Genomic DNA, 71,376 nt, shown 5'->3' on the forward strand with positions numbered 1-71,376 from the left:
CAGTTTTTGGGCCACCAACATTTTCTGGACTTTAGGGGGTCTAGGATGTCTGTAAAGCCCTTTTTTGGGCATCCAAAGTTTTCAACCTTTTTGCAGGCCTAAGATGCATTTTAAGGCCTTTTTGGGCTGCTAACATATACTGAACTTTCAGGGTGTAGGATGCATTTTCCGTGCCCAAAATATTTTTTGGGAAATTCAGCGGTCTAGGATGCTGGTTAATGCCCCTTTCAGGCTGCAAATGTTTTTGGGACATTCAGAGCTCACTGACACAGTTTTTGGGCCACCAACATTTTCTGGACTTTAGGGGGGTCTAGGATGTCTGTAAACCCCTTTTTTGGGCCTCCAAAGTTTTCAACCTTTTTGCAGGCCTAAGATGCATTTTAAGGCCTTTTTTGCCTGCTAACATATTCTGAATGTTCACGGGTGTAGGATGCATTTTCCGTGCCCAAAATATTTTTTGGAAATTCAGTCGTCTAGGATGCGGGTTAATGCCCCTTTCAGGCTGCAAATGTTTTTGGGACATTCAGAGCTCTCTGACACAGTTTTTGAGCCACAAACATTTTCTGGACTTTAGGGGGTCTAGGATGTCTGTAAACCCCTTTTTTGGGCCTCCAAAGTTTTCAACCTTTTTGCAGGCCTAAGATGCATTTTAAGGCCTTTTTTGCCTGCTAACATATTCTGAACGTTCACAGGTGTAGGATTCATTTTTTCGTTCCCAAAATATTTTTGGGAAATTCAGTGGTCTAGGATGCGGGTTAATGCCCCTTTCAGGCTGCAAATGTTTTTGGGACATTCAGAGCTCTCTGACACAGTTTTTGGGCCACCAATATTTCCTGGACTTTAGGGGCTCTAGGATGCCTGTAAACCCCTTTTTTGGGCATCCAAAGTTTTCAACCTTTTTGCAGGCCTAAAATGGATTTTAAGGCCTTGTTTGGGCTGCTAACATATACTGAACTTTCAGGGGTGTAGGATGCATTTTTCGTGCCCAAAATATTTTTGAGAATTTCAGTGGTCTAGGATGCGGGTTAATGCCCCTTTCAGGCTGCAAATGTTTTTGGGACATTCAGAGCTCTCTGACACAGTTATTGGGCCACAAACATTTTCTGGACTTTAGGGGGTCTAGGATGTCTGTAAAGCCCTTTTTTGGGCCTCCAAAGTTTTCAACTTTTTTGCAGGCCTTAGAGGCATTTTAAGGGCTTTTTTGGCTGCTAACATATACTGAACGTTCAGGGGTATAGGATTCATTTTTTCGTTCCCAATATATTTTTGGGAAATTCAGTGGTCTAGGATGCGGGTTAATGCCCCTTTCAGGCTGCAAATGTTTTTGGGACATTCAGAGCTCTCTGACACAGTTTTTGGGCCACCAATAATTTCTGGACTTTAGGGGCTCTAGGATGCCTGTAAACCCCTTTTTTGGGCATCCAAAGTTTTCAACCTTTTTGCAGGCCTAAGATGCATTTTAAGGTCTTTTTGGGCTGCTAACATATACTGAACTTTCAGGGTGTAGGATGCATTTTCCGTGCCCAAAATATTTTTGGGAAATTCAGTGGTCTAGGATGCTGGTTAATGCCCCTTTCAAGCTGCAAATGTTTTTGGGTCATTCAGAGCTCTCTGACAGTTTTTGGGCCACCAACATTTTCTGGACTTTAGGGGGTCTAGGATGTCTGTAAACCCCTTTTTTGGGCCTCCAAAGTTTTCAACCTTTTTGCAGGCCTAAGATGCATTTTAAGGCCTTTTTTGCCTGCTAACATATTCTGAACGTTCACGGGTGTAGGATGCATTTTCCGGGCCCAAAATATTTTTGGGAAATTCAGTCGTCTAGGATGCGGGTTAATGCCCCTTTCAGGCTGCAAATGTTTTTGGGACATTCAGAGCTCTCTGACACAGTTTTTGGGCCACCAACATTTTCTGGACTTTGGGGGTCTAGGATGTCTGTAAACCCCTTTTTTGGGCCTCCAAAGTTTTCAACCTTTTTGCAGGCCTAAAATGCATTTTAAGGCCTTTTTTGGGCTGCTAACATATACTGAACTTTCCGGGGTGTAGGATGCATTTTTCGTGCCCAAAATCTTTTTGAGAATTTCAGTGGTCTAGGATGCGAGTTAATGCCCCTTTCAGGCTGCAAATGTTTTTGGGTCATTCAGAGCTCTCTGACAGTTTTTGGGCCACCAACTTTTCCTGGACTTTAGGGTGTCTAGGATGTCTGTAAACCCTTTTTGGGCCGCCAAAGTTTTCAACCTTTTTGCAGGCCTAAGATGCATTTTAAGGCCTTTTTTGGGTGCTAACATATTCTGAACTTTCAGGGGTGTAGGATGCATTTTTCGTGCCCAAAATATTTTTGAGAATTTCAGTGGTCTAGTATGTGGGTTAATGCCCCTTTCAGGCTGCAAATGGTTTTGGGACATTCAGAGCTCTCTGACACAGTTTTTGGGCCACCAATATTTTCTGGACTTTAGGGGGTCTAGGATGCCTGAAACCCCTTTTTTGGGCCTCCAAAGTTTTCAACCTTTTTGCAGGCCTAAAATGCATTTTAAGGCCTTTTTTGGGGTGCTAACATATTCTGAATTTTCAGGGGTGTAGGATTCATTTTTCGTGCCCAAAATATTTTTGAGAATGTCCGTGGTCTAGGATGCGGGTTAATGCCCCTTTCAGGCTGCAAATGTTTTTGGGACATTCAGAGCTCTCTGACACAGTTTTTGGGCCACCAACATTTTCTGGACTTTAGGGGGTCTAGGATGTATGTAAACCCCTTTTTTGGGCCTCCAAAGTTTTCAACCTTTTTGCAGGCCTAAAATGCATTTTAAGGACTTTTTTGGGCTGCTAACATATACTGAACTTTCAGGGTTGTTGGATGAATTTTTTGTGCCCAATATATTTTTGGGAATTTCATTGGTCTAGGGTGCGGGTTAATGCCCCTTTCAAGCTGGAAATGTTTTTGGGTCATTCAGAGCTCTCTGAAAGTTTTTGGGCCACCAACATTTTCTGGACTTTAGGGGGTCTAGGATGCTTGTAAACCCCTTTTTTGGGCATCCAAAGTTTTCAACCTTTTTGCAGGCCTAAGATGCATTTTAAAGGCTTTTTTGCCTGCTAACATATTCTGAACTTTCAGGGGTGTAGGATGCATTTTTCGTGCCCAAAATATTTTTGAGAATTTCAGTGGTCTAGGATGCGGGTTAATGCCCCTTTCAGGCTGCAAAAGTTTTTGGTCATTCACAGCTCTCTGACACAGTTTTTGGGCCACCAACATTTTCTGGACTTTAGGGGGTCTAGGATGCTTGTAAACCCCTTTTTTGGGCATCCAAAGTTTTCAACTTTTTTGCAGGCCTAAGATGCATTTTAAGGCCTTCTTTGGGCTGCTAACATATACTGAACTTTCAGGGTTGTAGGATGCATTTTTCGCCCCAATATATTTTTGAAAATGTCAGTGGTCTAGGGTGCAGGTTAATGCCCCTTTCAAGCTGCAAATGTTTTTGGGTCATTCAGAGCTCTCTGACACAGTTTATGGGCCACCAACATTTTCTGGACTTTAGGGGCTCTAGGAGGCCTGTAAACCCCTTTTTTGGGCATCCAAAGTTTTCAACCTTTTTGCAGGCCTAAGATGCATTTTAAGGCTTTTTTTGGGCTGCTAACATATACTGAACTTTCAGGGATGTAGGATGCATTTTCCGTGTCCAAAAAAGTTTTTGGGAAATTCAGTGGTCTAGGATGCGGGTTAATGCCCCTTTCAGGCTGCAAATGTTTTTGGGACATTCAGAGCTCTCTGACACAGTTTTGGCCCACCAACATTTTCTGGATTTTAGGGGGTCTAGGATGTCTGTAAACACCTTTTTTGGGCCTCCAAAGTTTCCAGCCTTTTTGCAGGCCTAAGATGCATTTTAAGGCCTTTTTTGGGCTGCTAACATATTCTTAACTTTCAGGGGTTAGGATGCATTTTTTCGTGCCCTAAATATTTTTGAGAATTTCAGTGGTCTAGGATGCGGGTTAATGCCCCTTTCAGGCTGCAAATGTTTTTAGGTCATTCAGAGCTCTCTGACAGTTTTTGGGCAACCAACATTTCAAGGACTTTAGGGGGTCTAGGATGCCTGAAAACCCCTTTTTTGGGGATCCAAAAGTTTTCAACCTTTTTGCAGGCCTAAGATGCATTTTAAGGCCTTTTTTGCCTGCTAACATATTCTGAACTTTCAGGGTGTAGGATGCATTTTCCGTGCCCAAAATATTTTTGGGAAATTCAGTGGTCTAGGATGCGGGTTAATACCCCTTTCAGGCTGCAAATGTTTTTGGGACATTCAGAGCTCTCTGACAGTTTTTGGGCCACCAACATTTTCTGGACTTTAGGGGGTCTAGGATGCCTGTGAACCCCTTTTTTGGGCCTTCAAAGTTTTCAACCTTTTTGCAGGCCTAAGATGCATTTTAAGGCCTTTTTTTGGGCTGCTATCATATTCTGAACTTTCAGGGGTGTAGGATGCATTTTCCGTGCCCAAAATATTTTTGGGAAATTCAGTGGTTTAGCATGCGGGTTCATGCCCCTTTCAGGCTGCAAATGTTTTTGGGACATTCAGAGCTCTCTGACAGTTTTTGGGCCACCAACATTGTCTGGACTTTAGGGGGTCTAGGATGTCTGTAAACCCCTTTTTTGGGCCTCCAAAGTTTTCAACTTTTTTTGCAGGCCTTAGAGGCATTTTAAGGGCTTTTTTGGCTGCTAACATATACTGAACGTTCAGGGGTATAGGATTCATTTTTTCGTTCCCGATATATTTTTGGGATTTTCAGTGGTCTAGGATGCGGGTTAATGCCCCTTTCAGGCTGCAAATGTTTTTGGGACATTCAGAGCTCTCTGACACCGTTTTTGGGCCACCAACATTTTCTGGACTTTAGGGGGTCTAGGATGCCTGTAAACCCCTTTGTTGGGCCTTAAAAGATTTCATCCTTCTTGCAGGCCTAAGATGCATTTTAAGGCCTTTTTCTGGGCTGCTATCATATTCTGAACTTTCAGGGGTGTAGGATGCATTTTTCGTGCCCAATATATTTTTGGGAATTTCAGTGGTCTAGGGTGCGGGTTAATGCTCCTTTCAAGCTGCAAATGTTTTTGGGACATTCAGAGCTCTCTGACACAGTTTCTGGGCCACCAACATTTTCTGGACTTTAGGGGGTCTAGGATGCTTGTAAACCACTTTTTTGGGCCTTTAAAGTTTTCAACCTTTTTGCAGGCCTAAGATGCATTTTAAGGCCTTTTTCTGGGCTGCTATCATATTCTGAACTTTCAGGGGTGTAGGATGCATTTTTCGTGCCCAAAATATTTTTGAGAATTTCAGTGGTCTAGGATGCGGGTTAATGCCCTTTCAAGCTGCACATGTTTTTGGGTCATTCAGAGCTCTCTGACAGTTTTTGGGCCACCAACATTGTCTGGACTTTAGGGGGTCTAGGATGTCTGTAAACCCCTTTTTTGGGCCTCCAAAGTTTTCAACCTTTTTGCAGGCCTTAGATGCATTTTCAGGGCTTTTTTGGCTGCTAACATATACTGAACGTTCAAGGGTATAGGATTAATTTTTTCGTTCCCAAAATATTTTTTGGAAATTCAGTGGTCTAGGATGCGGGTTAATGCCCCTTTCAGGCTGCAAATGTTTTTGGGACATTCAGAGCTCTATGACACAGTTTTTGGGCCACCAATATTTTCTGGACTTTAGGGGCTCTAGGATACCTGTAAACCCCGTTTTTGGGCATCCAAAGTTTTCAACCTTTTTGCAGGCCTAAGATGCATTTTAAGGCCTTTTTGGGCTGCTAGCATATACTGAACTTTCAGGGTGAAGGATGCATTTCCCGTGCCCAAAATATTTTTGGGAAATTCAGTGGTCTAGGATGCGGGTTAATACCCCTTTCAGGCTGCAAATGTTTTTGGGACATTCAGAGCTCTCTGAAACAGTTTTTGGGCCACCAACATTTTCTGGACTTTAGGGGGTCTAGGATGTCTGTAAAGCCCTTTTTTGGGCATCCAAAGTTTTCAACCTTTTTGCAGGCCTAAGATGCATTTTAAGGCCTTTTTGGGCTGCTAACATATACTGAACTTTCAGGGTGTAGGATTCATTTTTTCGTTCCCAATATATTTTCGGGATTTTCAGTGGTCTAGGATGCGGGTTAATGCCCCTTTCAGGCTGCAAATGTTTTTGGGACATTCAGAGCTCTTTGACACAGTTTTTGGGCCACCGACATTTTCTGGACTTTAGGGGCTCTAGGATGCCTGAAAACCCCTTTTTTGGGCATCCAAAGTTTTCAACCTTTTTGCAGGCCTAAGATGCATTTTAAGGCCTTTTTGGGCTGCTAACATATACTGAACTTTCAGGGTGTAGGATGCATTTTCCGTGCCCAAAATATTTTTTGGGAAATTCAGCGGTCTAGGATGCTGGTTAATGCCCCTTTCAGGCTGCAAATGTTTTTGGGACATTCAGAGCTCACTGACACAGTTTTTGGGCCACCAACATTTTCTGGACTTTAGGGGGTCTAGGATGTCTGTAAACCCCTTTTTTGGGCCTCCAAAGTTTTCAACCTTTTTGCAGGCCTAAGATGCATTTTAAGGCCTTTTTTGCCTGCTAACATATTCTGAACGTTCACGGGTGTAGGATTCATTTTTTCGTTCCCAAAATATTTTTGGGAAATTCAGTGGTCTAGGATGCGGGTTAATGCCCCTTTCAGGCTGCAAATGTTTTTGGGACATTCAGAGCTCTCTGACACAGTTTTTGGGCCACCAATATTTCCTGGACTTTAGGGGCTCTAGGATGCCTGTAAACCCCTTTTTTGGGCAGCCAAAGTTTTCAACCTTTTTGCAGGCCTAAAATGCATTTTAAGGCCTTTTTTGGGGTGCTAACATATACTGAACTTTCAGGGTTGTTGGATGAATTTTTTGTGCCCAATATATTTTTGGGAATTTCAGTGGTCTAGGGTGCGGGTTAATGCCCCTTTCAAGCTGGAAATGTTTTTGGGTCATTCAGAGCTCTCTGACAGTTTTTGGGCCACCAACATTTTCTGGACTTTAGGGGGTCTAGGATGCTTGTAAACCCCTTTTTTGGGCATCCAAAGTTTTCAACCTTTTTGCAGGCCTAAGATGCATTTTAAAGGCTTTTTTGCCTGCTAACATATTCTGAACTTTCAGGGGTGTAGGATGCATTTTTCGTGCCCAAAATATTTTTGAGAATTTCAGTGGTCTAGGATGCGGGTTAATGCCCCTTTCAGGCTGCAAAAGTTTTTGGTCATTCACAGCTCTCTGACACAGTTTTTGGGCCACCAACATTTTCTGGTCTTTAGGGGGTCTAGGACGTCTGTAAACCCCTTTTTTGGGCATCCAAAGTTTTCAACCTTTTTGCAGGCCTAAAATGCATTTTAAGGCCTTTTTTGGGGTGCTAACATATTCTGAACTTTCAGGGGTTTAGGATGCATTTTTCGTGCCCAATATATTTTTGGGAATTTCAGTGCTCTAGGGTGCGGGTTAATGCCCCTTTCAAGCTGCAAATGTTTTTGGGTCATTCAGACCTCTCTGACAGTTTTTGGGCCACCAACATTTTCTGGACTTTAGGGGGTCTAGGATGCTTGTAAACCCCTTTTTTGGGCATCCAAAGTTTTCAACTTTTTTGCAGGCCTAAGATGCATTTTAAGGCCTTCTTTGGGCTGCTAACATATACTGAACTTTCAGGGTTGTAGGATGCATTTTTCGCCCCAATATATTTTTGAAAATTTCAGTGGTCTAGGGTGCAGGTTAATGCCCCTTTCAAGCTGCAAATGTTTTTGGGTCATTCAGAGCTCTCTGACACAGTTTATGGGCCACCAACATTTTCTGGACTTTAGGGGCTCTAGGAGGCCTGTAAACCCCTTTTTTGGGCATCCAAAGTTTTCAACCTTTTTGCAGGCCTAAGATGCATTTTAAGGCTTTTTTTGGGCTGCTAACATATACTGAACTTTCAGGGATGTAGGATGCATTTTCCGTGTCCAAAAAAGTTTTTGGGAAATTCAGTGGTCTAGGATGCGGGTTAATGCCCCTTTCAGGCTGCAAATGTTTTTGGGACATTCAGAGCTCTCTGACACAGTTTTTGGGCCACCAACATTTTCTGGACTTTGGGGGTCTAGGATGTCTGTAAACCCCCTTTTTGGGCCTCCAAAGTTTTCAACCTTTTTGCAGGCCTAAAATGCATTTTAAGGCCTTTTTTGGGCTGCTAACATATACTGAACTTTCCGGGGTGTAGGATGCATTTTTCGTGCCCAAAATCTTTTTGAGAATTTCAGTGGTCTAGGATGCGAGTTAATGCCCCTTTCAGGCTGCAAATGTTTTTGGGTCATTCAGAGCTCTCTGACAGTTTTTGGGCCACCAACTTTTCCTGGACTTTAGGGTGTCTAGGATGTCTGTAAACCCTTTTTGGGCCGCCAAAGTTTTCAACCTTTTTGCAGGCCTAAGATGCATTTTAAGGCCTTTTTTGGGTGCTAACATATTCTGAACTTTCAGGGGTGTAGGATGCATTTTTCGTGCCCAAAATATTTTTGAGAATTTCAGTGGTCTAGTATGTGGGTTAATGCCCCTTTCAGGCTGCAAATGGTTTTGGGACATTCAGAGCTCTCTGACACAGTTTTTGGGCCACCAACATTTTCTGGACTTTAGGGGGTCTAGGATGCCTGAAACCCCTTTTTTGGGCCTCCAAAGTTTTCAACCTTTTTGCAGGCCTAAAATGCATTTTAAGGCCTTTTTTGGGGTGCTAACATATTCTGAATTTTCAGGGGTGTAGGATTCATTTTTCGTGCCCAAAATATTTTTGAGAATGTCTGTGGTCTAGGATGCGGGTTAATGCCCCTTTCAGGCTGCAAATGTTTTTGGGACATTCAGAGCTCTCTGACACAGTTTTTGGGCCACCAACATTTTCTGGACTTTAGGGGGTCTAGGATGTCTGTAAACCCCTTTTTTGGGCCTCCAAAGTTTTCAACCTTTTTGCAGGCCTAAAATGCATTTTAAGGCCTTTTTTGGGCTGCTAACATATACTGAACTTTCAGGGTTGTTGGATGAATTTTTTGTGCCCAATATATTTTTGGGAATTTCAGTGGTCTAGGGTGCGGGTTAATGCCCCTTTCAAGCTGGAAATGTTTTTGGGTCATTCAGAGCTCTCTGACAGTTTTTGGGCCACCAACATTTTCTGGACTTTAGGGGGTCTAGGATGCTTGTAAACCCCTTTTTTGGGCATCCAAAGTTTTCAACCTTTTTGCAGGCCTAAGATGCATTTTAAAGGCTTTTTTGCCTGCTAACATATTCTGAACTTTCAGGGGTGTAGGATGCATTTTTCGTGCCCAAAATATTTTTGAGAATTTCAGTGGTCTAGGATGCGGGTTAATGCCCCTTTCAGGCTGCAAAAGTTTTTGGTCATTCACAGCTCTCTGACACAGTTTTTGGGCCACCAACATTTTCTGGTCTTTAGGGGGTCTAGGACGTCTGTAAACCCCTTTTTTGGGCATCCAAAGTTTTCAACCTTTTTGCAGGCCTAAAATGCATTTTAAGGCCTTTTTTGGGGTGCTAACATATTCTGAGCTTTCAGGGGTTTAGGATGCATTTTTCGTGCCCAATATATTTTTGGGAATTTCAGTGCTCTAGGGTGCGGGTTAATGCCCCTTTCAAGCTGCAAATGTTTTTGGGTCATTCAGACCTCTCTGACAGTTTTTGGGCCACCAACATTTTCTGGACTTTAGGGGGTCTAGGATGCTTGTAAACCCCTTTTTTGGGCATCCAAAGTTTTCAACTTTTTTGCAGGCCTAAGATGCATTTTAAGGCCTTCTTTGGGCTGCTAACATATACTGAACTTTCAGGGTTGTAGGATGCATTTTTCGCCCCAATATATTTTTGAAAATTTCAGTGGTCTAGGGTGCAGGTTAATGCCCCTTTCAAGCTGCAAATGTTTTTGGGTCATTCAGAGCTCTCTGACACAGTTTATGGGCCACCAACATTTTCTGGACTTTAGGGGCTCTAGGAGGCCTGTAAACCCCTTTTTTGGGCATCCAAAGTTTTCAACCTTTTTGCAGGCCTAAGATGCATTTTAAGGCTTTTTTTGGGCTGCTAACATATACTGAACTTTCAGGGATGTAGGATGCATTTTCCGTGTCCAAAAAAGTTTTTGGGAAATTCAGTGGTCTAGGATGCGGGTTAATGCCCCTTTCAGGCTGCAAATGTTTTTGGGACATTCAGAGCTCTCTGACACAGTTTTTGGGCCACCAACATTTTCTGGACTTTGGGGGTCTAGGATGTCTGTAAACCCCCTTTTTGGGCCTCCAAAGTTTTCAACCTTTTTGCAGGCCTAAAATGCATTTTAAGGCCTTTTTTGGGCTGCTAACATATACTGAACTTTCCGGGGTGTAGGATGCATTTTTCGTGCCCAAAATCTTTTTGAGAATTTCAGTGGTCTAGGATGCGAGTTAATGCCCCTTTCAGGCTGCAAATGTTTTTGGGTCATTCAGAGCTCTCTGACAGTTTTTGGGCCACCAACTTTTCCTGGACTTTAGGGTGTCTAGGATGTCTGTAAACCCTTTTTGGGCCGCCAAAGTTTTCAACCTTTTTGCAGGCCTAAGATGCATTTTAAGGCCTTTTTTGGGTGCTAACATATTCTGAACTTTCAGGGGTGTAGGATGCATTTTTCGTGCCCAAAATATTTTTGAGAATTTCAGTGGTCTAGTATGTGGGTTAATGCCCCTTTTAGGCTGCAAATGGTTTTGGGACATTCAGAGCTCTCTGACACAGTTTTTGGGCCACCAACATTTTCTGGACTTTAGGGGGTCTAGGATGCCTGAAACCCCTTTTTTGGGCCTCCAAAGTTTTCAACCTTTTTGCAGGCCTAAAATGCATTTTAAGGCCTTTTTTGGGGTGCTAACATATTCTGAATTTTCAGGGGTGTAGGATTCATTTTTCGTGCCCAAAATATTTTTGAGAATGTCTGTGGTCTAGGATGCGGGTTAATGCCCCTTTCAGGCTGCAAATGTTTTTGGGACATTCAGAGCTCTCTGACACAGTTTTTGGGCCACCAACATTTTCTGGACTTTAGGGGGTCTAGGATGTCTGTAAACCCCTTTTTTGGGCCTCCAAAGTTTTCAACCTTTTTGCAGGCCTAAAATGCATTTTAAGGCCTTTTTTGGGCTGCTAACATATACTGAACTTTCAGGGTTGTTGGATGAATTTTTTGTGCCCAATATATTTTTGGGAATTTCAGTGGTCTAGGGTGCGGGTTAATGCCCCTTTCAAGCTGGAAATGTTTTTGGGTCATTCAGAGCTCTCTGACAGTTTTTGGGCCACCAACATTTTCTGGACTTTAGGGGGTCTAGGATGCTTGTAAACCCCTTTTTTGGGCATCCAAAGTTTTCAACCTTTTTGCAGGCCTAAGATGCATTTTAAAGGCTTTTTTGCCTGCTAACATATTCTGAACTTTCAGGGGTGTAGGATGCATTTTTCGTGCCCAAAATATTTTTGAGAATTTCAGTGGTCTAGGATGCGGGTTAATGCCCCTTTCAGGCTGCAAAAGTTGTTGGTCATTCACAGCTCTCTGACACAGTTTTTGGGCCACCAACATTTTCTGGTCTTTAGGGGGTCTAGGACGTCTGTAAACCCCTTTTTTGGGCATCCAAAGTTTTCAACCTTTTTGCAGGCCTAAAATGCATTTTAAGGCCTTTTTTGGGGTGCTAACATATTCTGAACTTTCAGGGGTTTAGGATGCATTTTTCGTGCCCAATATATTTTTGGGAATTTCAGTGCTCTAGGGTGCGGGTTAATGCCCCTTTCAAGCTGCAAATGTTTTTGGGTCATTCAGACCTCTCTGACAGTTTTTGGGCCACCAACATTTTCTGGACTTTAGGGGGTCTAGGATGCTTGTAAACCCCTTTTTTGGGCATCCAAAGTTTTCAACTTTTTTGCAGGCCTAAGATGCATTTTAAGGCCTTCTTTGGGCTGCTAACATATACTGAACTTTCAGGGTTGTAGGATGCATTTTTCGCCCCAATATATTTTTGAAAATTTCAGTGGTCTAGGGTGCAGGTTAATGCCCCTTTCAAGCTGCAAATGTTTTTGGGTCATTCAGAGCTCTCTGACACAGTTTATGGGCCACCAACATTTTCTGGACTTTAGGGGCTCTAGGAGGCCTGTAAACCCCTTTTTTGGGCATCCAAAGTTTTCAACCTTTTTGCAGGCCTAAGATGCATTTTAAGGCTTTTTTTGGGCTGCTAACATATACTGAACTTTCAGGGATGTAGGATGCATTTTCCGTGTCCAAAAAAGTTTTTGGGAAATTCAGTGGTCTAGGATGCGGGTTAATGCCCCTTTCAGGCTGCAAATGTTTTTGGGACATTCAGAGCTCTCTGACACAGTTTTGGCCCACCAACATTTTCTGGATTTTAGGGGGTCTAGGATGTCTGTAAACACCTTTTTTGGGCCGCCAAAGTTTTCAACCTTTTTGCAGGCCTAAGATGCATTTTAAGGCCTTTTTTGGGTGCTAACATATTCTGAACTTTCAGGGGTGTAGGATGCATTTTTCGTGCCCAAAATATTTTTGAGAATTTCAGTGGTCTAGTATGCGGGTTAATGCCCCTTTCAGGCTGCAAATGGTTTTGGGACATTCAGAGCTCTCTGACACAGTTTTTGGGCCACCAACATTTTCTGGACTTTAGGGGGTCTAGGATGCCTGAAACCCCTTTTTTGGGCCTCCAAAGTTTTCAACCTTTTTGCAGGCCTAAAATGCATTTTAAGGCGTTTTTTGGGGTGCTAACATATTCTGAATTTTCAGGGGTGTAGGATTCATTTTTCGTGCCCAAAATATTTTTGAGAATGTCTGTGGTCTAGGATGCGGGTTAATGCCCCTTTCAGGCTGCAAATGTTTTTGGGACATTCAGAGCTCTCTGACACAGTTTTTGGGCCACCAACATTTTCTGGACTTTAGGGGGTCTAGGATGTCTGTAAACCCCTTTTTTGGGCCTCCAAAGTTTTCAACCTTTTTGCAGGCCTAAAATGCATTTTAAGGCCTTTTTTGGGCTGCTAACATATACTGAACTTTCAGGGTTGTTGGATGAATTTTTTGTGCCCAATATATTTTTGGGAATTTCAGTGGTCTAGGGTGCGGGTTAATGCCCCTTTCAAGCTGGAAATGTTTTTGGGTCATTCAGAGCTCTCTGACAGTTTTTGGGCCACCAACATTTTCTGGACTTTAGGGGGTCTAGGATGCTTGTAAACCCCTTTTTTGGGCATCCAAAGTTTTCAACCTTTTTGCAGGCCTAAGATGCATTTTAAAGGCTTTTTTGCCTGCTAACATATTCTGAACTTTCAGGGGTGTAGGATGCATTTTTCGTGCCCAAAATATTTTTGAGAATTTCAGTGGTCTAGGATGCGGGTTAATGCCCCTTTCAGGCTGCAAAAGTTGTTGGTCATTCACAGCTCTCTGACACAGTTTTTGGGCCACCAACATTTTCTGGTCTTTAGGGGGTCTAGGACGTCTGTAAACCCCTTTTTTGGGCATCCAAAGTTTTCAACCTTTTTGCAGGCCTAAAATGCATTTTAAGGCCTTTTTTGGGGTGCTAACATATTCTGAACTTTCAGGGGTTTAGGATGCATTTTTCGTGCCCAATATATTTTTGGGAATTTCAGTGCTCTAGGGTGCGGGTTAATGCCCCTTTCAAGCTGCAAATGTTTTTGGGTCATTCAGACCTCTCTGACAGTTTTTGGGCCACCAACATTTTCTGGACTTTAGGGGGTCTAGGATGCTTGTAAACCCCTTTTTTGGGCATCCAAAGTTTTCAACTTTTTTGCAGGCCTAAGATGCATTTTAAGGCCTTCTTTGGGCTGCTAACATATACTGAACTTTCAGGGTTGTAGGATGCATTTTTCGCCCCAATATATTTTTGAAAATTTCAGTGGTCTAGGGTGCAGGTTAATGCCCCTTTCAAGCTGCAAATGTTTTTGGGTCATTCAGAGCTCTCTGACACAGTTTATGGGCCACCAACATTTTCTGGACTTTAGGGGCTCTAGGAGGCCTGTAAACCCCTTTTTTGGGCATCCAAAGTTTTCAACCTTTTTGCAGGCCTAAGATGCATTTTAAGGCTTTTTTTGGGCTGCTAACATATACTGAACTTTCAGGGATGTAGGATGCATTTTCCGTGTCCAAAAAAGTTTTTGGGAAATTCAGTGGTCTAGGATGCGGGTTAATGCCCCTTTCAGGCTGCAAATGTTTTTGGGACATTCAGAGCTCTCTGACACAGTTTTGGCCCACCAACATTTTCTGGATTTTAGGGGGTCTAGGATGTCTGTAAACACCTTTTTTGGGCCTCCAAAGTTTCCAACCTTTTTGCAGGCCTAAGATGCATTTTAAGGCCTTTTTTGGGCTGCTAACATATTCTTAACTTTCAGGGGTGTAGGATGCATTTTTTCGTGCCCTAAATATTTTTGAGAATTTCAGTGGTCTAGGATGCGGGTTAATGCCCCTTTCAGGCTGCAAATGTTTTTAGGTCATTCAAAGCTCTCTGACAGTTTTTGGGCAACCAACATTTCCTGGACTTTAGGGGGTCTAGGATGCCTGAAAACCCCTTTTTTGGGGATCCAAAAGTTTTCAACCTTTTTGCAGGCCTAAGATGCATTTTAAGGCCTTTTTTGCCTGCTAACATATTCTGAACGTTCACGGGTGTAGGATGCATTTTCCGTGCCCAAAATATTTTTTGGAAATTCAGTCGTCTAGGATGCGGGTTAATGCCCCTTTCAGGCTGCAAATGTTTTTGGGACATTCAGAGCTCTCTGACACAGTTTTTGGGCCACAAACATTTTCTGGACTTTAGGGGGTCTAGGATGTCTGTAAAGCCCTTTTTTGTGCCTCCAAAGTTTTCAACCTATTTGCAGGCCTTAGATGCATTTTAAGGCCTTTTTGGGGTGCTAACATATACTGAACTTTCAGGGGTGTAGGATGCATTTTCCGTGCCCAAAATATTTTCAGTGGTTTAGCATGCGGGTTCATGCCCCTTTCAGGCTGCAAATGTTTTTGGGACATTCAGAGCTCTCTGACAGTTTTTGGGCCACCAACATTGTCTGGACTTTAGGGGGTCTAGGATGTCTGTAAACCCCTTTTTTGGGCCTCCAAAGTTTTCAACTTTTTTGCAGGCCTTAGAGGCATTTTAAGGGCTTTTTTGGCTGCTAACATATACTGAACGTTCAGGGGTATAGGATTCATTTTTTCGTTCCCGATATATTTTTGGGATTTTCAGTGGTCTAGGATGCGGGTTAATGCCCCTTTCAGGCTGCAAATGTTTTTGGGACATTCAGAGCTCTCTGACACCGTTTTTGGGCCACCAACATTTTCTGGACTTTAGGGGGTCTAGGATGCCTGTAAACCCCTTTGTTGGGCCTTAAAAGATTTCATCCTTCTTGCAGGCCTAAGGTGCATTTTAAGGCCTTTTTTGGGCTGCTAACTTATACTGAACTTTCAGGGGTGTAGGATGCATTTTTCGTGCCCAATATATTTTTGGGAATTTCAGTGGTCTAGGGTGCGGGTTAATGCTCCTTTCAAGCTGCAAATGTTTTTGGGACATTCAGAGCTCTCTGACACAGTTTCTGGGCCACCAACATTTTCTGGACTTTAGGGGGTCTAGGATGCTTGTAAACCACTTTTTTGGGCCTTTAAAGTTTTCAACCTTTTTGCAGGCCTAAGATGCATTTTAAGGCCTTTTTCTGGGCTGCTATCATATTCTGAACTTTCAGGGGTGTAGGATGCATTTTTCGTGCCCAAAATATTTTTGAGAATTTCAGTGGTCTAGGATGCGGGTTAATGCCCTTTCAAGCTGCACATGTTTTTGGGTCATTCAGAGCTCTCTGACAGTTTTTGGGCCACCAACATTTTCTGGACTTTAGGGGGTCTAGGATGTCTGTAAACCCCTTTTTTGGGCCTCCAAAGTTTTCAACCTTTTTGCAGGCCTAAGATGCATTTTAAGGCCTTTTTTGCCTGCTAACATATTCTGAACGTTCACGGGTGTAGGATGCATTTTCCGTGGCCAAAATATTTTTTGGAAATTCAGTCGTCTAGGATGCGGGTTAATGCCCCTTTCAGGCTGCAAATGTTTTTGGGACATTCAGAGCTCTCTGACACAGTTTTTGGGCCACAAACATTTTCTGGACTTTAGGGGGTCTAGGATGTCTGTAAAGCCCTTTTTTGTGCCTCCAAAGTTTTCAACCTATTTGCAGGCCTTAGATGCATTTTAAGGCCTTTTTGGGCTGCTAACATATACTGAACTTTCAGGGTGTAGGATGCATTTTCCGTGCCCAAAATATTTTTGGGAAATTCAGTGGTCTAGGATGCGGGTTAATACCCCTTTCAGGCTGCAAATGTTTTTGGGACATTCAGAGCTCTCTGACAGTTTTTGGGCCACCAACATTGTCTGGACTTTAGGGGGTCTAGGATGCCTGTAAACCCCTTTTTTGGGCCTTCAAAGTTTTCAACCTTTTTGCAGGCCTAAGATGCATTTTAAGGCCTTTTTTTGGGCTGCTATCATCTTCTGAACTTTCAGGGGTGTAGGATGCATTTTCCGTGCCCAAAATATTTTTGGGAAATTCAGTGGTCTAGCATGCGGGTTCATGCCCCTTTCAGTCTGCAAATGTTTTTGGGACATTCAGAGCTCTCTGACAGTTTTTGGGCCACCAACATTGTCTGGACTTTAGGGGGTCTAGGATGTCTGTAAACCCCTTTTTTGGGCCTCCAAAGTTTTCAACCTTTTTGCAGGCCTTAGATGCATTTTCAGGGCTTTTTTGGCTGCTAACATATACTGAACGTTCAAGGGTATAGGATTCATTTTTTCGTTCCCAAAATATTTTTGGGAAATTCAGTGGTCTAGGATGCGGGTTAATGCCCCTTTCAGGCTGCAAATGTTTTTGGGACATTCAGAGCTCTCTGACACAGTTTTTGGGCCACCAATATTTTCTGGACTTTAGGGGCTCTAGGATACCTGTAAACCCCGTTTTTGGGCATCCAAAGTTTTCAACCTTTTTGCAGGCCTAAGATGCATTTTAAGGCCTTTTTGGGCTGCTAGCATATACTGAACTTTCAGGGTGAAGGATGCATTTCCCGTGCCCGAAATATTTTTGGGAAATTCAGTGGTCTAGGATGCGGGTTAATGCCCCTTTCACGCTGCAAATGTTTTTGGGACATTCAGAGCTCTCTGACACAGTTTTTGGGCCACAAACATTTTCTGGACTTTAGGGGGTCTAGGATGTCTGTAAAGCCCTTTTTTGTGCCTCCAAAGTTTTCAACCTTTTTGCAGGCCTTAGATGCATTTTAGGCCTTTTTGGGCTGCTAACATATACTGAACTTTCAGGGTGTAGGATGCATTTTCCGTGCCCAAAATATTTTTGGGAAATTCAGTGGTCTAGGATGCGGGTTAATACCCCTTTCAGGCTGCAAATGTTTTTGGGACATTCAGACCTCTCTGACAGTTTTTGGGCCACCAACATTTTCTGGACTTTAGGGGGTCTAGGATGCTTGTAAACCCCTTTTTTGGGCATCCAAAGTTTTCAACTTTTTTGCAGGCCTAAGATGCATTTTAAGGCCTTCTTTGGGCTGCTAACATATACTGAACTTTCAGGGTTGTAGGATGCATTTTTCGCCCCAATATATTTTTGAAAATTTCAGTGGTCTAGGGTGCAGGTTAATGCCCCTTTCAAGCTGCAAATGTTTTTGGGTCATTCAGAGCTCTCTGACACAGTTTATGGGCCACCAACATTTTCTGGACTTTAGGGGCTCTAGGAGGCCTGTAAACCCCTTTTTTGGGCATCCAAAGTTTTCAACCTTTTTGCAGGCCTAAGATGCATTTTAAGGCTTTTTTTGGGCTGCTAACATATACTGAACTTTCAGGGATGTAGGATGCATTTTCCGTGTCCAAAAAAGTTTTTGGGAAATTCAGTGGTCTAGGATGCGGGTTAATGCCCCTTTCAGGCTGCAAATGTTTTTGGGACATTCAGAGCTCTCTGACACAGTTTTTGGGCCACCAACATTTTCTGGACTTTGGGGGTCTAGGATGTCTGTAAACCCCCTTTTTGGGCCTCCAAAGTTTTCAACCTTTTTGCAGGCCTAAAATGCATTTTAAGGCCTTTTTTGGGCTGCTAACATATACTGAACTTTCCGGGGTGTAGGATGCATTTTTCGTGCCCAAAATCTTTTTGAGAATTTCAGTGGTCTAGGATGCGAGTTAATGCCCCTTTCAGGCTGCAAATGTTTTTGGGTCATTCAGAGCTCTCTGACAGTTTTTGGGCCACCAACTTTTCCTGGACTTTAGGGTGTCTAGGATGTCTGTAAACCCTTTTTGGGCCGCCAAAGTTTTCAACCTTTTTGCAGGCCTAAGATGCATTTTAAGGCCTTTTTTGGGTGCTAACATATTCTGAACTTTCAGGGGTGTAGGATGCATTTTTCGTGCCCAAAATATTTTTGAGAATTTCAGTGGTCTAGTATGTGGGTTAATGCCCCTTTCAGGCTGCAAATGGTTTTGGGACATTCAGAGCTCTCTGACACAGTTTTTGGGCCACCAACATTTTCTGGACTTTAGGGGGTCTAGGATGCCTGAAACCCCTTTTTTGGGCCTCCAAAGTTTTCAACCTTTTTGCAGGCCTAAAATGCATTTTAAGGCCTTTTTTGGGGTGCTAACATATTCTGAATTTTCAGGGGTGTAGGATTCATTTTTCGTGCCCAAAATATTTTTGAGAATGTCTGTGGTCTAGGATGCGGGTTAATGCCCCTTTCAGGCTGCAAATGTTTTTGGGACATTCAGAGCTCTCTGACACAGTTTTTGGGCCACCAACATTTTCTGGACTTTAGGGGGTCTAGGATGTCTGTAAACCCCTTTTTTGGGCCTCCAAAGTTTTCAACCTTTTTGCAGGCCTAAAATGCATTTTAAGGCCTTTTTTGGGCTGCTAACATATACTGAACTTTCAGGGTTGTTGGATGAATTTTTTGTGCCCAATATATTTTTGGGAATTTCAGTGGTCTAGGGTGCGGGTTAATGCCCCTTTCAAGCTGGAAATGTTTTTGGGTCATTCAGAGCTCTCTGACAGTTTTTGGGCCACCAACATTTTCTGGACTTTAGGGGGTCTAGGATGCTTGTAAACCCCTTTTTTGGGCATCCAAAGTTTTCAACCTTTTTGCAGGCCTAAGATGCATTTTAAAGGCTTTTTTGCCTGCTAACATATTCTGAACTTTCAGGGGTGTAGGATGCATTTTTCGTGCCCAAAATATTTTTGAGAATTTCAGTGGTCTAGGATGCGGGTTAATGCCCCTTTCAGGCTGCAAAAGTTGTTGGTCATTCACAGCTCTCTGACACAGTTTTTGGGCCACCAACATTTTCTGGTCTTTAGGGGGTCTAGGACGTCTGTAAACCCCTTTTTTGGGCATCCAAAGTTTTCAACCTTTTTGCAGGCCTAAAATGCATTTTAAGGCCTTTTTTGGGGTGCTAACATATTCTGAACTTTCAGGGGTTTAGGATGCATTTTTCGTGCCCAATATATTTTTGGGAATTTCAGTGCTCTAGGGTGCGGGTTAATGCCCCTTTCAAGCTGCAAATGTTTTTGGGTCATTCAGACCTCTCTGACAGTTTTTGGGCCACCAACATTTTCTGGACTTTAGGGGGTCTAGGATGCTTGTAAACCCCTTTTTTGGGCATCCAAAGTTTTCAACTTTTTTGCAGGCCTAAGATGCATTTTAAGGCCTTCTTTGGGCTGCTAACATATACTGAACTTTCAGGGTTGTAGGATGCATTTTTCGCCCCAATATATTTTTGAAAATTTCAGTGGTCTAGGGTGCAGGTTAATGCCCCTTTCAAGCTGCAAATGTTTTTGGGTCATTCAGAGCTCTCTGACACAGTTTATGGGCCACCAACATTTTCTGGACTTTAGGGGCTCTAGGAGGCCTGTAAACCCCTTTTTTGGGCATCCAAAGTTTTCAACCTTTTTGCAGGCCTAAGATGCATTTTAAGGCTTTTTTTGGGCTGCTAACATATACTGAACTTTCAGGGATGTAGGATGCATTTTCCGTGTCCAAAAAAGTTTTTGGGAAATTCAGTGGTCTAGGATGCGGGTTAATGCCCCTTTCAGGCTGCAAATGTTTTTGGGACATTCAGAGCTCTCTGACACAGTTTTGGCCCACCAACATTTTCTGGATTTTAGGGGGTCTAGGATGTCTGTAAACACCTTTTTTGGGCCGCCAAAGTTTTCAACCTTTTTGCAGGCCTAAGATGCATTTTAAGGCCTTTTTTGGGTGCTAACATATTCTGAACTTTCAGGGGTGTAGGATGCATTTTTCGTGCCCAAAATATTTTTGAGAATTTCAGTGGTCTAGTATGCGGGTTAATGCCCCTTTCAGGCTGCAAATGGTTTTGGGACATTCAGAGCTCTCTGACACAGTTTTTGGGCCACCAACATTTTCTGGACTTTAGGGGGTCTAGGATGCCTGAAACCCCTTTTTTGGGCCTCCAAAGTTTTCAACCTTTTTGCAGGCCTAAAATGCATTTTAAGGCCTTTTTTGGGGTGCTAACATATTCTGAATTTTCAGGGGTGTAGGATTCATTTTTCGTGCCCAAAATATTTTTGAGAATGTCTGTGGTCTAGGATGCGGGTTAATGCCCCTTTCAGGCTGCAAATGTTTTTGGGACATTCAGAGCTCTCTGACACAGTTTTTGGGCCACCAACATTTTCTGGACTTTAGGGGGTCTAGGATGTCTGTAAACCCCTTTTTTGGGCCTCCAAAGTTTTCAACCTTTTTGCAGGCCTAAAATGCATTTTAAGGCCTTTTTTGGGCTGCTAACATATACTGAACTTTCAGGGTTGTTGGATGAATTTTTTGTGCCCAATATATTTTTGGGAATTTCAGTGGTCTAGGGTGCGGGTTAATGCCCCTTTCAAGCTGGAAATGTTTTTGGGTCATTCAGAGCTCTCTGACAGTTTTTGGGCCACCAACATTTTCTGGACTTTAGGGGGTCTAGGATGCTTGTAAACCCCTTTTTTGGGCATCCAAAGTTTTCAACCTTTTTGCAGGCCTAAGATGCATTTTAAAGGCTTTTTTGCCTGCTAACATATTCTGAACTTTCAGGGGTGTAGGATGCATTTTTCGTGCCCAAAATATTTTTGAGAATTTCAGTGGTCTAGGATGCGGGTTAATGCCCCTTTCAGGCTGCAAAAGTTGTTGGTCATTCACAGCTCTCTGACACAGTTTTTGGGCCACCAACATTTTCTGGTCTTTAGGGGGTCTAGGACGTCTGTAAACCCCTTTTTTGGGCATCCAAAGTTTTCAACCTTTTTGCAGGCCTAAAATGCATTTTAAGGCCTTTTTTGGGGTGCTAACATATTCTGAACTTTCAGGGGTTTAGGATGCATTTTTCGTGCCCAATATATTTTTGGGAATTTCAGTGCTCTAGGGTGCGGGTTAATGCCCCTTTCAAGCTGCAAATGTTTTTGGGTCATTCAGACCTCTCTGACAGTTTTTGGGCCACCAACATTTTCTGGACTTTAGGGGGTCTAGGATGCTTGTAAACCCCTTTTTTGGGCATCCAAAGTTTTCAACTTTTTTGCAGGCCTAAGATGCATTTTAAGGCCTTCTTTGGGCTGCTAACATATACTGAACTTTCAGGGTTGTAGGATGCATTTTTCGCCCCAATATATTTTTGAAAATTTCAGTGGTCTAGGGTGCAGGTTAATGCCCCTTTCAAGCTGCAAATGTTTTTGGGTCATTCAGAGCTCTCTGACACAGTTTATGGGCCACCAACATTTTCTGGACTTTAGGGGCTCTAGGAGGCCTGTAAACCCCTTTTTTGGGCATCCAAAGTTTTCAACCTTTTTGCAGGCCTAAGATGCATTTTAAGGCTTTTTTTGGGCTGCTAACATATACTGAACTTTCAGGGATGTAGGATGCATTTTCCGTGTCCAAAAAAGTTTTTGGGAAATTCAGTGGTCTAGGATGCGGGTTAATGCCCCTTTCAGGCTGCAAATGTTTTTGGGACATTCAGAGCTCTCTGACACAGTTTTGGCCCACCAACATTTTCTGGATTTTAGGGGGTCTAGGATGTCTGTAAACACCTTTTTTGGGCCTCCAAAGTTTCCAACCTTTTTGCAGGCCTAAGATGCATTTTAAGGCCTTTTTTGGGCTGCTAACATATTCTTAACTTTCAGGGGTGTAGGATGCATTTTTTCGTGCCCTAAATATTTTTGAGAATTTCAGTGGTCTAGGATGCGGGTTAATGCCCCTTTCAGGCTGCAAATGTTTTTAGGTCATTCAAAGCTCTCTGACAGTTTTTGGGCAACCAACATTTCCTGGACTTTAGGGGGTCTAGGATGCCTGAAAACCCCTTTTTTGGGGATCCAAAAGTTTTCAACCTTTTTGCAGGCCTAAGATGCATTTTAAGGCCTTTTTTGCCTGCTAACATATTCTGAACGTTCACGGGTGTAGGATGCATTTTCCGTGCCCAAAATATTTTTTGGAAATTCAGTCGTCTAGGATGCGGGTTAATGCCCCTTTCAGGCTGCAAATGTTTTTGGGACATTCAGAGCTCTCTGACACAGTTTTTGGGCCACAAACATTTTCTGGACTTTAGGGGGTCTAGGATGTCTGTAAAGCCCTTTTTTGTGCCTCCAAAGTTTTCAACCTATTTGCAGGCCTTAGATGCATTTTAAGGCCTTTTTGGGGTGCTAACATATACTGAACTTTCAGGGGTGTAGGATGCATTTTCCGTGCCCAAAATATTTTCAGTGGTTTAGCATGCGGGTTCATGCCCCTTTCAGGCTGCAAATGTTTTTGGGACATTCAGAGCTCTCTGACAGTTTTTGGGCCACCAACATTGTCTGGACTTTAGGGGGTCTAGGATGTCTGTAAACCCCTTTTTTGGGCCTCCAAAGTTTTCAACTTTTTTGCAGGCCTTAGAGGCATTTTAAGGGCTTTTTTGGCTGCTAACATATACTGAACGTTCAGGGGTATAGGATTCATTTTTTCGTTCCCGATATATTTTTGGGATTTTCAGTGGTCTAGGATGCGGGTTAATGCCCCTTTCAGGCTGCAAATGTTTTTGGGACATTCAGAGCTCTCTGACACCGTTTTTGGGCCACCAACATTTTCTGGACTTTAGGGGGTCTAGGATGCCTGTAAACCCCTTTGTTGGGCCTTAAAAGATTTCATCCTTCTTGCAGGCCTAAGGTGCATTTTAAGGCCTTTTTTGGGCTGCTAACTTATACTGAACTTTCAGGGGTGTAGGATGCATTTTTCGTGCCCAATATATTTTTGGGAATTTCAGTGGTCTAGGGTGCGGGTTAATGCTCCTTTCAAGCTGCAAATGTTTTTGGGACATTCAGAGCTCTCTGACACAGTTTCTGGGCCACCAACATTTTCTGGACTTTAGGGGGTCTAGGATGCTTGTAAACCACTTTTTTGGGCCTTTAAAGTTTTCAACCTTTTTGCAGGCCTAAGATGCATTTTAAGGCCTTTTTCTGGGCTGCTATCATATTCTGAACTTTCAGGGGTGTAGGATGCATTTTTCGTGCCCAAAATATTTTTGAGAATTTCAGTGGTCTAGGATGCGGGTTAATGCCCTTTCAAGCTGCACATGTTTTTGGGTCATTCAGAGCTCTCTGACAGTTTTTGGGCCACCAACATTTTCTGGACTTTAGGGGGTCTAGGATGTCTGTAAACCCCTTTTTTGGGCCTCCAAAGTTTTCAACCTTTTTGCAGGCCTAAGATGCATTTTAAGGCCTTTTTTGCCTGCTAACATATTCTGAACGTTCACGGGTGTAGGATGCATTTTCCGTGGCCAAAATATTTTTTGGAAATTCAGTCGTCTAGGATGCGGGTTAATGCCCCTTTCAGGCTGCAAATGTTTTTGGGACATTCAGAGCTCTCTGACACAGTTTTTGGGCCACAAACATTTTCTGGACTTTAGGGGGTCTAGGATGTCTGTAAAGCCCTTTTTTGTGCCTCCAAAGTTTTCAACCTATTTGCAGGCCTTAGATGCATTTTAAGGCCTTTTTGGGCTGCTAACATATACTGAACTTTCAGGGTGTAGGATGCATTTTCCGTGCCCAAAATATTTTTGGGAAATTCAGTGGTCTAGGATGCGGGTTAATACCCCTTTCAGGCTGCAAATGTTTTTGGGACATTCAGAGCTCTCTGACAGTTTTTGGGCCACCAACATTGTCTGGACTTTAGGGGGTCTAGGATGCCTGTAAACCCCTTTTTTGGGCCTTCAAAGTTTTCAACCTTTTTGCAGGCCTAAGATGCATTTTAAGGCCTTTTTTTGGGCTGCTATCATATTCTGAACTTTCAGGGGTGTAGGATGCATTTTCCGTGCCCAAAATATTTTTGGGAAATTCAGTGGTCTAGCATGCGGGTTCATGCCCCTTTCAGTCTGCAAATGTTTTTGGGACATTCAGAGCTCTCTGACAGTTTTTGGGCCACCAACATTGTCTGGACTTTAGGGGGTCTAGGATGTCTGTAAACCCCTTTTTTGGGCCTCCAAAGTTTTCAACCTTTTTGCAGGCCTTAGATGCATTTTCAGGGCTTTTTTGGCTGCTAACATATACTGAACGTTCAAGGGTATAGGATTCATTTTTTCGTTCCCAAAATATTTTTGGGAAATTCAGTGGTCTAGGATGCGGGTTAATGCCCCTTTCAGGCTGCAAATGTTTTTGGGACATTCAGAGCTCTCTGACACAGTTTTTGGGCCACCAATATTTTCTGGACTTTAGGGGCTCTAGGATACCTGTAAACCCCGTTTTTGGGCATCCAAAGTTTTCAACCTTTTTGCAGGCCTAAGATGCATTTTAAGGCCTTTTTGGGCTGCTAGCATATACTGAACTTTCAGGGTGAAGGATGCATTTCCCGTGCCCGAAATATTTTTGGGAAATTCAGTGGTCTAGGATGCGGGTTAATGCCCCTTTCACGCTGCAAATGTTTTTGGGACATTCAGAGCTCTCTGACACAGTTTTTGGGCCACAAACATTTTCTGGACTTTAGGGGGTCTAGGATGTCTGTAAAGCCCTTTTTTGTGCCTCCAAAGTTTTCAACCTTTTTGCAGGCCTTAGATGCATTTTAGGCCTTTTTGGGCTGCTAACATATACTGAACTTTCAGGGTGTAGGATGCATTTTCTGTGCCCAAAATATTTTTGGGAAATTCAGTGGTCTAGGATGCGGGTTAATACCCCTTTCAGGCTGCAAATGTTTTTGGGACATTCAGAGCTCTCTGAAACAGTTTTTGGGCCACCAACATTTTCTGGACTTTAGGGGGTCTAGGATGTCTGTAAAGCCCTTTTTTGGGCATCCAAAGTTTTCAACCTTTTTGCAGGCCTAAGATGCATTTTAAGGCCTTTTTGGGCTGCTAACATATACTGAACTTTCAGGGTGTAGGATTCATTTTTTCGTTCCCAATATATTTTTGGGATTTTCAGTGGTCTAGGATGCGGGTTAATGCCCCTTTCAGGCTGCAAATGTTTTTGGGACATTCAGAGCTCTTTGACACAGTTTTTGGGCCACCAACATTTTCTGGACTTTAGGGGCTCTAGGATGCCTGTAAACCCCTTTTTTGGGCATCCAAAGTTTTCAACCTTTTTGCAGGCCTAAGATGCATTTTAAGGCCTTTTTGGGCTGCTAACATATACTGAACTTTCAGGGTGTAGGATGCATTTTCCGTGCCCAAAATATTTTTTGGGAAATTCAGCGGTCTAGGATGCTGGTTAATGCCCCTTTCAGGCTGCAAATGTTTTTGGGACATTCAGAGCTCACTGACACAGTTTTTGGGCCACCAACATTTTCTGGACTTTAGGGGGTCTAGGATGTCTGTAAACCCCTTTTTTGGGCCTCCAAAGTTTTCAACCTTTTTGCAGGCCTAAGATGCATTTTAAGGCCTTTTTTGCCTGCTAACATATTCTGAATGTTCACGGGTGTAGGATTCATTTTTTCGTTCCCAAAATATTTTTGGGAAATTCAGTGGTCTAGGATGCGGGTTAATGCCCCTTTCAGGCTGCAAATGTTTTTGGGACATTCAGAGCTCTCTGACACAGTTTTTGGGCCACCAATATTTCCTGGACTTTAGGGGCTCTAGGATGCCTGTAAACCCCTTTTTTGGGCATCCAAAGTTTTCAACCTTTTTGCAGGCCTAAAATGGATTTTAAGGCCTTGTTTGGGCTGCTAACATATACTGAACTTTCAGGGGTGTAGGATGCATTTTTCGTGCCCAAAATATTTTTGAGAATTTCAGTGGTCTAGGATGCTGGTTAATGCCCCTTTCAAGCTGCAAATGTTTTTGGGACATTCAGAGCTCTCTGGCATAGTTTTTGGGCCACCAACATTTTCTGGACTTTAGGGGGTCTAGGATGTCTGTAAACCCCTTTTTTGGGCCTCCAAAGTTTTCAACCTTTTTGCAGGCCTTAGATGCATTTTCAGGGCTTTTTTGGCTGCTAACATATACTGAACGTTCAAGGGTATAGGATTCATTTTTTCGTTCCCAAAATATTTTTGGGAAATTCAGTGGTCTAGGATGCGGGTTAATGCCCCTTTCAGGCTGCAAATGTTTTTGGGACATTCAGAGCTCTCTGACACAGTTTTTGGGCCACCAATATTTTCTGGACTTTAGGGGCTCTAGGATGCCTATAAACCCCTTTTTTGGGCATCCAAAGTTTTCAACCTTTTTGCAGGCCTAAGATGCATTTTAAGGCCTTTTTGGGCTGCTTTTTTGGGCTGCTAACATATACTGAACTTTCAGGGTGTAGGATGCATTTTCCGTGCCCAAAATATTTTTGGGAAATTCAGTGGTCTAGGATGCGGGTTAATACCCCTTTCAGGCTGCAAATGTTTTTGGGACATTCAGAGCTCTCTGACAGTTTTTGGGCCACCAACATTGTCTGGACTTTAGGGGGTCTAGGATGCCTGTAAACCCCTTTTTTGGGCCTTCAAAGTTGTCAACCTTTTTGCAGGCCTAAGATGCATTTTAAGGCCTTTTTTTGGGCTGCTATCATATTCTGAACTTTCAGGGGTGTAGGATGCATTTTCCGTGCCCAAAATATTTTTGGGAAATTCAGTGGTCTAGCATGCGGGTTCATGCCCCTTTCAGGCTGCAAATGTTTTTGGGACATTCAGAGCTCTCTGACAGTTTTTGGGCCCCCAACATTGTCTGGACTTTAGGGGGTCTAGGATGTCTGTAAACCCCTTTTTTGGGCCTCCAAAGTTTTCAACCTTTTTGCAGGCCTTAGATGCATTTTCAGGGCTTTTTTGGCTGCTAACATATACTGAACATTCAAGGGTATAGGATTCATTTTTTCGTTCCCAAAATATTTTTGGGAAATTCAGTGGTCTAGGATGCGGGTTAATGCCCCTTTCAGGCTGCAAATGTTTTTGGGACATTCAGAGCTCTCTGACACAGTTTTTGGGCCACCAATATTTTCTGGACTTTAGGGGCTCTAGGATGCCTGTAAACCCCGTTTTTGGGCATCCAAAGTTTTCAACCTTTTTGCAGGCCTGAGATGCATTTTAAGGCCTTTTTGGGCTGCTAGCATATACTGAACTTTCAGGGTGAAGGATGCATTTCCCGTGCCCGAAATATTTTTGGGAAATTCAGTGGTCTAGGATGCGGGTTAATGCCCCTTTCACGCTGCAAATGTTTTTGGGACATTCAGAGCTCTCTGACACAGTTTTTGGGCCACAAACATTTTCTGGACTTTAGGGGGTCTAGGATGTCTGTAAAGCCCTTTTTGTGCCTCCAAAGTTTTCAACCTTTTTGCAGGCCTTAGATGCATTTTAAGGCCTTTTTGGGCTGCTAACATATACTGAACTTTCAGGGGGTAGGATGCATTTTCCGTGCCCAAAATATTTTTGGGAAATTCAGTGGTCTAGGATGCGGGTTAATACCCCTTTCAGGCTGCAAATGTTTTTGGGACATTCAGAGCTCTCTGAAACAGTTTTTGGGCCACCAACATTTTCTGGACTTTAGGGGGTCTAGGATGTCTGTAAAGCCCTTTTATGGGCATCCAAAGTTTTCAACCTTTTTGCAGGCCTAAGATGCATTTTAAGGCCTTTTTGGGCTGCTAACATATACTGAACTTTCAGGGTGTAGGATTCATTTTTTCGTTCCCAATATATTTTTGGGATTTTCAGTGGTCTAGGATGCGGGTTAATACCCCTTTCAGGCTGCAAATGTTTTTGGGACATTCAGAGCTCTCTGAAACAGTTTTTGGGCCACAAACATTTTCTGGACTTTAGGGGGTCTAGGATGTCTGTAAAGCCCTTTTTTGTGCCTCCAAAGTTTTCAACCTCTTTGCAGGCCTTAGATGCATTTTAAGGCCTTTTTGGGCTGCTAACATATACTGAACTTTCAGGGTGTAGGATGCATTTTAAGTGCCCAAAATATTTTTGGGAAATTCAGTGGTCTAGGATGCGGGTTAATACCCCTTTCAGGCTGCAAATGTTTTTGGGACATTCAGAGCTCTCTGACAGTTTTTGGGCAACCAACATTGTCTGGACTTTAGGGGGTCTAGGATGCCTGTAAACCCCTTTTTTGGGCCTTCAAAGTTTTCAACCTCTTTGCAGGCCTTAGATGCATTTTAAGGCCTTTTTGGGCTGCTAACATATACTGAACTTTCAGGGTGTAGGATGCATTTTCCGTGCCCAAAATATTTTTGGGATTTTCAGTGGTCTAGGATGCGGGTTAATGCCCCTTTCAGGCTGCAAATGTTTTTGGGACATTCAGAGCTCTCTGACACCGTTTTTGGGCCACCAACATTTTCTGGACTTTAGGGGGTCTAGGATGCCTGTAAACCCCTTTGTTGGGCCTTAAAAGATTTCATCCTTCTTGCAGGCCTAAGGTGCATTTTAAGGCCTTTTTTGGGCTGCTAACTTATACTGAACTTTCAGGGGTGTAGGATGCATTTTTCGTGCCCAATATATTTTTGGGAATTTCAGTGGTCTAGGGTGCGGGTTAATGCTCCTTTCAAGCTGCAAATGTTTTTGGGACATTCAGAGCTCTCTGACACAGTTTCTGGGCCACCAACATTTTCTGGACTTTAGGGGGTCTAGGATGCTTGTAAACCACTTTTTTGGGCCTTTAAAGTTTTCAACCTTTTTGCAGGCCTAAGATGCATTTTAAGGCCTTTTTCTGGGCTGCTATCATATTCTGAACTTTCAGGGGTGTAGGATGCATTTTTCGTGCCCAAAATATTTTTGAGAATTTCAGTGGTCTAGGATGCGGGTTAATGCCCTTTCAAGCTGCACATGTTTTTGGGTCATTCAGAGCTCTCTGACAGTTTTTGGGCCACCAACATTTTCTGGACTTTAGGGGGTCTAGGATGTCTGTAAACCCCTTTTTTGGGCCTCCAAAGTTTTCAACCTTTTTGCAGGCCTAAGATGCATTTTAAGGCCTTTTTTGCCTGCTAACATATTCTGAACGTTCACGGGTGTAGGATGCATTTTCCGTGCCCAAAATATTTTTTGGAAATTCAGTCGTCTAGGATGCGGGTTAATGCCCCTTTCAGGCTGCAAATGTTTTTGGGACATTCAGAGCTCTCTGACACAGTTTTTGGGCCACAAACATTTTCTGGACTTTAGGGGGTCTAGGATGTCTGTAAAGCCCTTTTTTGTGCCTCCAAAGTTTTCAACCTATTTGCAGGCCTTAGATGCATTTTAAGGCCTTTTTGGGCTGCTAACATATACTGAACTTTCAGGGTGTAGGATGCATTTTCCGTGCCCAAAATATTTTTGGGAAATTCAGTGGTCTAGGATGCGGGTTAATACCCCTTTCAGGCTGCAAATGTTTTTGGGACATTCAGAGCTCTCTGACAGTTTTTGGGCCACCAACATTGTCTGGACTTTAGGGGGTCTAGGATGCCTGTAAACCCCTTTTTTGGGCCTTCAAAGTTTTCAACCTTTTTGCAGGCCTAAGATGCATTTTAAGGCCTTTTTTTGGGCTGCTATCATATTCTGAACTTTCAGGGGTGTAGGATGCATTTTCCGTGCCCAAAATATTTTTGGGAAATTCAGTGGTCTAGCATGCGGGTTCATGCCCCTTTCAGTCTGCAAATGTTTTTGGGACATTCAGAGCTCTCTGACAGTTTTTGGGCCACCAACATTGTCTGGACTTTAGGGGGTCTAGGATGTCTGTAAACCCCTTTTTTGGGCCTCCAAAGTTTTCAACCTTTTTGCAGGCCTTAGATGCATTTTCAGGGCTTTTTTGGCTGCTAACATATACTGAACGTTCAAGGGTATAGGATTCATTTTTTCGTTCCCAAAATATTTTTGGGAAATTCAGTGGTCTAGGATGCGGGTTAATGCCCCTTTCAGGCTGCAAATGTTTTTGGGACATTCAGAGCTCTCTGACACAGTTTTTGGGCCACCAATATTTTCTGGACTTTAGGGGCTCTAGGATACCTGTAAACCCCGTTTTTGGGCATCCAAAGTTTTCAACCTTTTTGCAGGCCTTAGATGCATTTTAGGCCTTTTTGGGCTGCTAACATATACTGAACTTTCAGGGTGTAGGATGCATTTTCCGTGCCCGAAATATTTTTGGGAAATTCAGTGGTCTAGGATGCGGGTTAATGCCCCTTTCACGCTGCAAATGTTTTTGGGACATTCAGAGCTCTCTGACACAGTTTTTGGGCCACAAACATTTTCTGGACTTTAGGGGGTCTAGGATGTCTGTAAAGCCCTTTTTTGTGCCTCCAAAGTTTTCAACCTTTTTGCAGGCCTTAGATGCATTTTAGGCCTTTTTGGGCTGCTAACATATACTGAACTTTCAGGGTGTAGGATGCATTTTCCGTGCCCAAAATATTTTTGGGAAATTCAGTGGTCTAGGATGCGGGTTAATACCCCTTTCAGGCTGCAAATGTTTTTGGGACATTCAGAGCTCTCTGAAACAGTTTTTGGGCCACCAACATTTTCTGGACTTTAGGGGGTCTAGGATGTCTGTAAAGCCCTTTTTTGGGCATCCAAAGTTTTCAACCTTTTTGCAGGCCTAAGATGCATTTTAAGGCCTTTTTGGGCTGCTAACATATACTGAACTTTCAGGGTGTAGGATGCATTTTCCGTGCCCGAAATATTTTTGGGAAATTCAGTGGTCTAGGATGCGGGTTAATGCCCCTTTCACGCTGCAAATGTTTTTGGGACATTCAGAGCTCTCTGACACAGTTTTTGGGCCACAAACATTTTCTGGACTTTAGGGGGTCTAGGATGTCTGTAAAGCCCTTTTTTGTGCCTCCAAAGTTTTCAACCTTTTTGCAGGCCTTAGATGCATTTTAGGCCTTTTTGGGCTGCTAACATATACTGAACTTTCAGGGTGTAGGATGCATTTTCCGTGCCCAAAATATTTTTGGGAAATTCAGTGGTCTAGGATGCGGGTTAATACCCCTTTCAGGCTGCAAATGTTTTTGGGACATTCAGAGCTCTCTGAAACAGTTTTTGGGCCACCAACATTTTCTGGACTTTAGGGGGTCTAGGATGTCTGTAAAGCCCTTTTTTGGGCATCCAAAGTTTTCAACCTTTTTGCAGGCCTAAGATGCATTTTAAGGCCTTTTTGGGCTGCTAACATATACTGAACTTTCAGGGTGTAGGATTCATTTTTTCGTTCCCAATATATTTTTGGGATTTTCAGTGGTCTAGGATGCGGGTTAATGCCCCTTTCAGGCTGCAAATGTTTTTGGGACATTCAGAGCTCTTTGACACAGTTTTTGGGCCACCAACATTTTCTGGACTTTAGGGGCTCTAGGATGCTTGTAAACCCCTTTTTTGGGCATCCAAAGTTTTCAACCTTTTTGCAGGCCTAAGATGCATTTTAAGGCCTTTTTGGGCTGCTAACATATACTGAACTTTCAGGGTGTAGGATGCATTTTCCGTGCCCAAAATATTTTTTGGGAAATTCAGCGGTCTAGGATGCTGGTTAATGCCCCTTTCAGGCTGCAAATGTTTTTGGGACATTCAGAGCTCACTGACACAGTTTTTGGGCCACCAACATTTTCTGGACTTTAGGGGGTCTAGGATGTCTGTAAACCCCTTTTTTGGGCCTCCAAAGTTTTCAACCTTTTTGCAGGCCTAAGATGCATTTTAAGGCCTTTTTTGCCTGCTAACATATTCTGAACGTTCACGGGTGTAGGATTCATTTTTTCGTTCCCAAAATATTTTTGGGAAATTCAGTGGTCTAGGATGCGGGTTAATGCCCCTTTCAGGCTGCAAATGTTTTTGGGACATTCAGAGCTCTCTGACACAGTTTTTGGGCCACCTATATTTCCTGGACTTTAGGGGCTCTAGGATGCCTGTAAACCCCTTTTTTGGGCATCCAAAGTTTTCAACCTTTTTGCAGGCCTAAAATGGATTTTAAGGCCTTGTTTGGGCTGCTAACATATACTGAACTTTCAGGGGTGTAGGATGCATTTTTCGTGCCCAAAATATTTTTGAGAATTTCAGTGGTCTAGGATGCTGGTTAATGCCCCTTTCAAGCTGCAAATGTTTTTGGGACATTCAGAGCTCTCTGGCATAGTTTTTGGGCCACCAACATTTTCTGGACTTTAGGGGGTCTAGGATGGCTGTAAACCCCTTTTTTGGGCCTCCAAAGTTTTCAACCTTTTTGCAGGCCTTAGATGCATTTTCAGGGCTTTTTTGGCTGCTAACATATACTGAACGTTCAAGGGTATAGGATTCATTTTTTCGTTCCCAAAATATTTTTGGGAAATTCAGTGGTCTAGGATGCGGGTTAATGCCCCTTTCAGGCTGCAAATGTTTTTGGGACATTCAGAGCTCTCTGACACAGTTTTTGGGCCACCAATATTTTCTGGACTTTAGGGGCTCTAGGATGCCTATAAACCCCTTTTTTGGGCATCCAAAGTTTTCAACCTTTTTGCAGGCCTAAGATGCATTTTAAGGCCTTTTTGGGCTGCTTTTTTGGGCTGCTAACATATACTGAACTTTCAGGGTGTAGGATGCATTTTCCGTGCCCAAAATATTTTTGGGAAATTCAGTGGTCTAGGATGCGGGTTAATACCCCTTTCAGGCTGCAAATGTTTTTGGGACATTCAGAGCTCTCTGACAGTTTTTGGGCCACCAACATTGTCTGGACTTTAGGGGGTCTAGGATGCCTGTAAACCCCTTTTTTGGGCCTTCAAAGTTGTCAACCTTTTTGCAGGCCTAAGATGCATTTTAAGGCCTTTTTTTGGGCTGCTATCATATTCTGAACTTTCAGGGGTGTAGGATGCATTTTCCGTGCCCAAAATATTTTTGGGAAATTCAGTGGTCTAGCATGCGGGTTCATGCCCCTTTCAGGCTGCAAATGTTTTTGGGACATTCAGAGCTCTCTGACAGTTTTTGGGCCCCCAACATTGTCTGGACTTTAGGGGGTCTAGGATGTCTGTAAACCCCTTTTTTGGGCCTCCAAAGTTTTCAACCTTTTTGCAGGCCTTAGATGCATTTTCAGGGCTTTTTTGGCTGCTAACATATACTGAACATTCAAGGGTATAGGATTCATTTTTTCGTTCCCAAAATATTTTTGGGAAATTCAGTGGTCTAGGATGCGGGTTAATGCCCCTTTCAGGCTGCAAATGTTTTTGGGACATTCAGAGCTCTCTGACACAGTTTTTGGGCCACCAATATTTTCTGGACTTTAGGGGCTCTAGGATGCCTGTAAACCCCGTTTTTGGGCATCCAAAGTTTTCAACCTTTTTGCAGGCCTAAGATGCATTTTAAGGCCTTTTTGGGCTGCTAGCATATACTGAACTTTCAGGGTGAAGGATGCATTTCCCGTGCCCGAAATATTTTTGGGAAATTCAGTGGTCTAGGATGCGGGTTAATGCCCCTTTCACGCTGCAAATGTTTTTGGGACATTCAGAGCTCTCTGACACAGTTTTTGGGCCACAAACATTTTCTGGACTTTAGGGGGTCTAGGATGTCTGTAAAGCCCTTTTTGTGCCTCCAAAGTTTTCAACCTTTTTGCAGGCCTTAGATGCATTTTAAGGCCTTTTTGGGCTGCTAACATATACTGAACTTTCAGGGTGTAGGATGCATTTTCCGTGCCCAAAATATTTTTGGGAAATTCAGTGGTCTAGGATGCGGGTTAATACCCCTTTCAGGCTGCAAATGTTTTTGGGACATTCAGAGCTCTCTGAAACAGTTTTTGGGCCACCAACATTTTCTGGACTTTAGGGGGTCTAGGATGTCTGTAAAGCCCTTTTTTGGGCATCCAAAGTTTTCAACCTTTTTGCAGGCCTAAAATGCATTTTAAGGCCTTTTTTTGGGCTGCTATCATATTCTGAACTTTCAGGGGTGTAGGATGCATTTTCCGTGCCCAAAATATTTTTGGGAAATTCAGTGGTCTAGCATGCGGGTTCATGCCCCTTTCAGGCTGCAAATGTTTTTGGGACATTCAGAGCTCTCTGACAGTTTTTGGGCCACCAACATTGTCTGGACTTTTGGGGGTCTAGGATGTCTGTAAACCCCTTTTTTGGGCCTCCAAAGTTTTCAACCTTTTTGCAGGCCTTAGATGCATTTTCAGGGCTTTTTTGGCTGCTAACATATACTGAACGTTCAAGGGTATAGGATTCATTTTTTCGTTCCCAAAATATTTTTGGGAAATTCAGTGGTCTAGGATGCGGGTTAATGCCCCTTTCACGCTGCAAATGTTTTTGGGACATTCAGAGCTCTCTGACACAGTTTTTGGGCCACCAATATTTTCTGGACTTTAGGGGCTCTAGGATGCCTGTAAACCCCGTTTTTGGGTATCCAAAGTTTTCAACCTTTTTGCAGGCCTAAGATGCATTTAAGGCCTTTTTGGGCTGCTAGCATATACTGAACTTTCAGGGTGAAGGATGCATTTCCCGTGCCCGAAATATTTTTGGGAAATTCAGTGGTCTAGGATGCGGGTTAATGCCCCTTTCACGCTGCAAATGTTTTTGGGACATTCAGAGCTCTCTGACACAGTTTTTGGGCCACAAACATTTTCTGGACTTTAGGGGGTCTAGGATGTCTGTAAAGCCCTTTTTTGTGCCTCCAAAGTTTTCAACCTTTTTGCAGGCCTTAGATGCATTTTAAGGCCTTTTTGGGCTGCTAACATATACTGAACTTTCAGGGTGTAGGATTCATTTTTCCGTGCCCAAAATATTTTTGGGAAATTCAGTGGTCTAGGATTCGGGTTAATACCCCTTTCAGGCTGCAAATGTTTTTGGGACATTCAGAGCTCTTTGACACAGTTTTTGGGCTACCAACATTTTCTGGACTTTAGGGGCTCTAGGATGCCTGTAAACCCCTTTTTTGGGCATCCAAAGTTTTCAACCTTTTTGCAGGCCTAAGATGCATTTTAAGGCCTTTTTGGGCTGCTAACATATACTGAACTTTCAGGGTGTATGATGCATTTTCCGTGCCCAAAATATTTTTTGGGAAATTCAGCGGTCTAGGATGCTGGTTAATGCCCCTTTCAGGCTGCAAATGTTTTTGGGACATTCAGAGCTCACTGACACAGTTTTTGAGCCACCAACATTTTCTGGACTTTAGGGGGTCTAGGATGTCTGTAAACCCCTTTTTTGGGCCTCCAAAGTTTTCAACCTTTTTGCAGGCCTAAGATGCATTTTAAGGCCTTTTTTGCCTGCTAACATATTCTGAACGTTCACGGGTGTAGGATGCATTTTCCGTGCCCAAAATATTTTTTGGAAATTCAGTCGTCTAGGATGCGGGTTAATGCCCCTTTCAGGCTGCAAATGTTTTTGGGACATTCAGAGCTCTCTGACACAGTTTTTGAGCCACAAACATTTTCTGGACTTTAGGGGGTCTAGGATGTCTGTAAACCCCTTTTTTGGGCCTCCAAAGTTTTCAACCTTTTTGCAGGCCTAAGATGCATTTTAAGGCCTTTTTTGCCTGCTAACATATTCTGAACGTTCACGGGTGTAGGATTCATTTTTTCGTTCCCAAAATATTTTTGGGAAATTCAGTGGTCTAGGATGCAGGTTAATGCCCCTTTCAGGCTGCACATGTTTTTGGGACATTCAGAGCTCTCTGACACAGTTTTTGGGCCACCAATATTTCCTGGACTTTAGGGGCTCTAGGATGCCTGTAAACCCCTTTTTTGGGCATCCAAAGTTTTCAACCTTTTTGCAGGCCTAAAATGGATTTTAAGGCCTTGTTTGGGCTGCTTACATATACTGAACTTTCAGGGGTGTAGGATGCATTTTTCGTGCCCAAAATATTTTTGAGAATTTCAGTGGTCTAGGATGCTGGTTAATGCCCCTTTCAAGCTGCAAATGTTTTTGGGACATTCAGAGCTCTCTGGCATAGTTTTTGGGCCACCAACATTTTCTGGACTTTAGGGGGTCTAGGATGCTTGTAAACCACTTTTTTGGGCCTTTAAAGTTTTCAACCTTTTTGCAGGCCTAAGATGCATTTTAAGGCCTTTTTCTGGGCTGCTATCATATTCTGAACTTTCAGGGGTGTAGGATGCATTTTTCGTGCCCAAAATATTTTTAAGAATTTCAGTGGTCTAGGATGCGGGTTAATGCCCTTTCAAGCTGCACATGTTTTTGGGTCATTCAGAGCTCTCTGACAGTTTTTGGGCCACCAACATTTTCTGGACTTTAGGGGGTCTAGGATGTCTGTAAACCCCTTTTTTGGGCCTCCAAAGTTTTCAACCTTTTTGCAGGCCTAAGATGCATTTTAAGGCCTTTTTTGCCTGCTAACATATTCTGAACGTTCACGGGTGTAGGATGCATTTTCCGTGCCCAAAATATTTTTTGGAAATTCAGTCGTCTAGGATGCGGGTTAATGCCCCTTTCAGGCTGCAAATGTTTTTGGGACATTCAGAGCTCTCTGACACAGTTTTTGGGCCACAAACATTTTCTGGACTTTAGGGGGTCTAGGATGTCTGTAAAGCCCTTTTTTGTGCCTCCAAAGTTTTCAACCTATTTGCAGGCCTTAGATGCATTTTAAGGCCTTTTTGGGCTGCTAACATATACTGAACTTTCAGGGTGTAGGATGCATTTTCCGTGCCCAAAATATTTTTGGGAAATTCAGTGGTCTAGGATGCGGGTTAATACCCCTTTCAGGCTGCAAATGTTTTTGGGACATTCAGAGCTCTCTGACAGTTTTTGGGCCACCAACATTGTCTGGACTTTAGGGGGTCTAGGATGCCTGTAAACCCCTTTTTTGGGCCTTCAAAGTTTTCAACCTTTTTGCAGGCCTAAGATGCATTTTAAGGCCTTTTTTTGGGCTGCTATCATATTCTGAACTTTCAGGGGTGTAGGATGCATTTTCCGTGCCCAAAATATTTTTGGGAAATTCAGTGGTCTAGCATGCGGGTTCATGCCCCTTTCAGTCTGCAAATGTTTTTGGGACATTCAGAGCTCTCTGACAGTTTTTGGGCCACCAACATTGTCTGGACTTTAGGGGGTCTAGGATGTCTGTAAACCCCTTTTTTGGGCCTCCAAAGTTTTCAACCTTTTTGCAGGCCTTAGATGCATTTTCAGGGCTTTTTTGGCTGCTAACATATACTGAACGTTCAAGGGTATAGGATTCATTTTTTCGTTCCCAAAATATTTTTGGGAAATTCAGTGGTCTAGGATGCGGGTTAATGCCCCTTTCAGGCTGCAAATGTTTTTGGGACATTCAGAGCTCTCTGACACAGTTTTTGGGCCACAAACATTTTCTGGACTTTAGGGGGTCTAGGATGTCTGTAAAGCCCTTTTTTGTGCCTCCAAAGTTTTCAACCTTTTTGCAGGCCTTAGATGCATTTTAGGCCTTTTTGGGCTGCTAACATATACTGAACTTTCAGGGTGTAGGATGCATTTTCCGTGCCCAAAATATTTTTGGGAAATTCAGTGGTCTAGGATGCGGGTTAATACCCCTTTCAGGCTGCAAATGTTTTTGGGACATTCAGAGCTCTCTGAAACAGTTTTTGGGCCACCAACATTTTCTGGACTTTAGGGGGTCTAGGATGTCTGTAAAGCCCTTTTTTGGGCATCCAAAGTTTTCAACCTTTTTGCAGGCCTAAGATGCATTTTAAGGCCTTTTTGGGCTGCTAACATATACTGAACTTTCAGGGTGTAGGATTCATTTTTTCGTTCCCAATATATTTTTGGGATTTTCAGTGGTCTAGGATGCGGGTTAATGCCCCTTTCAGGCTGCAAATGTTTTTGGGACATTCAGAGCTCTTTGACACAGTTTTTGGGCCACCAACATTTTCTGGACTTTAGGGGCTCTAGGATGCTTGTAAACCCCTTTTTTGGGCATCCAAAGTTTTCAACCTTTTTGCAGGCCTAAGATGCATTTTAAGGCCTTTTTGGGCTGCTAACATATACTGAACTTTCAGGGTGTAGGATGCATTTTCCGTGCCCAAAATATTTTTTGGGAAATTCAGCGGTCTAGGATGCTGGTTAATGCCCCTTTCAGGCTGCAAATGTTTTTGGGACATTCAGAGCTCACTGACACAGTTTTTGGGCCACCAACATTTTCTGGACTTTAGGGGGTCTAGGATGTCTGTAAACCCCTTTTTTGGGCCTCCAAAGTTTTCAACCTTTTTGCAGGCCTAAGATGCATTTTAAGGCCTTTTTTGCCTGCTAACATATTCTGAACGTTCACGGGTGTAGGATTCATTTTTTCGTTCCCAAAATATTTTTGGGAAATTCAGTGGTCTAGGATGCGGGTTAATGCCCCTTTCAGGCTGCAAATGTTTTTGGGACATTCAGAGCTCTCTGACACAGTTTTTGGGCCACCAATATTTCCTGGACTTTAGGGGCTCTAGGATGCCTGTAAACCCCTTTTTTGGGCATCCAAAGTTTTCAACCTTTTTGCAGGCCTAAAATGGATTTTAAGGCCTTGTTTGGGCTGCTAACATATACTGAACTTTCAGGGGTGTAGGATGCATTTTTCGTGCCCAAAATATTTTTGAGAATTTCAGTGGTCTAGGATGCTGGTTAATGCCCCTTTCAAGCTGCAAATGTTTTTGGGACATTCAGAGCTCTCTGGCATAGTTTTTGGGCCACCAACATTTTCTGGACTTTAGGGGGTCTAGGATGGCTGTAAACCCCTTTTTTGGGCCTCCAAAGTTTTCAACCTTTTTGCAGGCCTTAGATGCATTTTCAGGGCTTTTTTGGCTGCTAACATATACTGAACGTTCAAGGGTATAGGATTCATTTTTTCGTTCCCAAAATATTTTTGGGAAATTCAGTGGTCTAGGATGCGGGTTAATGCCCCTTTCAGGCTGCAAATGTTTTTGGGACATTCAGAGCTCTCTGACACAGTTTTTGGGCCACCAATATTTTCTGGACTTTAGGGGCTCTAGGATGCCTATAAACCCCTTTTTTGGGCATCCAAAGTTTTCAACCTTTTTGCAGGCCTAAGATGCATTTTAAGGCCTTTTTGGGCTGCTTTTTTGGGCTGCTAACATATACTGAACTTTCAGGGTGTAGGATGCATTTTCCGTGCCCAAAATATTTTTGGGAAATTCAGTGGTCTAGGATGCGGGTTAATACCCCTTTCAGGCTGCAAATGTTTTTGGGACATTCAGAGCTCTCTGACAGTTTTTGGGCCACCAACATTGTCTGGACTTTAGGGGGTCTAGGATGCCTGTAAACCCCTTTTTTGGGCCTTCAAAGTTGTCAACCTTTTTGCAGGCCTAAGATGCATTTTAAGGCCTTTTTTTGGGCTGCTATCATATTCTGAACTTTCAGGGGTGTAGGATGCATTTTCCGTGCCCAAAATATTTTTGGGAAATTCAGTGGTCTAGCATGCGGGTTCATGCCCCTTTCAGGCTGCAAATGTTTTTGGGACATTCAGAGCTCTCTGACAGTTTTTGGGCCCCCAACATTGTCTGGACTTTAGGGGGTCTAGGATGTCTGTAAACCCCTTTTTTGGGCCTCCAAAGTTTTCAACCTTTTTGCAGGCCTTAGATGCATTTTCAGGGCTTTTTTGGCTGCTAACATATACTGAACATTCAAGGGTATAGGATTCATTTTTTCGTTCCCAAAATATTTTTGGGAAATTCAGTGGTCTAGGATGCGGGTTAATGCCCCTTTCAGGCTGCAAATGTTTTTGGGACATTCAGAGCTCTCTGACACAGTTTTTGGGCCACCAATATTTTCTGGACTTTAGGGGCTCTAGGATGCCTGTAAACCCCGTTTTTGGGCATCCAAAGTTTTCAACCTTTTTGCAGGCCTAAGATGCATTTTAAGGCCTTTTTGGGCTGCTAGCATATACTGAACTTTCAGGGTGAAGGATGCATTTCCCGTGCCCGAAATATTTTTGGGAAATTCAGTGGTCTAGGATGCGGGTTAATGCCCCTTTCACGCTGCAAATGTTTTTGGGACATTCAGAGCTCTCTGACACAGTTTTTGGGCCACAAACATTTTCTGGACTTTAGGGGGTCTAGGATGTCTGTAAAGCCCTTTTTGTGCCTCCAAAGTTTTCAACCTTTTTGCAGGCCTTAGATGCATTTTAAGGCCTTTTTGGGCTGCTAACATATACTGAACTTTCAGGGTGTAGGATGCATTTTCCGTGCCCAAAATATTTTTGGGAAATTCAGTGGTCTAGGATGCGGGTTAATACCCCTTTCAGGCTGCAAATGTTTTTGGGACATTCAGAGCTCTCTGAAACAGTTTTTGGGCCACCAACATTTTCTGGACTTTAGGGGGTCTAGGATGTCTGTAAAGCCCTTTTTTGGGCATCCAAAGTTTTCAACCTTTTTGCAGGCCTAAGATGCATTTTAAGGCCTTTTTGGGCTGCTAACATATACTGAACTTTCAGGGTGTAGGATTCATTTTTTCGTTCCCAATATATTTTTGGGATTTTCAGTGGTCTAGGATGCGGGTTAATACCCCTTTCAGGCTGCAAATGTTTTTGGGACATTCAGAGCTCTCTGAAACAGTTTTTGGGCCACAAACATTTTCTGGACTTTAGGGGGTCTAGGATGTCTGTAAAGCCCTTTTTTGTGCCTCCAAAGTTTTCAACCTCTTTGCAGGCCTTAGATGCATTTTAAGGCCTTTTTGGGCTGCTAACATATACTGAACTTTCAGGGTGTAGGATGCATTTTCCGTGCCCAAAATATTTTTGGGAAATTCAGTGGTCTAGGATGCGGGTTAATACCCCTTTCAGGCTGCAAATGTTTTTGGGACATTCAGAGCTCTCTGACAGTTTTTGGGCAACCAACATTGTCTGGACTTTAGGGGGTCTAGGATGCCTGTAAACCCCTTTTTTGGGCCTTCAAAGTTTTCAACCTTTTTGCAGGCCTAAGATGCATTTTAAGGCCTTTTTTTGGGCTGCTATCATATTCTGAACTTTCAGGGGTGTAGGATGCATTTTCCGTGCCCAAAATATTTTTGGGAAATTCAGTGGTCTAGCATGCGGGTTCATGCCCCTTTCAGGCTGCAAATGTTTTTGGGACATTCAGAGCTCTCTGACAGTTTTTGGGCCACCAACATTGTCTGGACTTTTGGGGGTCTAGGATGTCTGTAAACCCCTTTTTTGGGCCTCCAAAGTTTTCAACCTTTTTGCAGGCCTTAGATGCATTTTCAGGGCTTTTTTGGCTGCTAACATATACTGAACGTTCAAGGGTATAGGATTCATTTTTTCGTTCCCAAAATATTTTTGGGAAATTCAGTGGTCTAGGATGCGGGTTAATGCCCCTTTCACGCTGCAAATGTTTTTGGGACATTCAGAGCTCTCTGACACAGTTTTTGGGCCACCAATATTTTCTGGACTTTAGGGGCTCTAGGATGCCTGTAAACCCCGTTTTTGGGCATCCAAAGTTTTCAACCTTTTTGCAGGCCTAAGATGCATTTAAGGCCTTTTTGGGCTGCTAGCATATACTGAACTTTCAGGGTGAAGGATGCATTTCCCGTGCCCGAAATATTTTTGGGAAATTCAGTGGTCTAGGATGCGGGTTAATACCCCTTTCAGGCTGCAAATGTTTTTGGGACATTCAGAGCTCTCTGACACAGTTTTTGGGCCACAAACATTTTCTGGACTTTAGGGGGTCTAGGATGTCTGTAAAGCCCTTTTTTGTGCCTCCAAAGTTTTCAACCTTTTTGCAGGCCTTAGATGCATTTTAAGGCCTTTTTGGGCTGCTAACATATACTGAACTTTCAGGGTGTAGGATTCATTTTTCCGTGCCCAAAATATTTTTGGGAAATTCAGTGGTCTAGGATTCGGGTTAATACCCCTTTCAGGCTGCAAATGTTTTTGGGACATTCAGAGCTCTTTGACACAGTTTTTGGGCTACCAACATTTTCTGGACTTTAGGGGCTCTAGGATGCCTGTAAACCCCTTTTTTGGGCATCCAAAGTTTTCAACCTTTTTGCAGGCCTAAGATGCATTTTAAGGCCTTTTTGGGCTGCTAACATATACTGAACTTTCAGGGTGTAGGATGCATTTTCCGTGCCCAAAATATTTTTTGGGAAATTCAGCGGTCTAGGATGCTGGTTAATGCCCCTTTCAGGCTGCAAATGTTTTTGGGACATTCAGAGCTCACTGACACAGTTTTTGGGCCACCAACATTTTCTGGACTTTAGGGGGTCTAGGATGTCTGTAAACCCCTTTTTTGGGCCTCCAAAGTTTTCAACCTTTTTGCAGGCCTAAGATGCATTTTAAGGCCTTTTTTGCCTGCTAACATATTCTGAACGTTCACGGGTGTAGGATGCATTTTCCGTGCCCAAAATATTTTTTGGAAATTCAGTCGTCTAGGATGCGGGTTAATGCCCCTTTCAGGCTGCAAATGTTTTTGGGACATTCAGAGCTCTCTGACACAGTTTTTGAGCCACAAACATTTTCTGGACTTTAGGGGGTCTAGGATGTCTGTAAACCCCTTTTTTGGGCCTCCAAAGTTTTCAACCTTTTTGCAGGCCTAAGATGCATTTTAAGGCCTTTTTTGCCTGCTAACATATTCTGAACGTTCACGGGTGTAGGATTCATTTTTTCGTTCCCAAAATATTTTTGGGAAATTCAGTGGTCTAGGATGCAGGTTAATGCCCCTTTCAGGCTGCACATGTTTTTGGGACATTCAGAGCTCTCTGACACAGTTTTTGGGCCACCAATATTTCCTGGACTTTAGGGGCTCTAGGATGCCTGTAAACCCCTTTTTTGGGCATCCAAAGTTTTCAACCTTTTTGCAGGCCTAAAATGGATTTTAAGGCCTTGTTTGGGCTGCTTACATATACTGAACTTTCAAGGGTGTAGGATGCATTTTTCGTGCCCAAAATATTTTTGAGAATTTCAGTGGTCTAGGATGCTGGTTAATGCCCCTTTCAAGCTGCAAATGTTTTTGGGACATTCAGAGCTCTCTGGCATAGTTTTGGGCCACCAACATTTTCTGGACTTTAGGGGGTCTAGGATGTCTGTAAACCCCTTTTTTGGGCCTCCAAAGTTTTCAACCTTTTTGCAGGCCTTAGATGCATTTTCAGGGCTTTTTTGGCTGCTAACATATACTGAACGTTCAAGGGTATAGGATTCATTTTTTCGTTCCCAAAATATTTTTGGGAAATTCAGTGGTCTAGGATGCGGGTTAATGCCCCTTTCAGGCTGCAAATGTTTTTAGGTCATTCAGAGCTCTCTGACAGTTTTTGGGCAACCAACATTTCCTGGACTTTAGGGGGTCTAGGATGCCTGAAAACCCCTTTTTTGGGGCTCCAAAGTTTTCAACCTTTTTGCAGGCCTAAGATGCATTTTAAGGCCTTTTTTGGGCTGCTAACATATACTGTACTTTCAGGGTGTAGGATGCATTTTCCGTGCCCAAAATATTTTTGGGAAATTCAGTGGTCTAGGATGCTGGTTAATGCCCCTTTCAAGCTGCAAATGTTTTTGGGTCATTCAGAGCTCTCTGACAGTTTTTGGGCCACCAACATTTTCTGGACTTTAGGGGGTCTAGGATGTCTGTAAACCCCTTTTTTGGGCCTCCAAAGTTGTCAACCTTTTTGCAGGCCTAAGATGCATTTTAAGGCCTTTTTTGCCTGCTAACATATTCTGAACGTTCACGGGTGTAGGATGCATTTTCTGTGCCCAAAATATTTTTGGGAAATTCAGTCGTCTAGGATGCGGGTTAATGCCTCTTTCAGGCTGCAAATGTTTTTGGGACATTCAGAGCTCTCTGACACAGTTTTTGGGCCACAAACATTTTCTGGACTTTAGGGGGTCTAGGATGTCTGTAAAGCCCTTTTTTGGGCCTCCACAGTTTTCAATGTTTTTACAGGCCTTAGATGCATTTTAAGGGCTTTTTTGGCTGCTAACATATACTGAACGTTCAAGGGTATAGGATTCATTTTTTCGTCCCCAATATATTTTTGGGATTTTCAGTGGTCTAGGATGCGGGTTAATGCCCCTTTCAGGCTGAAAATGTTTTTGGGACATTCAGAGCTCTCTGACACAGTTTTTGGGCCACCAATATTTTCTGGACTTTAGGGGCTCTAGGATGCCTATAAACCCCTTTTTTGGGCATCCAAAGTTTTCAACCTTTTTGCAGGCCTAAGTTGCATTTTAAGGCCTTTTTGGGCTGCTAACATGTACTGAACTTTCAGGGTGTAGGATGCATTTTCCGTGCCCAAAATATTTTTGGGAAATTCAGAGGTCTAGGATGCTGGTTAATGCCCCTTTCAAGCTGCAAATGTTTTTGGGGTCATTCAGAGCTCTCTGACAGTTTTTGGGCCACCAACATTTTCTGGACTTTAGGGGGTCTAGGATGTCTGTAAACCCATTTTTTGGGCCTCCAAAGTTTTCAACCTTTTTGCAAGTCTAAGATGCATTTTAAGGCCTTTTTTGCCTGCTAACATATTCTGAACGTTCACGGGTGTAGGATGCATTTTCCGTGCCCAAAATATTTTTTGGAAATTCAGTCGTCTAGGATGCGGGTTAATGCCCCTTTCAGGCTGCAAATGTTTTTGGGACATTCAGAGCTCTCTGACACAGTTATTGGGCCACAAATATTTTCTGGACTTTAGGGGGTCTAGGATGTCTGTAAAGCCCTTTTTTGGGCCTCCAAAGTTTTCAACTTTTTTGCAGGCCTTAGAGGCATTTTAAGGGCTTTTTTGGCTGCTAACATATACTGAACGTTCAGGGGTATAGGATTCATTTTTTCGTTCCCAATATATTTTTGGGATTTTCAGTGGTCTAGGATGTGGGTTAATGCCCCTTTCAGGCTGCAAATGTTTTTGGGACATTCAGAGCTCTCTGACATAGTTTTTGGGCCACCAATAATTTCTGGACTTTAGGGGCTCTAGGATGCCTGTAAACCCCTTTTTTGGGCATCCAAAGTTTTCAACCTTTTTGCAGGCCTAAGATGCATTTTAAGGTCTTTTTGGGCTGCTAACATATACTGAACTTTCAGGGTGTAGGATGCATTTTCCGTGCCCAAAATATTTTTGGGAAATTCAGTCGTCTAGGATGCTGGTTAATGCCCCTTTCAAGCTGCAAATGTTTTTGGGTCATTCAGAGCTCTCTGACACAGTTTTTGGGCCACCAACATTTTCTGGACTTTAGGGGGTCTAGGATGTCTGTAAACCCCTTTTTTGGGCCTCCAAAGTTTTCAACCTTTTTGCAGGCCTAAAATGCATTTTAAGGCCTTTTTTGGGCTGCTAACATATACTGAACTTTCCGGGGTGTAGGATGCATTTTTCGTGCCCAAAATCTTTTTGAGAATTTCAGTGGTCTAGGATGCGAGTTAATGCCCCTTTCAGGCTGCAAATGTTTTTGGGTCATTCAGAGCTCTCTGACAGTTTTTGGGCCACCAACTTTTCTGGACTTTAGGGTGTCTAGGATGTCTGTAAACCCTTTTTGGGCCGCCAAAGTTTTCAACCTTTTTGCAGGCCTGAGATGCATTTTAAGGCCTTTTTTGGGTGCTAACATATTCTGAACTTTCAGGGGTGTAGGATGCATTTTTCGTGCCCAAAATATTTTTGAGAATTTCAGTGGTCTAATATGTGGGTTAATGCCCCTTTCAGGCTGCAAATGGTTTTGGGACATTCAGAGCTCTCTGACACAGTTTTTGGGCCACCAACATTTTCTGGACTTTAGGGGGTCTAGGATGCCTGAAACCCCTTTTTTGGGCCTCCAAAGTTTTCAACCTTTTTGCAGGCCTAAAATGCATTTTAAGGCCTTTTTTGGGGTGCTAACATATTCTGAATTTTCAGGGGTGTAGGATTCATTTTTCGTGCCCAAAATATTTTTGAGAATGTCCGTGGTCTAGGATGCGGGTTAATGCCCCTTTCAGGCTGCAAATGTTTTTGGGACATTCAGAGCTCTCTGACACAGTTTTTGGGCCACCAACATTTTCTGGACTTTAGGGGGTCTAGGATGTCTGTAAACCCCTTTTTTGGGCCTCCAAAGTTTTCAACCTTTTTGCAGGCCTAAAATGCATTTTAAGGCCTTTTTTGGGCTGCTAACATATACTGAACTTTCAGGGTTGTTGGATGAATTTTTTGTGCCCAATATATTTTTGGGAATTTCAGTGGTCTAGGGTGCGGGTTAATGCCCCTTTCAAGCTGGAAATGTTTTTGGGTCATTCAGAGCTCTCTGACAGTTTTTGGGCCACCAACATTTTCTGGACTTTAGGGGGTCTAGGATGCTTGTAAACCCCTTTTTTGGGCATCCAAAGTTTTCAACCTTTTTGCAGGCCTAAGATGCATTTTAAAGGCTTTTTTGCCTGCTAACATATTCTGAACTTTCAGGGGTGTAGGATGCATTTTTCGTGCCCAAAATATTTTTGAGAATTTCAGTGGTCTAGGATGCGGGTTAATGCCCCTTTCAGGCTGCAAAAGTTTTTGGTCATTCACAGCTCTCTGACACAGTTTTTGGGCCACCAACATTTTCTGGACTTTAGGGGGTCTAGGATGCCTATAAACCCCTTTTTTGGGCATCCAAAGTTTTCAACCTTTTTGCAGGCCTAAGATGCATTTTAAGGCCTTTTTGGGCTGCTAACATATACTGAACTTTCAGGGTGTAGGATGCATTTTCCGTGCCCAAAATATTTTTTGGGAAATTCAGCGGTCTAGGATGCTGGTTAATGCCCCTTTCAGGCTGCAAATGTTTTTGGGACATTCAGAGCTCTCTGACAGTTTTTGGGCCACCAACATTTTCTGGACTTTAGGGGGTCTAGGATGCTTGTAAACCCCTTTTTTGGGCATCCAAAGTTTTCAACTTTTTTGCAGGCCTAAGATGCATTTTAAGGCCTTCTTTGGGCTGCTAACATATACTGAACTTTCAGGGTTGTAGGATGCATTTTTCGCCCCCAATATATTTTTGAAAATTTCAGTGGTCTAGGGTGCAGGTTAATGCCCCTTTCAAGCTGCAAATGTTTTTGGGTCATTCAGAGCTCTCTGACACAGTTTATGGGCCACCAACATTTTCTGGACTTTAGGGGCTCTAGGATGCCTGTAAACCCCTTTTTTGGGCATCCAAAGTTTTCAACCTTTTTGCAGGCCTAAGATGCATTTTAAGGCTTTTTTTGGGCTGCTAACATATACTGAACTTTCAGGGATGTAGGATGCATTTTCCGTGTCCAAAAAGGTTTTTGGGAAATTCAGTGGTCTAGGATGCGGGTTAATGCCCCTTTCAGGCTGCAAATGTTTTTGGGACATTCAGAGCTCTCTGACACAGTTTTGGCCGACCAACATTTTCTGGATTTTAGGGGGTCTAGGATGTCTGTAAACACCTTTTTTGGGCCTCCAAAGTTTCCAACCTTTTTGCAGGCCTAAGATGCATTTTAAGGCCTTTTTTGGGCTGCTAACATATTCTTAACTTTCAGGGGTGTAGGATGCATTTTTCGTGCCCTAAATATTTTTGAGAATTTCAGTGGTCTAGGATGCGGGTTAATGCCCCTTTCAGGCTGCAAATGTTTTTAGGTCATTCAGAGCTCTCTGACAGTTTTTGGGCAACCAACATTTCCTGGACTTTAGGGGGTCTAGGATGCCTGAAAACCCATTTTTTGGGGATCCAAAAGTTTTCAACCTTTTTGCAGGCCTAAGATGCATTTTAAGGCCTTTTTTGCCTGCTAACATATTCTGAACGTTCACGGGTGTAGGATGCATTTTCCGTGCCCAAAATATTTTTTGGAAATTCAGTCGTCTAGGATGCGCGTTAATGCCCCTTTCAGGCTGCAAATGTTTTTGGGACATTCAGAGCTCTCTGACACAGTTTTTGGGCCACAAACATTTTCTGGACTTTAGGGGGTCTAGGATGTCTGTAAAGCCCTTTTTTGTGCCTCCAAAGTTTTCAACCTATTTGCAGGCCTTAGATGCATTTTAAGGCCTTTTTGGGGTGCTAACATATACTGAACTTTCAGGGTGTAGGATGCATTTTCCGTGCCCAAAATATTTTTGGGAAATTCAGTGGTCTAGGATGCGGGTTAATACCCCTTTCAGGCTGCAAATGTTTTTGGGACATTCAGAGCTCTCTGACAGTTTTTGGGCCACCAACATTTTCTGGACTTTAGGGGGTCTAGGATGCCTGTGAACCCCTTTTTTGGGCCTTCAAAGTTTTCAACCTTTTTGCAGGCCTAAGATGCATTTTAAGGCCTTTTTTTGGGCTGCTATCATATTCTGAACTTACAGGGGTGTAGGATGCATTTTCCGTGCCCAAAATATTTTTGGGAAATTCAGTGGTTTAGCATGCGGGTTCATGCCCCTTTCAGGCTGCAAATGTTTTTGGGACATTCAGAGCTCTCTGACAGTTTTTGGGCCACCAACATTGTCTGGACTTTAGGGGGTCTAGGATGTCTGTAAACCCCTTTTTTGGGCCTCCAAAGTTTTCAACTTTTTTGCAGGCCTTAGAGGCATTTTAAGGGCTTTTTTGGCTGCTAACATATACTGAACGTTCAGGGGTATAGGATTCATTTTTTCGTTCCCGATATATTTTTGGGATTTTCAGTGGTCTAGGATGCGGGTTAATGCCCCTTTCAGGCTGCAAATGTTTTTGGGACATTCAGAGCTCTCTGACACCGTTTTTGGGCCACCAACATTTTCTGGACTTTAGGGGGTCTAGGATGCCTGTAAACCCCTTTGTTGGGCCTTAAAAGATTTCATCCTTCTTGCAGGCCTAAGGTGCATTTTAAGGCCTTTTTTGGGCTGCTAACTTATACTGAACTTTCAGGGGTGTAGGATGCATTTTTCGTGCCCAATATATTTTTGGGAATTTCAGTGGTCTAGGGTGCGGGTTAATGCTCCTTTCAAGCTGCAAATGTTTTTGGGACATTCAGAGCTCTCTGACACAGTTTCTGGGCCACCAACATTTTCTGGACTTTAGGGGGTCTAGGATGCTTGTAAACCACTTTTTTGGGCCTTTAAAGTTTTCAACCTTTTTGCAGGCCTAAGATGCATTTTAAGGCCTTTTTCTGGGCTGCTATCATATTCTGAACTTTCAGGGGTGTAGGATGCATTTTTCGTGCCCAAAATATTTTTGAGAATTTCAGTGGTCTAGGATGCGGGTTAATGCCCTTTCAAGCTGCACATGTTTTTGGGTCATTCAGAGCTCTCTGACAGTTTTTGGGCCACCAACATTTTCTGGACTTTAGGGGGTCTAGGATGTCTTTAAACCCCTTTTTTGGGCCTCCAAAGTTTTCAACCTTTTTGCAGGCCTAAGATGCATTTTAAGGCCTTTTTTGCCTGCTAACATATTCTGAACGTTCACGGGTGTAGGATGCATTTTCCGTGCCCAAAATATTTTTTGGAAATTCAGTCGTCTAGGATGCGGGTTAATGCCCCTTTCAGGCTGCAAATGTTTTTGGGACATTCAGAGCTCTCTGACACAGTTTTTGGGCCACAAACATTTTCTGGACTTTAGGGGGTCTAGGATGTCTGTAAAGCCCTTTTTTGTGCCTCCAAAGTTTTCAACCTATTTGCAGGCCTTAGATGCATTTTAAGGCCTTTTTGGGCTGCTAACATATACTGAACTTTCAGGGTGTAGGATGCATTTTCCGTGCCCAAAATATTTTTGGGAAATTCAGTGGTCTAGGATGCGGGTTAATACCCCTTTCAGGCTGCAAATGTTTTTGGGACATTCAGAGCTCTCTGACAGTTTTTGGGCCACCAACATTGTCTGGACTTTAGGGGGTCTAGGATGCCTGTAAACCCCTTTTTTGGGCCTTCAAAGTTTTCAACCTTTTTGCAGGCCTAAGATGCATTTTAAGGCCTTTTTTTGGGCTGCTATCATATTCTGAACTTTCAGGGGTGTAGGATGCATTTTCCGTGCCCAAAATATTTTTGGGAAATTCAGTGGTCTAGCATGCGGGTTCATGCCCCTTTCAGTCTGCAAATGTTTTTGGGACTTTCAGAGCTCTCTGACAGTTTTTGGGCCACCAACATTGTCTGGACTTTAGGGGGTCTAGGATGTCTGTAAACACCTTTTTTGGGCCTCCAAAGTTTTCAACCTTTTTGCAGGCCTTAGATGCATTTTCAGGGCTTTTTTGGCTGCTAACATATACTGAACGTTCAAGGGTATAGGATTAATTTTTTCGTTCCCAAAATATTTTTGGGAAATTCAGTGGTCTAGGATGCGGGTTAATGCCCCTTTCAGGCTGCAAATGTTTTTGGGACATTCAGAGCTCTCTGACACAGTTTTTGGGCCACCAATATTTTCTGGACTTTAGGGGCTCTAGGATACCTGTAAACCCCGTTTTTGGGCATCCAAAGTTTTCAACCTTTTTGCAGGCCTAAGATGCATTTTAAGGCCTTTTTGGGCTGCTAACATATACTGAACTTTCAGGGTGTAGGATTCATTTTTTCGTTCCCAATATATTTTTGGGATTTTCAGTGGTCTAGGATGCGGGTTAATGCCCCTTTCAGGCTGCAAATGTTTTTGGGACATTCAGAGCTCTTTGACACAGTTTTTGGGCCACCAACATTTTCTGGACTTTAGGGGCTCTAGGATGCCTGTAAACCCCTATTTTGGGCATCCAAAGTTTTCAACCTTTTTGCAGGCCTAAGATGCATTTTAAGGCCTTTTTGGGCTGCTAACATATACTGAACTTTCAGGGTGTAGGATGCATTTTCCGTGCCCAAAATATTTTTTGGGAAATTCAGCGGTCTAGGATGCTGGTTAATGCCCCTTTCAGGCTGCAAATGTTTTTGGGACATTCAGAGCTCACTGACAGTTTTTGGGCCACCAACATTTTCTGGACTTTAGGGGGTCTAGGATGTCTGTAAACCCCTTTTTTGGGCCTCCAAAGTTTTCAACCTTTTTGCAGGCCTAAGATGCATTTTAAGGCCTTTTTTGCCTGCTAACATATTCTGAACGTTCACGGGTGTAGGATTCATTTTTTCGTTCCCAAAATATTTTTGGGAAATTCAGTGGTCTAGGATGCGGGTTAATGCCCCTTTCAGGCTGCAAATGTTTTTGGGACATTCAGAGCTCTCTGACACAGTTTTTGGGCCACCAATATTTCCTGGACTTTAGGGGCTCTAGGATGCCTGTAAACCCCTTTTTTGGGCATCCAAAGTTTTCAACCTTTTTGCAGGCCTAAAATGGATTTTAAGGCCTTGTTTGGGCTGCTAACATATACTGAACTTTCAGGGGTGTAGGATGCATTTTTCGTGCCCAAAATATTTTTGAGAATTTCAGTGGTCTAGGATGCTGGTTAATGCCCCTTTCAAGCTGCAAATGTTTTTGGGACATTCAGAGCTCTCTGGCATAGTTTTTGGGCCACCAACATTTTCTGGACTTTAGGGGGTCTAGGATGTCTGTAAACCCCTTTTTTGTGCCTCCAAAGTTTTCAACCTTTTTGCAGGCCTTAGATGCATTTTCAGGGCTTTTTTGGCTGCTAACATATACTGAACGTTCAAGGGTATAGGATTCATTTTTTCGTTCCCAAAATATTTTTGGGAAATTCAGTGGTCTAGGATGCGGGTTAATGCCCCTTTCAGGCTGCAAATGTTTTTGGGACATTCAGAGCTCTCTGACACAGTTTTTGGGCCACCAATATTTTCTGGACTTTAGGGGCTCTAGGATGCCTATAAACCCCTTTTTTGGGCATCCAAAGTTTTCAACCTTTTTGCAGGCCTAAGATGCATTTTAAGGCCTTTTTGGGCTGCTAACATATACTGAACTTTCAGGGTGTAGGATGCATTTTCCGTGCCCAAAATATTTTTTGGGAAATTCAGCGGTCTAGGATGCTGGTTAATGCCCCTTTCAGGCTGCAAATGTTTTTGGGACATTCAGAGCTCACTGACAGTTTTTGGGCCACCAACATTTTCTGGACTTTAGGGGGTCTAGGATGTCTGTAAACCCCTTTTTTGGGCCTCCAAAGTTTTCAACCTTTTTGCAGGCCTAAGATGCATTTTAAGGCCTTTTTTGCCTGCTAACATATTCTGAACGTTCACGGGTGTAGGATTCATTTTTTCGTTCCCAAAATATTTTTGGGAAATTCAGTGGTCTAGGATGCGGGTTAATGCCCCTTTCAGGCTGCAAATGTTTTTGGGACATTCAGAGCTCTCTGACACAGTTTTTGGGCCACCAATATTTCCTGGACTTTAGGGGCTCTAGGATGCCTGTAAACCCCTTTTTTGGGCATCCAAAGTTTTCAACCTTTTTGCAGGCCTAAAATGGATTTTAAGGCCTTGTTTGGGCTGCTAACATATACTGAACTTTCAGGGGTGTAGGATGCATTTTTCGTGCCCAAAATATTTTTGAGAATTTCAGTGGTCTAGGATGCTGGTTAATGCCCCTTTCAAGCTGCAAATGTTTTTGGGACATTCAGAGCTCTCTGGCATAGTTTTTGGGCCACCAACATTTTCTGGACTTTAGGGGGTCTAGGATGTCTGTAAACCCCTTTTTTGTGCCTCCAAAGTTTTCAACCTTTTTGCAGGCCTTAGATGCATTTTCAGGGCTTTTTTGGCTGCTAACATATACTGAACGTTCAAGGGTATAGGATTCATTTTTTCGTTCCCAAAATATTTTTGGGAAATTCAGTGGTCTAGGATGCGGGTTAATGCCCCTTTCAGGCTGCAAATGTTTTTGGGACATTCAGAGCTCTCTGACACAGTTTTTGGGCCACCAATATTTTCTGGACTTTAGGGGCTCTAGGATGCCTATAAACCCCTTTTTTGGGCATCCAAAGTTTTCAACCTTTTTGCAGGCCTAAGATGCATTTTAAGGCCTTTTTGGGCTGCTAACATATACTGAACTTTCAGGGTGTAGGATGCATTTTCCGTGCCCAAAATATTTTTGGGAAATTCAGTGGTCTAGGATGCTGGTTAATGCCCCTTTCAAGCTGCAAATGTTTTTGGGTCATTCAGAGCTCTCTGACAGTTTTTGGGCCACCAACATTTTCTGGACTTTAGGGGGTCTAGGATGTCTGTAAACCCCTTTTTTGGGCCTCCAAAGTTGTCAACCTTTTTGCAGGCCTAAGATGCATTTTAAGGCCTTTTTTGCCTGCTAACATATTCTGAACGTTCACGGGTGTAGGATGCATTTTCCGTGCCCAAAATATTTTTGGGAAATTCAGTCGTCTAGGATGCGGGTTAATGCCTCTTTCAGGCTGCAAATGTTTTTGGGACATTCAGAGCTCTCTGACACAGTTTTTGGGCCACAAACATTTTCTGGACTTTAGGGGGTCTAGGATGTCTGTAAAGCCCTTTTTTGGGCCTCCAAAGTTTTCAATGTTTTTACAGGCCTTAGATGCATTTTAAGGGCTTTTTTGGCTGCTAACATATACTGAACGTTCAAGGGTATAGGATTCATTTTTTCGTCCCCAATATATTTTTGGGATTTTCAGTGGTCTAGGATGCGGGTTAATGCCCCTTTCAGGCTGCAAATGTTTTTGGGACATTCAGAGCTCTCTGACACAGTTTTTGGGCCACCAATATTTTCTGGACTTTAGGGGCTCTAGGATGCCTATAAACCCCTTTTTGGGGCATCCAAAGTTTTCAACCTTTTTGCAGGCCTAAATTGCATTTTAAGGCCTTTTTGGGCTGCTAACATATACTGAACTTTCAGGGTGTAGGATGCATTTTCCGTGCCCAAAATATTTTTGGGAAATTCAGAGGTCTAGGATGCTGGTTAATGCCCCTTTCAAGCTGCAAATGTTTTGGGGTCATTCAGAGCTCTCTGACAGTTTTTGGGCCACCAACATTTTCTGGACTTTAGGGGGTCTAGGATTTCTGTAAACTCATTTTTTGGGCCTCCAAAGTTTTCAACCTTTTTGCAAGCCTAAGATGCATTTTAAGGCCTTTTTTGCCTGCTAACATATTCTGAACGTTCACGGGTGTAGGATGCATTTTCCGTGCCCAAAATATTTTTTGGAAATTCAGTCGTCTAGGATGCGGGTTAATGCCCCTTTCAGGCTGCAAATGTTTTTGGGACATTCAGAGCTCTCTGACACAGTTATTGGGCCACAAACATTTACTGGACTTTAGGGGGTCTAGGATGTCTGTAAAGCCCTTTTTTGGGCCTCCAAAGTTTTCAACTTTTTTGCAGGCCTTAGAGGCATTTTAAGAGCTTTTTTGGCTGCTAACATATACTGAACGTTCAGGGGTATAGGATTCATTTTTTCGTTCCCAATATATTTTTGGGATTTTCAGTGGTCTAGGATGCGGGTTAATGCCCCTTTCAGGCTGCAAATGTTTTTGGGACATTCAGAGCTCTCTGACACAGTTTTTGGGCCACCAATAATTTCTGGACTTTAGGGGCTCTAGGATGCCTGTAAACCCCTTTTTTGGGCATCCAAGGTTTTCAACCTTTTTGCATGCCTAAGATGCATTTTAAGGTCTTTTTGGGCTGCTAACATATACTGAACTTTCAGGGTGTAGGATGCATTTTCCGTGCCCAAAATATTTTTGGGAAATTCAGTGGTCTAGGATGCTGGTTAATGCCCCTTTCAAGCTGCAAATGTTTTTGGGTCATTCAGAGCTCTCTGACAGTTTTGGGCCACCAACATTTTCTGGACTTTAGCGGGTCTAGGATGTCTGTAAACCCCTTTTTTGGGCCTCCAAAGTTGTCAACCTTTTTGCAGGCCTAAGATGCATTTTAAGGCCTTTTTTGCCTGCTAACATATTCTGAACGTTCACGGGTGTAGGATGCATTTTCCGTGCCCAAAATATTTTTGGGAAATTCAGTCGTCTAGGATGCGGGTTAATGCCTCTTTCAGGCTGCAAATGTTTTTGGGACATTCAGAGCTCTCTGACACAGTTTTTGGGCCACAAACATTTTCTGGACTTTAGGGGGTCTAGGATGTCTGTAAAGCCCTTTTTTGGGCCTCCAAAGTTTTGAATGTTTTTACAGGCCTTAGATGCATTTTAAGGGCTTTTTTGGCTGCTAACATATACTGAACGTTCAAGGGTATAGGATTCATTTTTTCGTCCCCAATATATTTTTGGGATTTTCAGTGGTCTAGGATGCGGGTTAATGCCCCTTTCAGGCTGCAAATGTTTTTGGGACATTCAGAGCTCTCTGAGACAGTTTTTGGGCCACCAATATTTTCTGGACTTTAGGGGCTCTAGGATGCCTATAAACCCCTTTTTTGGGCATCCAAAGTTTTCAACCTTTTTGCAGGCCTAAGTTGCATTTTAAGGCCTTCTTGGGCTGCTAACATGTACTGAACTTTCAGGGTGTAGGATGCATTTTCCGTGCCCAAAATATTTTTGGGAAATTCAGAGGTCTAGGATGCTAGTTAATGCCCCTTTCAAGCTGCAAATGTTTTTGGGGTCATTCAGAGCTCTCTGACAGTTTTTGGGCCACCAACATTTTCTGGACTTTAGGGGGTCTAGGATGTCTGTAAACCCATTTTTTGGGCCTCCAAAGTTTTCAACCTTTTTGCAAGCCTAAGATGCATTTTAAGGCCTTTTTTGCCTGCTAACATATTCTGAACGTTCACGGGTGTAGGATGCATTTTCCGTGCCCAAAATATTTTTTGGAAATTCAGTCGTCTAGGATGCGGGTTAATGCCCCTTTCAGGCTGCAAATGTTTTTGGGACATTCAGAGCTCTCTGACACAGTTATTGGGCCACAAACATTTTCTGGACTTTAGGGGGTCTAGGATGTCTGTAAAGCCCTTTTTTGGGCCTCCAAAGTTTTCAACTTTTTTGCAGGCCTTAGAGGCATTTTAAGGGCTTTTTTGGCTGCTAACATATACTGAACGTTCAGGGGTATAGGATTCATTTTTTCGTTCCCAATATATTTTTGGGATTTTCAGTGGTCTAGGATGCGGGTTAATGCCCCTTTCAGGCTGCAAATGTTTTTGGGACATTCAGAGCACTCTGACACAGTTTTTGGGCCACCAATAATTTCTGGACTTTAGGGGCTCTAGGATGCCTGTAAACCCCTTTTTTGGGCATCCAAAGTTTTCAACCTTTTTGCAGGCCTAAGATGCATTTTAAGGTCTTTTTGGGCTGCTAACATATACTGAACTTTCAGGGTGTAGGATGCATTTTCCGTGCCCAAAATATTTTTGGGAAATTCAGTGGTCTAGGATGCTGGTTAATGCCCCTTTCAAGCTGCAAATGTTTTTGGGTCATTCAGAGCTCTCTGACAGTTTTTGGGCCACCAACATTTTCTGGACTTTAGGGGGTCTAGGATGTCTGTAAACCCCTTTTTTGGGCCTCCAAAGTTTTCAACCTTTTTGCAGGCCTAAGATGCATTTTAAGGCCTTTTTTGCCTGCTAACATATTCTGAACGTTCACGGGTGTAGGATGCATTTTCCGAGCCCAAAATATTTTTAGGAAATTCAGTCGTCTAGGATGCGGGTTCATGTCCCTTTCAGGCTGCAAATGTTTTTGGGACATTCAGAGCTCTCTGACACAGTTTTTGGGCCACAAACATTTTCTGGACTTTAGGGGGTCTAGGATGTCTGTAAAGCCCTTTTTTGGGCCTCCAAAGCTTTCAACCTTTTTGCAGGCCTTAGATGCATTTTAAGGGCTTTTTTGGCTGCTAACATATACTGAACGTTCAAGGGTATAGGATTCATTTTTTCGTCCCTAATATATTTTTGGGATTTTCAGTGGTCTAGGATGCGGGTTAATGCCCCTTTCAGGCTGCAAATGTTTTTGGGACATTCAGAGCTCTCTGACACAGTTTTTGGGCCACCAATATTTTCTGGACTTTAGGGGCTCTAGGATGCCTATAAACCCCTTTTTTGGGCATCCAAAGTTTTCAACCTTTTTGCAGGCCTAAGATGCATTTTAAGGCCTTTTTGGGCTGCTAACATATACTGAACTTTCAGGGTGTAGGATGCATTTTCCGTGCCCAAAATATTTTTGGGAAATTCAGTGGTCTAGGATGCGGGTTAATGCCCCTTTCAGGCTGCAAATGTTTTTTGGACATTCAGAGCTCTCTGACACAGTTTTTGGGCCATCAACATTTTCTGGACTTTAGGGGGTCTAGGATGCCTGTAAACCCCTTTTTTGGGCCTTCAAAGTTTTCAACCTTTTTGCAGGCCTAAGATGCATTTTAAGGCCTTTTTTGCCTGCTAACATATTCTGAACGTTCACGGGTGTAGGATGCATTTTCCGTGCCCAAAATATTTTTGGGAAATTCAGTCGTCTAGGATGCGGGTTAATGCCTCTTTCAGGCTGCAAATGTTTTTGGGACATTCAGAGCTCTCTGACACAGTTTTTGGGCCACACACATTTTCTGGACTTTAGGGGGTCTAGGATGTCTGTAAAGCCCTTTTTTGGGCCTCCAAAGTTTTCAATGTTTTTACAGGCCTTAGATGCATTTTAAGGGCTTTTTTGGCTGCTAACATATACTGAACGTTCAAGGGTATAGGATTCATTTTTTCGTCCCCAATATATTTTTGGGATTTTCAGTGGTCTAGGATGCGGGTTAATGCCCCTTTCAGGCTGCAAATGTTTTTGGGACATTCAGAGCTCTCTGACACAGTTTTTGGGCCACCAATATTTTCTGGACTTTAGGGGCTCTAGGATGCCTATAAACCCCTTTTTTGGGCATCCAAAGTTTTCAACCTTTTTGCAGGCCTAAGTTGCATTTTAAGGCCTTCTTGGGCTGCTAACATATACTGAACTTTCAGGGTGTAGGATGCATTTTCCGTGCCCAAAATATTTTTGGGAAATTCAGAGGTCTAGGATGCTGGTTAATGCCCCTTTCAAGCTGCAAATGTTTTTGGGGTCATTTAGAGCTCTCTGACAGTTTTTGGGCCACCAACATTTTCTGGACTTTAGGGGGTCTAGGATGTCTGTAAACCCATTTTTTGGGCCTCCAAAGTTTTCAACCTTTTTGCAAGCCTAAGATGCATTTTAAGGCCTTTTTTGCCTGCTAACATATTCTGAACGTTCACGGGTGTAGGATGCATTTTCCGTGCCCAAAATATTTTTTGGAAATTCAGTCGTCTAGGATGCGGGTTAATGCCCCTTTCAGGCTGCAAATGTTTTTGGGACATTCAGAGCTCTCTGACACAGTTATTGGGCCACAAACATTTTCTGGACTTTAGGGGGTCTAGGATGTCTGTAAAGCCCTTTTTTGGGCCTCCAAAGTTTTCAACTTTTTTGCAGGCCTTAGAGGCATTTTAAGGGCTTTTTTGGCTGCTAACATATACTGAACGTTCAGGGGTATAGGATTCATTTTTTCGTTCCCAATATATTTTTGGGATTTTCAGTGGTCTAGGATGCGGGTTAATGCCCCTTTCAGGCTGCAAATGTTTTTGGGACATTCAGAGCACTCTGACACAGTTTTTGGGCCACCAATAATTTCTGGACTTTAGGGGCTCTAGGATGCCTGTAAACCCCTTTTTTGGGCATCCAAAGTTTTCAACCTTTTTGCAGGCCTAAGATGCATTTTAAGGTCTTTTTGGGCTGCTAACATATACTGAACGTTCAAGGGTATAGGATTCATTTTTTCGTCCCTAATATATTTTTGGGATTTTCAGTGGTCTAGGATGCGGGTTAATGCCCCTTTCAGGCTGCAAATGTTTTTGGGACATTCAGAGCTCTCTGACACAGTTTTTGGGCCACCAATATTTTCTGGACTTTAGGGGCTCTAGGATGCCTGTAAACCCCTTTTTTGGGCCTTCAAAGTTTTCAACCTTTTTGCAGGCCTAAGATGCATTTTAAGGCCTTTTTTGCCTGCTAACATATTCTGAACGTTCACGGGTGTAGGATGCATTTTCCGTGCCCAAAATATTTTTTGGAAATTCAGTCGTCTAGAATGCGGGTTAATGCCCCTTTCAGGCTGCAAATGTTTTTGGGACATTCAGAGCTCTCTGACACAGTTTTTGGGCCACAAACATTTTCTGGACTTTAGGGGGTCTAGGATGTCTGTAAACCCCTTTTTTGGGCCTCCAAAGTTTTCACCCTTTTTGCAGGCCTAAGATGCATTTTAAGGCCTTTTTTGGGCTGCTAACATATACTGAACTTTCCGGGGTGTAGGATGCATTTTTCGTGCCCAAAACCTTTTTGAGAATTTCAGTGGTCTAGGATGCGAGTTAATGCCCCTTTCAGGCTGCAAATATTTTTGGGACATTCAGAGCTCTCTGACACAGTTTTTGGGCCACCAACATTTTCTGGACTTTAGGGGGTCTAGGATGTCTGTAAACCCCTTTTTTGGGCCTCCAAAGTTTTCAACCTTTTTGCAGGCCTAAGATGCATTTTAAGGCCTTTTTTGGGCTGCTAACATATACTGAACTTTCAGGGGTGTAGGATGCATTTTTCGTGCCCAATACATTTTTGGGAATTTCAGTCGTCTAGGGTGCAGGTTAATGCCCCTTTCAAGCTGCAAATGTTTTTGGGTCATTCAGAGCTCTCGGACACACTTGTTGGGCCACCAACATTTTCTGGACTTTAGGGGGTCTAGGATGTCTGTAAACCCTTTTTGGGCCTCCAAAGTTTTCAACCTTTTTGCAGGCCTAAAATGCATTTTAAGGCCTTTTTTGGGCTGCTAACATATACTGAACTTTCAGGGTTGTTGGATGAATTTTTTGTGCCCAATATATTTTTGGGAATTTCAGTGGTCTAGGGTGCGGGTTAATGCCCCTTTCAAGCTGGAAATGTTTTTGGGTCATTCAGAGCTCTCTAACAGTTTTTGGGCCACCAACATTTTCTGGACTTTAGGTGGTCTAGGATGCTTGTAAACCCCTTTTTTGGGCATCCAAAGTTTTCAACCTTTTTGCAGGCCTAAGATGCATTTTAAAGGCTTTTTTGCCTGCTAACATATTCTGAACTTTCAGGGGTGTAGGATGCATTTTTCGTGCCCAAAATATTTTTGAGAATTTCAGTGGTCTAGGATGCGGGTTAATGCCCCTTTCAGGCTGCAAATGTTTCTGGTCATTCAGAGCTCTCTGACACAGTTTATGGGCCACCAACATTTTCTGGACTTTAGGGGCTCTAGGATGCCTGTAAACCCCTTTTTTGGGCATCCAAAGTTTTCAACCTTTTTGCAGGTCTAAGATGCATTTTAAGGCTTTTTTTGGACTGCTAACATATACTGAACTTTCTGGGATGTAGGATGCATTTTCCGTGTCCAAAATATTTTTGGGAAATTCAGTGGTCTAGGATGCGGGTTAATGCCCCTTTCAGGCTGCAAATGTTTTTGGGACATTCAGAGCTCTCTGACACAGTTTTTGGGACACCAACATTTTCTGGACTTTAGGGGGTCTAGGATGTCTGTAAACCCCTTTTTTGGGCCTCCAAAGTTTTCAACCTTTTTGCAGGCCTAAGATGCATTTTAAGGCCTTTTTGGGCTGCTAACATATACTGAACTTTCAGGGTTGTAGGATGCATTTTTCGCCCCCAATATATTTTTGGAAATTTCAGTCGTCTAGGGTGCAGGTTAATGCCCCTTTCAAGCTGCAAATGTTTTTGGGTCATTCAGAGCTCTCGGACACACTTGTTGGGCCACCAACATTTTCTGGACTTTAGGGGGTCTAGGATGTCTGTAAACCCTTTTTGGGCCTCCAAAGTTTTCAACCTTTTTGCAGGCCTAAAATGCATTTTAAGGCCTTTTTTGGGCTGCTAACATATACTGAACTTTCAGGGTTGTTGGATGAATTTTTTGTGCCCAATATATTTTTGGGAATTTCAGTGGTCTAGGGTGCGGGTTAATGCCCCTTTCAAGCTGGAAATGTTTTTGGGTCATTCAGAGCTCTCTGACAGTTTTTGGGCCACCAACATTTTCTGGACTTTAGGTGGTCTAGGATGCTTGTAAACCCCTTTTTTGGGCATCCAAAGTTTTCAACCTTTTTGCAGGCCTAAGATGCATTTTAAAGGCTTTTTTGCCTGCTAACATATTCTGAACTTTCAGGGGTGTAGGATGCATTTTTCGTGCCCAAAATATTTTTGAGAATTTCAGTGGTCTAGGATGCGGGTTAATGCCCCTTTCAGGCTGCAAATGTTTCTGGTCATTCAGAGCTCTCTGACACAGTTTATGGGCCACCAACATTTTCTGGACTTTAGGGGCTCTAGGATGCCTGTAAACCCCTTTTTTGGGCATCCAAAGTTTTCAACCTTTTTGCAGGTCTAAGATGCATTTTAAGGCTTTTTTTGGACTGCTAACATATACTGAACTTTCAGGGTGTAGGATTCATTTTTTCGTTCCCAATATATTTTTGGGATTTTCAGTGGTCTAGGATGCGGGTTAATGCCCCTTTCAGGCTGCAAATGTTTTTGGGACATTCAGAGCTCTTTGACACAGTTTTTGGGCCACCAACATTTTCTGGACTTTAGGGGCTCTAGGATGCCTGTAAACCCCTATTTTGGGCATCCAAAGTTTTCAACCTTTTTGCAGGCCTAAGATGCATTTTAAGGCCTTTTTGGGCTGCTAACATATACTGAACTTTCAGGGTGTAGGATGCATTTTCCGTGCCCAAAATATTTTTTGGGAAATTCAGCGGTCTAGGATGCTGGTTAATGCCCCTTTCAGGCTGCAAATGTTTTTGGGACATTCAGAGCTCACTGACAGTTTTTGGGCCACCAACATTTTCTGGACTTTAGGGGGTCTAGGATGTCTGTAAACCCCTTTTTTGGGCCTCCAAAGTTTTCAACCTTTTTGCAGGCCTAAGATGCATTTTAAGGCCTTTTTTGCCTGCTAACATATTCTGAACGTTCACGGGTGTAGGATTCATTTTTTCGTTCCCAAAATATTTTTGGGAAATTCAGTGGTCTAGGATGCGGGTTAATGCCCCTTTCAGGCTGCAAATGTTTTTGGGACATTCAGAGCTCTCTGACACAGTTATTGGGCCACAAACATTTACTGGACTTTAGGGGGTCTAGGATGTCTGTAAACCCCGTTTTTGGGCATCCAAAGTTTTCAACCTTTTTGCAGGCCTAAGATGCATTTTAAGGCCTTTTTGGGCTGCTAGCATATACTGAACTTTCAGGGTGAAGGATGCATTTCCCGTGCCCGAAATATTTTTGGGAAATTCAGTGGTCTAGGATGCGGGTTAATGCCCCTTTCACGCTGCAAATGTTTTTGGGACATTCAGAGCTCTCTGACACAGTTTTTGGGCCACAAACATTTTCTGGACTTTAGGGGGTCTAGGATGTCTGTAAAGCCATTTTTGTGCCTCCAAAGTTTTCAACCTTTTTGCAGGCCTTAGATGCATTTTAAGGCCTTTTTGGGCTGCTAACATATACTGAACTTTCAGGGTGTAGGATGCATTTTCCGTGCCCAAAATATTTTTGGGAAATTCAGTGGTCTAGGATGCGGGTTAATACCCCTTTCAGGCTGCAAATGTTTTTGGGACATTCAGAGCTCTCTGAAACAGTTTTTGGGCCACCAACATTTTCTGGACTTTAGGGGGTCTAGGATGTCTGTAAAGCCCTTTTTTGTGCCTCCAAAGTTTTCAACCTCTTTGCAGGCCTTAGATGCATTTTAAGGCCTTTTTGGGCTGCTAACATATACTGAACTTTCAGGGTGTAGGATGCATTTTCCGTGCCCAAAATATTTTTGGGAAATTCAGTGGTCTAGCATGCGGGTTCATGCCCCTTTCAGGCTGCAAATGTTTTTGGGACATTCAGAGCTCTCTGACAGTTTTTGGGCCACCAACATTGTCTGGACTTTTGGGGGTCTAGGATGTCTGTAAACCCCTTTTTTGGGCCTCCAAAGTTTTCAACCTTTTTGCAGGCCTTAGATGCATTTTCAGGGCTTTTTTGGCTGCTAACATATACTGAACGTTCAAGGGTATAGGATTCATTTTTTCGTTCCCAAAATATTTTTGGGAAATTCAGTGGTCTAGGATGCGGGTTAATGCCCCTTTCACGCTGCAAATGTTTTTGGGACATTCAGAGCTCTCTGACACAGTTTTTGGGCCACCAATATTTTCTGGACTTTAGGGGCTCTAGGATGCCTGTAAACCCCGTTTTTGGGCATCCAAAGTTTTCAACCTTTTTGCAGGCCTAAGATGCATTTAAGGCCTTTTTGGGCTGCTAGCATATACTGAACTTTCAGGGTGAAGGATGCATTTCCCGTGCCCGAAATATTTTTGGGAAATTCAGTGGTCTAGGATGCGGGTTAATGCCCCTTTCACGCTGCAAATGTTTTTGGGACATTCAGAGCTCTCTGACACAGTTTTTGGGCCACAAACATTTTCTGGACTTTAGGGGGTCTAGGATGTCTGTAAAGCCCTTTTTTGTGCCTCCAAAGTTTTCAACCTTTTTGCAGGCCTTAGATGCATTTTAAGGCCTTTTTGGGCTGCTAACATATACTGAACTTTCAGGGTGTAGGATTCATTTTTCCGTGCCCAAAATATTTTTGGGAAATTCAGTGGTCTAGGATTCGGGTTAATACCCCTTTCAGGCTGCAAATGTTTTTGGGACATTCAGAGCTCTTTGACACAGTTTTTGGGCTACCAACATTTTCTGGACTTTAGGGGCTCTAGGATGCCTGTAAACCCCTTTTTTGGGCATCCAAAGTTTTCAACCTTTTTGCAGGCCTAAGATGCATTTTAAGGCCTTTTTGGGCTGCTAACATATACTGAACTTTCAGGGTGTAGGATGCATTTTCCGTGCCCAAAATATTTTTTGGGAAATTCAGCGGTCTAGGATGCTGGTTAATGCCCCTTTCAGGCTGCAAATGTTTTTGGGACATTCAGAGCTCACTGACACAGTTTTTGGGCCACCAACATTTTCTGGACTTTAGGGGGTCTAGGATGTCTGTAAACCCCTTTTTTGGGCCTCCAAAGTTTTCAACCTTTTTGCAGGCCTAAGATGCATTTTAAGGCCTTTTTTGCCTGCTAACATATTCTGAACGTTCACGGGTGTAGGATGCATTTTCCGTGCCCAAAATATTTTTTGGAAATTCAGTCGTCTAGGATGCGGGTTAATGCCCCTTTCAGGCTGCAAATGTTTTTGGGACATTCAGAGCTCTCTGACACAGTTTTTGAGCCACAAACATTTTCTGGACTTTAGGGGGTCTAGGATGTCTGTAAACCCCTTTTTTGGGCCTTCAAAGTTTTCAACCTTTTTGCAGGCCTAAGATGCATTTTAAGGCCTTTTTTTGGGCTGCTATCATATTCTGAACTTTCAGGGGTGTAGGATGCATTTTCCGTGCCCAAAATATTTTTGGGAAATTCAGTGGTCTAGCATGCGGGTTCATGCCCCTTTCAGGCTGCAAATGTTTTTGGGACATTCAGAGCTCTCTGACAGTTTTTGGGCCACCAACATTGTCTGGACTTTTGGGGGTCTAGGATGTCTGTAAACCCCTTTTTTGGGCCTCCAAAGTTTTCAACCTTTTTGCAGGCCTTAGATGCATTTTCAGGGCTTTTTTGGCTGCTAACATATACTGAACGTTCAAGGGTATAGGATTCATTTTTTCGTTCCCAAAATATTTTTGGGAAATTCAGTGGTCTAGGATGCGGGTTAATGCCCCTTTCACGCTGCAAATGTTTTTGGGACATTCAGAGCTCTCTGACACAGTTTTTGGGCCACCAATATTTTCTGGACTTTAGGGGCTCTAGGATGCCTGTAAACCCCGTTTTTGGGCATCCAAAGTTTTCAACCTTTTTGCAGGCCTAAGATGCATTTAAGGCCTTTTTGGGCTGCTAGCATATACTGAACTTTCAGGGTGAAGGATGCATTTCCCGTGCCCGAAATATTTTTGGGAAATTCAGTGGTCTAGGATGCGGGTTAATGCCCCTTTCACGCTGCAAATGTTTTTGGGACATTCAGAGCTCTCTGACACAGTTTTTGGGCCACAAACATTTTCTGGACTTTAGGGGGTCTAGGATGTCTGTAAAGCCCTTTTTTGTGCCTCCAAAGTTTTCAACCTTTTTGCAGGCCTTAGATGCATTTTAAGGCCTTTTTGGGCTGCTAACATATACTGAACTTTCAGGGTGTAGGATTCATTTTTCCGTGCCCAAAATATTTTTGGGAAATTCAGTGGTCTAGGATTCGGGTTAATACCCCTTTCAGGCTGCAAATGTTTTTGGGACATTCAGAGCTCTTTGACACAATTTTTGGGCTACCAACATTTTCTGGACTTTAGGGGCTCTAGGATGCCTGTAAACCCCTTTTTTGGGCATCCAAAGTTTTCAACCTTTTTGCAGGCCTAAGATGCATTTTAAGGCCTTTTTGGGCTGCTAACATATACTGAACTTTCAGGGTGTAGGATGCATTTTCCGTGCCCAAAATATTTTTTGGGAAATTCAGCGGTCTAGGATGCTGGTTAATGCCCCTTTCAGGCTGCAAATGTTTTTGGGACATTCAGAGCTCACTGACACAGTTTTTGGGCCACCAACATTTTCTGGACTTTAGGGGGTCTAGGATGTCTGTAAACCCCTTTTTTGGGCCTCCAAAGTTTTCAACCTTTTTGCAGGCCTAAGATGCATTTTAAGGCCTTTTTTGCCTGCTAACATATTCTGAACGTTCACGGGTGTAGGATGCATTTTCCGTGCCCAAAATATTTTTTGGAAATTCAGTCGTCTAGGATGCGGGTTAATGCCCCTTTCAGGCTGCAAATGTTTTTGGGACATTCAGAGCTCTCTGACACAGTTTTTGAGCCACAAACATTTTCTGGACTTTAGGGGGTCTAGGATGTCTGTAAACCCCTTTTTTGGGCCTCCAAAGTTTTCAACCTTTTTGCAGGCCTAAGATGCATTTTAAGGCCTTTTTTGCCTGCTAACATATTCTGAACGTTCACGGGTGTAGGATTCATTTTTTCGTTCCCAAAATATTTTTGGGAAATTCAGTGGTCTAGGATGCAGGTTAATGCCCCTTTCAGGCTGCACATGTTTTTGGGACATTCAGAGCTCTCTGACACAGTTTTTGGGCCACCAATATTTCCTGGACTTTAGGGGCTCTAGGATGCCTGTAAACCCCTTTTTTGGGCATCCAAAGTTTTCAACCTTTTTGCAGGCCTAAAATGGATTTTAAGGCCTTGTTTGGGCTGCTTACATATACTGAACTTTCAGGGGTGTAGGATGCATTTTTCGTGCCCAAAATATTTTTGAGAATTTCAGTGGTCTAGGATGCTGGTTAATGCCCCTTTCAAGCTGCAAATGTTTTTGGGACATTCAGAGCTCTCTGGCATAGTTTTTGGGCCACCAACATTTTCTGGACTTTAGGGGGTCTAGGATGTCTGTAAACCCCTTTTTTGGGCCTCCAAAGTTTTCAACCTTTTTGCAGGCCTTAGATGCATTTTCAGGGCTTTTTTGGCTGCTAACATATACTGAACGTTCAAGGGTATAGGATTCATTTTTTCGTTCCCAAAATATTTTTGGGAAATTCAGTGGTCTAGGATGCGGGTTAATGCCCCTTTCAGGCTGCAAATGTTTTTAGGTCATTCAGAGCTCTCTGACAGTTTTTGGGCAACCAACATTTCCTGGACTTTAGGGGGTCTAGGATGCCTGAAAACCCCTTTTTTGGGGCTCCAAAGTTTTCAACCTTTTTGCAGGCCTAAGATGCATTTTAAGGCCTTTTTTGGGCTGCTAACATATACTGAACTTTCAGGGTGTAGGATGCATTTTCCGTGCCCAAAATATTTTTGGGAAATTCAGTGGTCTAGGATGCTGGTTAATGCCCCTTTCAAGCTGCAAATGTTTTTGGGTCATTCAGAGCTCTCTGACAGTTTTTGGGCCACCAACATTTTCTGGACTTTAGGGGGTCTAGGATGTCTGTAAACCCCTTTTTTGGGCCTCCAAAGTTGTCAACCTTTTTGCAGGCCTAAGATGCATTTTAAGGCCTTTTTTGCCTGCTAACATATTCTGAACGTTCACGGGTGTAGGATGCATTTTCTGTGCCCAAAATATTTTTGGGAAATTCAGTCGTCTAGGATGCGGGTTAATGCCTCTTTCAGGCTGCAAATGTTTTTGGGACATTCAGAGCTCTCTGACACAGTTTTTGGGCCACAAACATTTTCTGGACTTTAGGGGGTCTAGGATGTCTGTAAAGCCCTTTTTTGGGCCTCCAAAGTTTTCAATGTTTTTACAGGCCTTAGATGCATTTTAAGGGCTTTTTTGGCTGCTAACATATACTGAACGTTCAAGGGTATAGGATTCATTTTTTCGTCCCCAATATATTTTTGGGATTTTCAGTGGTCTAGGATGCGGGTTAATGCCCCTTTCAGGCTGCAAATGTTTTTGGGACATTCAGAGCTCTCTGACACAGTTTTTGGGCCACCAATATTTTCTGGACTTTAGGGGCTCTAGGATGTCTGTAAACCCCTTTTTTGGGCATCCAAAGTTTTCAACCTTTTTGCAGGCCTAAGATGCATTTTAAGGTCTTTTTGGGCTGCTAACATATACTGAACTTTCAGGGTGTAGGATGCATTTTCCGTGCCCAAAATATTTTTTGGAAATTCAGTCGTCTAGGATGCGGGTTAATGCCCCTTTCAGGCTGCAAATGTTTTTGGGACATTCAGAGCTCTCTGACACAGTTATTGGGCCACAAACATTTTCTGGACTTTAGGGGGTCTAGGATGTCTGTAAAGCCCTTTTTTGGGCCTCCAAAGTTTTCAACTTTTTTGCAGGCCTTAGAGGCATTTTAAGGGCTTTTTTGGCTGCTAACATATACTGACCGTTCAGGGGTATAGGATTCATTTTTTCGTTCCCAATATATTTTTGGGATTTTCAGTGGTCTAGGATGTGGGTTAATGCCCCTTTCAGGCTGCAAATGTTTTTGGGACATTCAGAGCTCTCTGACATAGTTTTTGGGCCACCAATAATTTCTGGACTTTAGGGGCTCTAGGATGCCTGTAAACCCCTTTTTTGGGCATCCAAAGTTTTCAACCTTTTTGCAGGCCTAAGATGCATTTTAAGGTCTTTTTGGGCTGCTAACATATACTGAACTTTCAGGGTGTAGGATGCATTTTCCGTGCCCAAAATATTTTTGGGAAATTCAGTGGTCTAGGATGCTGGTTAATGCCCCTTTCAAGCTGCAAATGTTTTTGGGTCATTCAGAGCTCTCTGACAGTTTTTGGGCCACCAACATTTTCTGGACTTTAGGGGGTCTAGGATGTCTGTAAACCCCTTTTTTGGGCCTCCAAAGTTTTCAACCTTTTTGCAGGCCTAAGATGCATTTTAAGGCCTTTTTTGCGTGCTAACATATTCTGAACGTTCACGGGTGTAGGATGCATTTTCCGTGCCCAAAACATTTTTGGGAAATTCAGTCGTCTAGGATGCGGGTTAATGCCCCTTTCAGGCTGCAAATGTTTTTGGGACATTCAGAGCTCTCTGACACAGTTTTTGGGCCACCAACATTTTCTGGACTTTGGGGGTCTAGGATGTCTGTAAACCCCTTTTTTGGGCCTCCAAAGTTTTCAACCTTTTTGCAGGCCTAAAATGCATTTTAAGGCCTTTTTTGGGCTGCTAACATATACTGAACTTTCCGGGGTGTAGGATGCATTTTTCGTGCCCAAAATCTTTTTGAGAATTTCAGTGGTCTAGGATGCGAGTTAATGCCCCTTTCAGGCTGCAAATGTTTTTGGGTCATTCAGAGCTCTCTGACAGTTTTTGGGCCACCAACTTTTCTGGACTTTAGGGTGTCTAGGATGTCTGTAAACCCTTTTTGGGCCGCCAAAGTTTTCAACCTTTTTGCAGGCCTGAGATGCATTTTAAGGCCTTTTTTGGGTGCTAACATATTCTGAACTTTCAGGGGTGTAGGATGCATTTTTCGTGCCCAAAATATTTTTGAGAATTTCAGTGGTCTAGTATGTGGGTTAATGCCCCTTTCAGGCTGCAAATGGTTTTGGGACATTCAGAGCTCTCTGACACAGTTTTTGGGCCACCAACATTTTCTGGACTTTAGGGGGTCTAGGATGCCTGAAACCCCTTTTTTGGGCCTCCAAAGTTTTCAACCTTTTTGCAGGCCTAAAATGCATTTTAAGGCCTTTTTTGGGGTGCTAACATATTCTGAATTTTCAGGGGTGTAGGATTCATTTTTCGTGCCCAAAATATTTTTGAGAATGTCCGTGGTCTAGGATGCGGGTTAATGCCCCTTTCAGGCTGCAAATGTTTTTGGGACATTCAGAGCTCTCTGACACAGTTTTTGGGCCACCAACATTTTCTGGACTTTAGGGGGTCTAGGATGTCTGTAAACCCATTTTTTGGGCCTCCAAAGTTTTCAACCTTTTTGCAGGCCTAAAATGCATTTTAAGGCCTTTTTTGGGCTGCTAACATATACTGAACTTTCAGGGTTGTTGGATGAATTTTTTGTGCCCAATATATTTTTGGGAATTTCAGTGGTCTAGGGTGCGGGTTAATGCCCCTTTCAAGCTGGAAATGTTTTTGGGTCATTCAGAGCTCTCTGACAGTTTTTGGGCCACCAACATTTTCTGGACTTTAGGGGGTCTAGGATGCTTGTAAACCCCTTTTTTGGGCATCCAAAGTTTTCAACCTTTTTGCAGGCCTAAGATGCATTTTAAAGGCTTTTTTGCCTGCTAACATATTCTGAACTTTCAGGGGTGTAGGATGCATTTTTCGTGCCCAAAATATTTTTGAGAATTTCAGTGGTCTAGGATGCGGGTTAATGCCCCTTTCAGGCTGCAAAAGTTTTTGGTCATTCACAGCTCTCTGACACAGTTTTTGGGCCACCAACATTTTCTGGACTTTAGGGGGTCTAGGATGTCTTTAAACCCCTTTTTTGGGCATCCAAAGTTTTCAACCTTTTTGCAGGCCTAAAATGCATTTTAAGGCCTTTTTTGGGGTGCTAACATATTCTGAACTTTCAGGGGTTTAGGATGCAATTTTCGTGCCCAATATATTTTTGGGAATTTCAGTGCTCTAGGGTGCGGGTTAATGCCCCTTTCAAGCTGCAAATGTTTTTGGGTCATTCAGACCTCTCTGACAGTTTTTGGGCCACCAACATTTTCTGGACTTTAGGGGGTCTAGGATGCTTGTAAACCCCTTTTTTGGGCATCCAAAGTTTTCAACTTTTTTGCAGGCCTAAGATGCATTTTAAGGCCTTCTTTGGGCTGCTAACATATACTGAACTTTCAGGGTTGTAGGATGCATTTTTCGCCCCCAATATATTTTTGAAAATTTCAGTGGTCTAGGGTGCAGGTTAATGCCCCTTTCAAGCTGCAAATGTTTTTGGGTCATTCAGAGCTCTCTGACACAGTTTATGGGCCACCAACATTTTCTGGACTTTAGGGGCTCTAGGATGCCTGTAAACCCCTTTTTTGGGCATCCAAAGTTTTCAACCTTTTTGCAGGCCTAAGATGCATTTTAAGGCTTTTTTTGGGCTGCTAACATATACTGAACTTTCAGGGATGTAGGATGCATTTTCCGTGTCCAAAAAGGTTTTTGGGAAATTCAGTGGTCTAGGATGCGGGTTAATGCCCCTTTCAGGCTGCAAATGTTTTTGGGACATTCAGAGCTCTCTGACACAGTTTTGGCCCACCAACATTTTCTGGATTTTAGGGGGTCTAGGATGTCTGTAAACACCTTTTTTGGGCCTCCAAAGTTTCCAACCTTTTTGCAGGCCTAAGATGCATTTTAAGGCCTTTTTTGGGCTGCTAACATATTCTTAACTTTCAGGGGTGTAGGATGCATTTTTCGTGCCCTAAATATTTTTGAGAATTTCAGTGGTCTAGGATGCGGGTTAATGCCCCTTTCAGGCTGCAAATGTTTTTAGGTCATTCAGAGCTCTCTGACAGTTTTTGGGCAACCAACATTTCCTGGACTTTAGGGGGTCTAGGATGCCTGAAAACCCCTTTTTTGGGGATCCAAAAGTTTTCAACCTTTTTGCAGGCCTAAGATGCATTTTAAGGCCTTTTTTGCCTGCTAACATATTCTGAACGTTCACGGGTGTAGGATGCATTTTCCGTGCCCAAAATATTTTTTGGAAATTCAGTCGTCTAGGATGCGCGTTAATGCCCCTTTCAGGCTGCAAATGTTTTTGGGACATTCAGAGCTCTCTGACACAGTTTTTGGGCCACAAACATTTTCTGGACTTTAGGGGGTCTAGGATGTCTGTAAAGCCCTTTTTTGTGCCTCCAAAGTTTTCAACCTATTTGCAGGCCTTAGATGCATTTTAAGGCCTTTTTGGGGTGCTAACATATACTGAACTTTCAGGGTGTAGGATGCATTTTCCGTGCC

The sequence above is a fragment of the Ambystoma mexicanum genome, chromosome 14 (assembly GCF_040938575.1).
Source record: "Ambystoma mexicanum isolate Mex_15411 chromosome 14, UKY_AmexF1_1, whole genome shotgun sequence".
NCBI lineage: Eukaryota > Metazoa > Chordata > Amphibia > Caudata > Ambystomatidae > Ambystoma > Ambystoma mexicanum.